A 70,207-nucleotide genomic window follows, 5' to 3' on the forward strand; every position below is an offset into this window, starting at 1 on the left:
TTGGATACAGACAAATATAAATGGTGGAAACTATTTCATGCATGAGATTAGATTGATGGCTGCACAATGTTTCTCACCATAGAAACCACATTTCTTCTAAGCTCACTGGCTGCTCAAATGAAATAACTCTTTATCTAGACATGTGCTTGGCTGAACACAAACACATGTGAATGAACAATGTTTTAACTTCCGCAAGAATTGAAATTCAAATTACACCTTAACATAAAAAGCTCTGTAAAATTACCATTTGAAAAAATCACACTGATAACCTGAGGAAGCCAAACTGGAAACACATTTGTTGAAAATGAAGTTGTCACAAACAAGCTATCGTGGTCATGAAGTTCTTCACCACCTGCATTGTGATTCCAGATGATTTTGTGACATTCCATGCCAGGAGGAGTGAGCGTGCTCTGCATGCACACCAGAGGATAAATCATTTAATCCTGCAGCTTCTCTAACATTCTGAATGTTATCAGATCAAATGAATCAAAATGTGATAGCGAAACAAGTCATTTCATAGGAGTCAAGTAATGCTCAGAACAATTTATTCACTTTGTTACAGATAAAATAAAAAGGACAGAGTAAAGTGGAGCTTGCCCCACACTTTAGCTTTAAACATCTACAGTGAGCACTGGGGAAAAGGATATATCTAAAGCCACAGCACAAATATGTCTGTCCTAGATAGAGAGCAAAATCTGGACCACTGAGCAGGGGAAAATATCATTTGATGTAGTCTTTCAGCCATTTTCCTTCATCCATCGCATTTGGAGAAACACAAATGTTTGCTGCAACAAGATGCTGGATGTGTACAGTGTGACATTTTAGGAGGTTCATTAGCTCCAGTGAATGCTCTGCATGGTTGTTGAATGAATGTGAGGCCATATTACATGAGCAACAGATACTATTATCATGCAAATACCAGTTAATCACAGTATTTGAATATTCAAAGATCTCATGCATATGCCTTCGAGGCTTTCCAAGTTCACCTCCCAGTTCATTACCACATATTCATCACAAATGTTTGATAAGAGATGCATCAATTCCACCAACGAACCACAGTCCCTTTTTCTAATTTTTGTGCCTCTGCACTGGCAAAAGCTGCAGGCCGGTGGAGGTACTATGTGTTTGGGTTGTCCATATGTATGCATGTCCCATCTTTAGTTAACAGTATTTCTCTGGAACCCTTGAGGGAATTTATTCTTATTTGGTCAAATGTCCATAGGCTGACCTGACAACATATACAGTAATATGTCCCATTCTCATTGACATGATATTGCAGGACTGCCTGGAGAGATTTTTTTTCTTCCAGATTTTTGCTCAAATGTCCACTGGGACACATGGAATACCAGAAAACTTGTTTGTGGTCAAAGGTCAAGGTCACTGTCGCCTCACAGAAATGTAATCTCTCTAGATCACCTCAAATCAATGGAATTGAACAATGGCTTTAAATTTTGGCGGTCAAAGGTCAAGGTGAGTGTCACCTCATATAAATGTAATATCTGTGTCACACCTTCAGGGGATTTTTTTTTTTTCAAATTTCCCGTAATTGTCCATCGGGATTTAAGGATGAATTAAAATAATCAGTGTTAAAAGGTCAGGGTCAAGGTCAACTCACAGAAACGAACTACGTCTAGAACACTTCAAGGGAATTTCTGCTACTTTCCACCAACATTGGAACTCATGTGTGACCCTCAAATACTTTGATGGTCAAGGGTGACTGTGACAGACCCAAACCTCTGATGCGGTATTTCAAGTTCACCTTGTTTCACTTTTGCTCTTTTGTTACAATTGTTGGATGGTTTGCCAACTGATACCAGGTAATTTATCCAGCCGATTTAGCTGGATTGTTCCTCTGCTGCAGCCCAGACCGAGATGACTGGGAAACTGCTGCCCTAGCACTGGCATGAGGTTCAAACCAGTAGGTGAAATTTTTCCCAGAGTGTTATTACTGTGACATGAGACAATACTGAGGATAACCCTTCGTCACTTAATCACCTCTGTGATAAGTGACTTGTCCCAGATAGCACTTTTATCTGGTCAAAAACCAGTTTAGTTGTTTATGACCGAAGACATTCCCATCAACCACAGCTGTGCTAGACAGTGCTTTGGAGCAAATGTTAGAATGCTGTCATAGAAAAATACAGAAAAGGTGTGAAAATCAAAACAGCCAGTTAGTGAGCATCTCAGTATGCTAAAGTCAGTCCAAAGCTGATAGAGTCAAAGCCACACACATGGCTGTATAGTCTCTATTTATCAGCCACATGAGGACTATGATGCCATGTGTGTCTGGCACAGTCCTTTTCAAAAGATGTCACTCGACGTTTTGAATTTTGTTCTTTTGAGTGCGTGTGCTTAGCTGTTCGCCCACTGAATCATTTTTTTCAAGTAAACTGCATGCCTTTGTGTCAAGAAGTGAATTGATTTAGTGCCGGTTTAAAAAAAAAAAAAACAACTCTTCAGTTTGATGCTGGAAGCAGATATAGAGCTAATGTGAGCATTACAGTACATTAGTCACTAACAGTAAGAAGAAAACATTTAATTGCTCATATTTTAATGGGTGACCTTGCAAAAGACGTAGAACAGCATTCATAAAGTAGAATTCCATCATGATTATATGTATGAGCCAGTTAAGGGACTGATTTATGAGTGAATATAAGCTGATCTCAGTCAATTTGGCTTTGTTATTGAGCCATATGACATATAAAAGACAACAACTGAGATATTTTTTCAGATGCAGATTGAGAGAATATAAATATATGGCACAAAAGGGTGTCCTACACAGTGCTTTTGACATGTTGTGTTACAGAATAGATTATTGCAAAGCTTCATGGACTTGCAACACTATTTGACATCGGAGGGGAACATATAAGTGGGCACAGCAGAAGCTTGTCAGACGCTACAACGTGGGGGATAGAGGAAGAGGTCCCACCAGTCAAGGAGGCAAAAAGAAAACTGGGAGGCAGAAAGGCAGGCAACATATTGCTCTCCACTCATTACGTTGTCACCATGAGCACCCAATCTGGGAGTTGGCATGAATACAGCCTGATCCAATGCTTAGTGTGTGCAATGTGTGTGTGTGCATCAGTGTTAAATGACAGTAAAACAGGGCCATGAAGCTGAGGTCTGGATTCATATTAAATCAAGGATTAAGTCTAATATTAAACCTGAAGCCAGAGTCTCAGGCAGTGGAGCGCAGCTTTGTGTCCATACAGTCCTTCCGTCTCTCAGTGTGTGGCCATGAATCTTCTCTACACATTCATGGCTGATTGCTCACATGAGCGTTGGTCCATGCTGGTACATATGTGAAGGCATGATGTATGCTCACTCAGGGCTGTATGTGCCTCTGCTTGCTCACGGGTGGGTGATCAGGCCATGTCAAGCCACGCGTGTGCACGACGTGTCAGAGCATCATGCTGTTGCTGAGGGAGACTGCCATTTGTTTGTACTTGGACCAAAGAGAACCATCGGCTGCCAAGAACCAGCACAGCAGAGAGGGGGACATAGAGGACTTGAGGGGGCGGTTTAAATGATGATTGAATAAGAACAATTCTTATATGTGGTTATCTTTTGGGTAAAAACGTCAGTTCACTTAAATTTATGAAAACGTAATAGATAAATATTCTTCTCTGGTTCATGTGCTGACACTCAAGATTCTGTTTGACAATTGTCACTGGAACGACTGAACTAAAAATACTGTAATTGTCATTTTAATCTCTTTGGGCGTCACAAAAAAAAGACAGCACCCACAAAACACATAAATTCACCAAAGAGACTGATTGATTATAAAATATGAACACAGTATCATCAAAAAGCAGATCTTCTGGAAAACCTGAAAAAATTACACCAAAGCTGTAAATGCTTTTACACACGAAGCTAGAAAGAATATTTTGGATGAATTTGAAAATTGTAAAAACTGAATAAAAGTTCTCATCGTGTGCGTAGAGATGATGCAATGGGCAATGAGATCTTGAGATTTATGTCGTTTCTTCATTCCATTCATAGGAAAATACTGACAGGGGAATACAGGTGGAAGAAATAAATAATTCAATAAGCACATAAAGATAAGTAGGTATGAAAATTTCAAAATCATTGAGTGGAAATGAAAAAGGAGAATGTCAACAAGGGGGAAACGACAAAGAAAAGGGAATAAAGGCAGCATAGGAATAGGATATAAAGAAGGGTGGAAGGAAGGATGAAAATGAAACACAAAGAAACAAATATATTAACACACACTCACACACACACACACACACACACGCACAAACACACACACACACAGATACAAATCTTGATCTCTTATTCATTCAGACCTGAGGAGAAATCCAGGAGGATCAGGTTGCTTAATGACAGAAACACACACACACATACGTACAAGCACACGTGCATGCATTCACTCCATACACTCAATACACACACATACATACATGCATGTACTTAAGTCACTTTTTGGGTGTTTTCAAACATTTTATCAACTGGGGACCCCCCCCCCCCAAACACTCACATACACACACACACACACACACACACACACACACACACACACACACACACACACACACACACACTAACCCAGAGGCAGTGAATCCCACAGGCAACAGCTCACCAACTCAATTGAATTACTGTTATCTTACACCCCGGACTGAGAGTGGGACCCTGTCTGCCCACCAGCCACACCCTCCCCCACTGTTTAGCCCTGCAACAGAGAGGACACACACACACAAACACACAGGATCAAATAGCACTATATCTCCTCCATGCACACTCACAAAGGCTCCATCCACATCTCCTCTGCAATGGTCCCACCACCATAGTCCTGGTCCCATTTATAGCCGTCGTTTACAGTCAGTATTGATCCCCCTCTGGCTGTGGCTCTCTGTTGTAGACCACACATATTTGTAGAGCTCTATCTTTGTGAGGATACTCATTGACGTAATACATTCCCTAGCAACCCACCCTAACCTTACCATCTCAACTAATTTTCTTAACTGAACCATAAACTCTCAGAGTCACAACTGACCAAAGGCCACACTTAAATAGTTTCAATTTCAAATTAATCCTCACAAAGATAGCGGATGTTTAATTTCACACACATATTTCAACAAATTAGATTCATTCCGAAATCCACACATGAACCAGCATACACTTACACACATTCCCAAGTTGTTAGATCTCCCCGTCTATTGATTTCTGCTGGGAATGGAGGCCACTCTTCTACATTACAGCGCTCTGTCGGCTCAGTCTCTTCTATTGTTTTTGTCTTCATTGTGATGCATGTTGTCTGGTTGTTCAAACTAAATGGAAAAGCCGAGATGAATAGATTACGAGTAATGAAGATCACTATGGAAAACATTATGTTGCGTGACTGTAAGAGAACTAATAAATAAATTGTAGCCAGAGAGGACACAATCAGTAGGTTTGTTGCGCAGCTAGTGCCACATGAGCCTTGGCAAAACAATAGATAGGAGAAGAACATCCTTAAAACAATAGACTGTCAAATTAATTTCCATATATGTGTGAGTAAACTGTGTTTTATTTGCAGTCAAATGAAGTCCCTCAATAAGGGGATATTCCTCTGTATTTATAGAAAAATTGTGGGATAGCCTTGCAATGATAACATTTCCATAATTTCCATATATTTCCCTGCCAGAGAGGAGAGAACGCCTGGCCAGGGACCAACTGTGCCATGTAAATGAAGGTTGTTGGCCTGCTTTTTGGAGGCAGCAGCTAGAGAGAGAGGGAGGGGGTGACAAAAAAGAGAGAAAGAGAGGATGATGGGAGTAAAAAAAGGAAGAGACAGGAGGATAGAGGGAGGAAAAGGAAAAAAGAGATTCAGAGCTGATGTTGCTGCCATGGTAACCGGTGGCACCTTGGAGAGGAACGGAACAGTGCAACTCTGGGGAAAGACCCAGTACACGTGCGCACACGTGCGCACACGTGCGCACACACACGCACGCACGCACACACAGAAACTCTTTAAACAATTGCAAATTCATTTATGTTTAATTGACACAGCCCTATTTTGGGAGTCTTGGTTGAATATGAAGGTTTCTTTTTCCCTTTTTTTTAGTGCAGTCTGAACAATGTCCCGTTGGCCAATGATGTTTAATTGATGTGTCTTAGAGATGCCCCTGCCTCCATGTCTCATTTTAAACTGCTCTTTTGTGCATTGTTCTAACTCAGGAAGCCATGTAGGGCTTCTGTTTCAAATATTAAACTTGACGCTATTGCAGAATCTCATACTTCAGGAATTCTAAAAATATGCTAACTACACTTGAGTTAGACTTAAGACGACAGGTCAGTCTCTGCCCTTGAAAAGCTTCTTTATGAGTCCAGTATACGTATGCATTCCTCGCCAGCTGAATATGCATACTGCTTCTCCCCTGCTGTGGCTATGTGGAGGACTTCCCCTCCCCCAACATTTAAACATGCAATGTGAATCTGTTCTAGATACGCATGTTAAATTGTCCCATACTGTAATGTTATCACTCATTCTATTCATTTTATGGCTATTTAATTAGATGTTTCATTAGCTTTTGCTCAATTAAGTCTAAGATTGCTTTCTTTCCATCAGATCACAGTGTCCTTGTTTGGAGGATGAGTTTGAAAGTGGATTTGATCTTTTGCATGTTCACACAGTGGAGAATCTGCAAAAAAAAAAAAAAAAAGGGCAAAAGAAAGAAATGTATATTTTCCTCCAAGATTCATATGCTGATTATTTTCCAAATGTTTTTGTTAATTCATTAGAAACGCTCATCACAGTTTCTTACAACCTTGTCAACATTTGCATTTAGTAATTGTCTTTAGAAAAGTGTAAAAGAAACATTTGAAATTCCTAAACTAGAAAAAAAATCTGCAGATATTCACAGTTAATAGTTGTAACCAGCAAAAAGGTCAGCTGGAGGGCTCTTGAGAACACATCCCTTCTCGCCAAGTTTAGAGAAACAGAACCTCATACTTTTTGTGTAATGCTGCTTACAGACAGCTGAAACCTTCTCAGCCAGTAGTGGCAGAAATAATCAGTTCTTCATTTGTAAAATACTTGCTGAATTATTAGCTCAGACAAATAATTGGTTCGTCTATTTTTGAGAGCTAGCTCTACTAATAACTACATGAATGTTCATCCAACATATTGCGGTTGTGTCAAAGCACCACAGCAGAGGAGGAAAATTTGTTGCATATGTCATTTTGCTATTTATAGCATATAGCATGTGCCAGAGGAATTGATGCAACAAGACACAGAGCGAGCAGAAAACACTGATGCTATAGGACAGGTCTGACACATACTGTACATACACTTGTTAAATCCCTGTAAGATACTTATCAGAGACAGGGTTTGGGGGGTGAAACGTAAAGCAACACTCAGTATCTTCACTTACTGTTCCTGCATCACTTCCAATTACGGTGCAAAGCATTAGAGATGCTACAACAACAACAACGCTAACAGGTGTTTACTGATATAATGTATATCATTTATGCATATTACATGTTAGCACAGCTGCTGAAGGGGTCTGAACTATGTTTCACACTGATGCTCTCATCCAGTACCTGCCCTGGTCTTTTCACTTAACACCACCTCACAGCTGAGCTGAAGGAAAAGCCAGAGGATGTCATCAAGGTTCATCATCATGGCAGCGAAACAAAGGTTAGCATCAATGGACAGGATCAAAATGGTGGGCCAACTACAGTCAGTCCTCTGCCACCAGAGTCATTAACAACTGGCATGGTTCATTCTCAGGGTATCATCTGCGAGCTCACACATCCCTTCCAAGAGATGCTTCTGCAAAGGTCAGCAAATTTCTCCTGTTGTTCTGCCAGCATGTAAGCATGACAGCCATGTTGGCTGGAACGGCATATGTGCTGTTAATAAATCCTTAAAGATTTGAACTAACCGAAACAAACTGTGCATGGTGAAGATGTTGGGTTTTTTGTTGGTTTGTTAGTTTGCATCTTTGGCAGACCAGTCAACATCTCTGTGTTGTGTTTCACTTTAATTCAATCGAGATGGAAGCAAAGTCGGCCAGCAAGAGCACATGTGGTTTCCATAAGTGGGAGACACTTCAGGGGCTTCACCCGCTAATATGATTCCTGATTCCTGGCAGGGCTCCTGGCCAGTAATGTGTTGGTCCTGCCAGTGGCTTTCACACCTGACCTTTGGTCTGCGTGTAACAAACCCTGGTGTGTTTAGTCTGATAGTCCGGTTCATTGTGACTGGTCTGAAAGCTCAGTTGAACTGATCCTCACCAGAGTTTGAATGAGCTTTAGAGTCTTGGTTTATGTCCAAATTAAAGCTGAAAGGAGGAGTGAAAGGAAAAGGACCTAATATAGGAACAGGGAACCAAAAAAATATTTATTTCATTGGCTCACTCACAGATCACGCGACTCCAGAAGAGCAGATGTGGTCATTGTTTCATGTGTATTGACCACTGTACTAGTAACGTTGATTGAGCATTTGATTAACTTTATTTTTCTTTGTTTGACCATCCCACTTCATTGATATTTACAACCTTGTTTAATTTCCTCAACCCACACATCCGGTTTTATTTTCTTGCAAGTTTTTGCTGTCCTCCTGTACGTTTGCTGTTTGCTAAGAATGTGATGCTCTAGTTAACAGAGAGAGGAGGAGAAGAGAGGAGAGGAGAGGAAAGGAGAGGAAAGGAAAGGAGAGGAAATAGATGAGGGGGAGGTCAACAGAAGGAGAGGCAGATGCTCGTGCCTCGGATGCCTGTGCAAGAATAATTACCCTGACGAGGTTCACCATGAGCGTCACGAAATGCAGAGGAAGAGGAGGCAGGATTTGGGGGGTACCTCACGACACAGAAAAAAAACAGACAAAGGGTGAATATTTTTGAAGCAAAAACTAAGTATGTGTACATTATGTAGGTTATGCATGCTGCTTCCCACTGTTCCCCCGTCATGTGTTTTCTCCCTCCTCGTCCTACATGGCGTGAGAAAGTGAAGCCTCCCTCTCATCTTTTAAAGATGCATGAGGCAGAGAGTCGGGGGCAGCATCTATAGGAGGAAGAAGCAGCTAACTGATCTGCTGAGAGGGGAAAAAAAAACCTGAGAGGAAAGACAATGGACTGCGTTACCAAATATGTGCATTATCTCCCTCATTCTTGATTAGATTACAAAGTCAGGTCAGTAACTATGCATCAGTGGTCATTTTCTGCTTTCAGTGTAGCTAAAATAGGACCACACTGTTAATATTAGCAACCACCTCCTTTTTAAGATTCTGCCTGGCACAGTTTGATAGCAAAAACTCAAAAGGAGAACGAACACCGGTCTCTTTCTTCCTGTTCCAGTGAGAGAGCTTGATCTCTGGTTCTCTGCAATCCACTGTATATCCTGAGATTAAAAGACAATGCAGGTGTTGTCTTGTTCTCTAAGTGTACACAAGTATAAAGACCACACACACACACACACACACACACACACACACACACACACACGCATCTGTCTGAAACTAACTGGATACGAACACCCGGCCCTTTCATGTGCCAAGTGTATTTCAAATGATGCCAGGTGTGTTAAAATGTCTGAAGTGCAGCATCAGTGTGGGTTAATTCATCAAATCAGATTCAGTCTCTTTACCCAGAGATGGAGCAGCGGTAAATCACCTGCCACCATTTAGGAAATCCCACAGAAATAGGCCTAAGTGAAACAACCATGAACTCTTAACACTACATTTCAGGGCAGTGGCACAACATGTGTTAAAATGACAAACCAGCACCACAAAAACAAAATATATTCCATTAGGATCATTTTCTCATAGTAAATGAACAAAAAAACCTTGTGCTGCAACATAATGTTATGGGTGCTGATGGTTTCCATTTTAGGAAACTCTGACACGGCATTCACAGTTTGGAACTATTTCAGGATGTGACAGTTAAGGTTATATTCAGGGTTGGTTGAAGATAATTTGTGGTTCCACGAGGGACTTTATGTGCCTGCAACAAATAATGATCCTGACAGACCCTTCACATAGCAGTTATTTTGATATGTCATTGCCAGGTAAACACATGCGTAATTAAGAACATTAATCATAGCCCTTTTCCATTTAGGTGCCAGAATGACTATTGTACATGCTTGCTCACTGGAATATGCTTGTGACACGCTAAATATAATAGAACCATAATTAAACTTATCAATTATACCTTACCCTGTTATGACAAGTCAAAATGGCTGCTGTGAATACTGCCACCAAATTCTCAGTGTGTGTAACCGCTAGTTAAGAGTCAGAGGTCATTTCAGCTGTAATCAACTGCAGAAACACTCTGCACACACCCTCCACCCTCTGCTGTCATGGCCATGGAGGGAAGTAGGCCACGACAGCAGCGCTTGGAGCTGTAGGCTAGCATTATCAAGCTAACATGCTGAACTGTTAACAATGCTTTTTTATGCTTAGCGTTTTAGCATCAGAGCTGGTGAATCCAGAGGCGTACAGTAATGATACCAATAATGATACCAGTAACGGCGGTGGGGTTTTTCTATTTGCGATAAATGCAGCAGCTGGATATGTTGGCAAACTGGAATGACTTTGACACACTTTATGGAATGAAACATACAGTAATGATGACATAACTTGTACTTATGTTAACCCTGCTGTGTCATGCGATGCTATGTGTTAATATCCATATTTAGCTATTTTTTAAAAAAATATTTCTGTATTTAAACAGGCTGTCTTTCAAGCTGGGAAGAGTGTTAGTGTATCAAAGTTCAAAATCTCATGGAGCTAGACCAGGGGCTGTGGAGGAGGACAATATTAATGGCTGTTGTTGTAGATATCCTGTCCTCTTTGTCAGAGCCATACCAGGGCATGGACATGAGTGTGTTAACCCAACACACATCATGGCTTCACAAGAGAAGCCATCCAGCTCACAGGTCTTTGGTCAAACACAACACTTTTAATGTCTCAAGTAGTAGAAACCCATCTGTTCAAATCCATTTCCATTTTCAAATCAATACAATTTTCATTTAAATTCTCGTCAAATTCTTTTCTCCTTTGCTTTCTGCTTTTTCTTCTCCTTTTTCTGTCTCTTTTCTTCTTCTTTCTTTTCCTTCTGCCTCTTTTTGCACTCCTTCAGTTTTCTCTGGCAACTTCTTCTCTTTGTCTCTTAACAAGACATACCTCTGAGAAGCAAGAGACTAATTCAGTATGTTCTCCTCTCACGGCTAAAAATGAATGAGTCAAACAAGTTATTTAAATCTAAATCATCTGCAAATGTTTAGTGCCTACCCTAATTTTCAAATTTTGTTGGGTGAGGACCTCAATCTCTTTTCTCAGTTTGCAGTGCTCTGCTTCCATACTGTTAATTCTTTCTATCCACTTTCTCTCTTCGACTTTTATTGCTGTCGCTTGTTCGTTCACTTTTTTGGCCACCGTCTTAAACTCAGACTGGTAATTCCCTTTAGCCAGAATTATTTCATCCTGAGGCTCCGTCCTTGCTTCCATCTGATCTCATTCAGCTATTCAGTTTCTTCCAGCAGTTTCTCCATTTCATGCTCTCATAAAATCAAAATGGTGGACTTCCTGTTGTTTGGACATCAAAGTTCAATTACCCATTTTGTGGTGCCAGCCTGAAAAAAATTCATGCATGGAGGTGAAGCAAATGTATTTTTCCTGATTTTTTTTTTTTTTTAAATTTCTTCTTTTAGAAATTTTTAATTTCTAGGGGGCACCATTAAAGTCTTTTTACTCACCTATGCATGCAAATATGTGAGTTTTTACCAGTCCTGACGCACCTGCAAAGTTTCATGAGTTTCCCAGCATGTGAAGTCCCTCAAAAAAGAGAATAGTAACAATTCCTTGCATTTCAAGAGGGCTCTCAGTCTATGAGTGCTAAAGCCCTTTTTAATACATCAATTTTATCTCTGTGACAGTGAGCATCAACAACATATCGTGCAACATGTAGTGATTTTTCTCACACACAGACACACTCATTAATGAGCATAGACACTGAACACATATGTTTACAAAAAGCTCAAAATTTCACAGTTTTCGCTTGTCTCTATTCCAACACAAAAGCTGTGACAATGTATTTGCAAAACAGTGTCCCTGGGCAGAAAAAAAGGCTCTATGGCCACATTTCTACTTTTTTTTTTTCCCCTTAAAAAAATAAACTGGGAAATCTTTGAGCCTGTGAGCAAGCGTGTGGGTGTGAAAGAAAAAAAAAGAAAATAGAGCAAGAAAGACAGAGATGGGGAGGGAACGGGGAATAGAAATAGACAAAGAGAAGGGAGTTGGAGGAGGAATAGGTGGTGTTTAAAGTGAAGATGACACCAGGGATAGTTTCCTTTGCGCCTCGGCAGGCTCTCGTGAGATGGGAGTGACTTAACATTTCAGTCTCATATGAAACGCAGACACACTGACACACATGCGCTTACCAGAAACCCTCATTTGGCTCCACAGAGACTGAAGGGTTTTCTCTGGAGGTGAATGGAAAAGAAATAGAGCTGAATTTTACAAGAGCGCAAATAACGTCACACACTTGAGCAGCTTTAGTGTGTTTGTTTATGCATGTGAGGTTTAATTTAACTCATTTCATCAGCCAACCACTGCACGCCTTTGTTCATGTTTATTCAGAATGTATTTGTATGTATGTGTGTGTGTGTGTGTGTGTGTGTGTGTACACGCTACAGATATTTAAAATTCATAGAAATCTCCAAACCATTCTGCACCTATTTGCTTATTTACTGCATCTATACATAAAACATGACAGATCCTGCTTACATTTCCTCTATTTCCCACATTCAGTGTAGAGCCTCCAATATTGGTGACATCTGCATGGATATCGGAGGGTCAGTACAGATTTGATACCATGATATTTAATCAGCTGGATGACAAATATGACTGGACATTCACCTGACCTTTTTTTTCATTCCGCCATTTATTCATGCATCTCGTTATCTTTCAAGACATCTTGCCAAACTCTTTTCAAGCCTTTAGCATATGTGGAACACGTAAAGCGCAATCATTGAAATACTTGTTGCTGTAAGTGTGAGGGTATGTAAAACAGTTAGCTAAACAGCAGTATATATATTGTCATCATACAAATATACTGCAGTCACATGAGAGTACCTGTGTTTTTATTTAGATTTATTTATTATAATGACATTTACTTCCGTTCGGCCCGACAGTTCAGTTGCATGACTTTGGTCTGAAGAAGGAACCATAGAACACAGGGAGGGCATACAAATTCTGGCAATGAAGTGTGTTTGTGAAAGTTCCTTGATAATGGATAAGAGATAAGGAAGAGGATATGATGTGTTTGTCTCCTCAAAGATTTGTATCCTGTCTCCACCATGTGGACACTTGTTTTTCACTGCAATCTACTTTACTGCCAGAGAAATAGAGGACATTAAGATACTTATTTTCTTATGTACACTGGGAAATTGAATACCTTGCATTAATTCAATCCAGTCAGAACTGATGTTTGTTCTTTTTAAAAAAAAATAAAAAATAAAAAATAAACTCAACATTCCAACTTCAGGGAATTATAACAAGAAAGTTTATCCTGCCCTGGTTTTAAATTGAATAATATATTTTCATTTCACCTGTGTTCTCTCCCATGAATAACCACTAAGGACTTTCTGTGTTTCATTTCATACTTGAACAGTTATATTGCTAAAATGTGTTAGTTGCTTTGTTCCTGCAGTTTGCAAAAGAGGTACAGTAGAAGATAATAATCTGTAATTTACTGGTCTACAAGATGGCGCCAGACAGCATCTGGGAGGAGCTGAATAGAAAAACAATGAATACATAAAAACATGTGAACCGATTTTGCCAATAAAACTTCATCTTCTTGGTCCTGGCATGACGTGAGTTTCCTTTTCACCCAGTAACACGCGGTAAACCTTAAAAGAAAAAAAAAAAAAAGGTGTAGGAAGTCCTTTCTCCATTGACCCTGAACGTCTCATGGCTGAAAACACGGCGGCAACGATCTTGGCGCTGGAGTGTGTTCTTAGTTTCACGTCAAAGGAAGTTCGGCGGTCTGGATAGTTGGGACGATCGCCTCAGAGTGTTTCTTACATTATTAGAACTGGAGGTAAGAGTTCATATTTCTTTACAGATTTATAATTATTTAGCAGTGTTTCAGATGACAAATGTTAGCTAAAAGCGTTAGCCTTAAAAAACGCTGAAAACTGTAGTGGATGTCATGTAGTTTATTTAAGCTAGCCAGGCGTGTCATATTAAACAATTCCGTTTTGTGTGTGTGTGTACATTGGCAATTCGTTATTGTAACCCTTAATCTACTGTGAACGCAAACAAACCTGGCAGTCGTGTGATATTACATTGAAATATTGACAAATTGCTAGCGTGGGTCAAAAGCGGGCTAGCAACAAGTAGTAGCGGCTGCTAATTGACGTCACATGCAGTCTATTTTGTAGCTGCTCACAATAAGAGCCACTCGAGAATTTTGAGGTACACTAACACTTGTCTTAAATATGTGCAGACTATTTGTTTTTTGTTTAAAGGTACGATTTTATTCATTTATTTGGTAATCATCAATTTTCTATCCATACAGAAGGAGGCATACTTTTAATGTATTGTGATTTTAGGCGTCTTTGTGTAAACTTCCTGTATCATTTTAGTATCTCATTGCTGGGCTGAGTGTCCTGGTTTTCGGTAATCAAAATATGTTCATCTTAAATATAGTGGAAGATCCATGTTCAATAGGTGTGTGAACAAAGACGGCCATAAGTGAGATTTTAATCTGACAATGTTGATTTTTTACATCTCATCGTGATTATATAAATGAAAGGAAAACACTATGAAATAAGAGGCAGTTGATCAAAATATGATGGTGTGCTAGAATTGCAAAGGAGTTCCTGTTCATGATTGTTGATTATAATGGCCTAGTTTCTAATTAGCTAATTAGATTTAACAATTTTCTAATTTAATTCTTTTACAGTGTGATTAAAAACATGGCAAATCAAGAAGCATTTAAACAGAGTCCAAGGAGAAGTGCTGCAAATTTTGACTTTGGGACAAGGGTGAACCTTCGACGTTCTCAGTTCCACTTGACCGACGATATAATCAGGTATTGCTTGCGCAGGGCTGTACAATCTTTTTGGGTTTTTTTTTTAACTGCAGCAGAGGGAAAGGTTTGTTTGTTTGTTTTTGTAATGAACAGTCTCACTCTCGTCACACTTTAACCACGGCTGTAGCTGACAGTAGTTCCTCCATGCGACACTGCTGCTGTCCGAGGGAAGTCCTACTGTCAGCACATTAAATTCAGGTAGATGGAGCAAGTAACCCTCAATAAATGTACTGGTAACCTGGCAATTGTGCGTCTTACCCTCTTAGGCCAAATGTACCTGCTTCCGGAGATCATAACCACAGTGCAGAGACTCTACTTTCTGACCAAGACGACAAAATCAGCATGGAGAACTCGGTTCCCAAACTCAAGGTTAAACTTGATCCAGGCAACATCTTTTTTGAAGATGAGGTAAATAAACATGAAGTAATAATGTTACTTCACAAAAGTCACATGTTGAAAATAACACAGTTAACATGTGTCATAGGTGCCTTGTTTGGCATGTCCTTATAAGCATTATTTTCATGTCGTCATGATAGCTGATAATTACAACAACTTCTGAATTGTCTTAACTCATGCATGTACACAACAGACTGATAATCTTAACATTTCCCTCCCATGCACTGGAACAGGACATTAAAAGTAGGAATACAAACAGTAACTCGTCACAGCTTGAGACTTATGTTACAGCAGATAAGAGCAGAATTTCAGGGTCCCAATTTTTATCAGAGGGATGTGTGTTTTTTTTGTCAGGACGAAGATTCAGATAATAGTGCAGGTATCTCTAGTCCTGGAATCTCCCCTGCTGAAAGTATTCTGTCAGTTGAAGAACTTTCCTTGGATGGGACCAAGGACCTGAGGACTCCAGATAAGACTGCAAAGGCTGAAGGTGCAGTAACAGTGTATGTCTGAAGGGAAAATTGTTGACAGAGTTGATTTAAAAAAAAAATTAAAAAAAAAGATTTTTAGGTTGAGGGTTAGTTCGATATTGATGTAATTGCTGCAATATATGTTTGGGGGGGGGGCATTGTGCTGCATTAGAGAAACAATACTAACAATAAAATAGTGCCCATTTGCACAGTTTTAGACAGATTTCTACAGTATTTCCATTCATGCATCCTTGGATATAATTAAGAATTCTGTGACTTTTGGTAATGTTTTACAAATCCTGTTAAAAATCTTATTAACCCTCCTCTAAGTGCATCGTCTTCTCGATCAAATAGCTGTCTTTGCTCTTATTTCCATCCATCTTGTACTTTGACCAACAGACTGGCACAAGAATCACATGGCAGCAATAAGCAGTGAGAAGTTTGACACCCTCCTGAAGATGTGTCCTGAATTCCAGGGCTGTAAGAGCCACATGGCAGCATTTGTCTTGATCAGAGGTAACCTCCGTGCGACTGAAATAGTTTTAGTTTCCTTCATTTTCCAACTAAACAGTTCTTCATTTTAATATATTTTATTGTCAAGATAAAAATTTTGGACCGTAAACATTGTTGTTAATGTTAAATTACAGACATGATTTCTGGTCTATGTGCTAATTTGATGTGTCACTGTGTGCTTGCCAGTTCCAACAGTGATTTTGACATGAGCTTTGAGTCATTTTAGCCACCAGCTATGGTCTGAATGTATCTGATGATGCCATATGAAGTGTTCTTGATTGACATTTTACATCCCGTAGCTTCTCTCTTCTGTATTCTCTGGAGGCTGTAGAGCCTATGTTGCTGACTTGGTGTGAATCCCGTCATTCTTGCACAGAAGTGCTAAACACGGCAGGTCATCCATGTGAGCTGTACCAGGTGGTGGCACTGGGGGCCGGCTCCATGAGCTGTAACAATTGGCTCTGCTACAATGGGACGATGATCCATGACTGTCATGCCATCGTCATTGCCAGACGGGCTCTCCTGAGGTATTACATGTGACTTTTAGTGTATTGGTTCCTCATCTGAAATCTGTGTTTTCACATAAATAATAAACGCTGTCAGTAAACAGATCATAACTCAGCTGATACCGGCAAACAGAGGAATTCCTGGATCAGCCCAGTCCCTCGTCTACACCTGATAATGTTTTTTCTGGTGTATTTGAAGTGCTCGTGTGGCTCAAAGCGATGCTGCATTTTCTGGCTCGTGTTCAGGTTTCTGTACAAGCAGCTTCTGCTGTTCTTTGATCCTGATCCAAAGGCCAAGGAGGGCTGTATTTTCAACAGTACCACAAACAGCCACCTACTTCAGCTCAAACCCAAGATCAGCTTGCATCTCTACACCAACCAGTGTCCTGAAGGAGCCGCCAAGGACTTCTACTTAAAGTATAGCTGTCTCTCCCTTCCCTCCTCTAATTGTTTCTGTTTCAATATTTGTCTGGTTTGCATTAATGTAAGCAATATTTGACAGTATGTATGATAAATGTCTTTACTAATTAGAGAGGAAATGATTGTGGCAGATTATATCTGAGAATAGTGGCATATAGTCACACTGTAAAATGATAAGTAGCCTTTATATTTGTAAGCTCTTATTTTGGCATTGAACCTCAACAGTATAATATTTTGACAATTTATTTCCAACTTGGGTTTCCTCATGGAAATAATGATGAATGGAAGCTGGATGAGTAGAGAACAATGTCTTGTTGTCTTTAGGGGCTCTCCCAATAACATGTGGACCTCCATGAAGCTGCAGTATCACGCCAAGAGCCTGCTGGTGCCTGTGGCCTACCTTGACCCTAGTGTTCTGGGTGCCAAAGTCTGCTGCATGTCCGGGAGTGACAAACTGTGTCTCTGGACCATCACTGGGGTTCAGGGTGCACTACTGAGCAACTTTATCCAGCCAGTCTACATCATCAGCATGGTTCTAGGTAAAAAGAGCTTCAGCCTTCTCGTGCATCTGAAATGTTACATTTAAAGCTTCTCCAGCCAGCAGGGAGTTGTTTGTGTGAGAAAACATTTCTATGTTGGACTTCCAATAAAATCCGGTTGTTTTTGTGCTGAATGTTTTGCGTTAAACACACAAGATGTAACCAGTCAGTCAGATATTAAGGTGCTGCATTTTTTTTAGGTTTTCGTGAAAATGCTGAGGTAGTTGTGTTTATTTAGGGGGCCAAAAGCTCTATCATGAGGAAGTGTCAGACATCACCAACAAGCGTCTGGGTGACGACTGGGAGGACTCCCTCCCGCCATGCTACAAGAAACAAAGCATCATCTTCCTCTGTAGTGACCTCGAGGGTCCTGTTGCGACCTCCTCGCACCATAATAACCTCAGCATCAACTGGTGCCTCGGAGATAAAGATATTGAAGTCCTGGACAGCAGCGAGGGCTTCATTGTTGATGGGTAAGAGGCCGATGCAGCATCAGAAGTAAATCTTCTGTATGCTGTCTTGGAAACAGCTTGACATTTAATTTTTAATTTTCAGGACATTAAGAAATTGTGCGATAACCTGTAGTCACAAGGAGGGGTCAGCCTCAGATGTCCTTGTAGATTAGTAGAAAGGGTTATCTTGTTTAAGAACCGATAAACAACCCTGAATGTAACACAAATGTGACACTCGCTGAAGGCTGCAGAGGTCTTGAACAGAGATTACAGCTGAAAATAAATGTGAAATCCTGCAATCAGCAGGATGATTTGTTTTTATTTTAACTTTCAGGCTAAGCTCTACAACACCTCTTAAAAAAAAACTGGTGTACATAAATATAAACAGGCCCTGATTAAAAAAATAAATAAATAAATGTAATGGATGAAGTAGAGAGCAAAGAGAGTGCTGGGGAGGCAAAAATGGAACTATAAAGGCGTTTGCACCCAAATCTCCTGATTTCTGCCAAGAAGAATCACTTATGGGAAATCTATTTGTCATAATAAGCACAAGGATGTTTTGAGTGGGATGAGGAATAGCATGATCTGTAGCTGCCCTGGATATCCAGCGGTGAGTGTCAGGGTCTGTTAACGCTTTCATACTCGATACGCAACCCCCACATAGCTCCACATCAGTTGTGTTGTCACCTGGAACTTTAAAAGTACTGAAAAGATAACTGAGAAAGGAGACTTCCTCTTCCGATGATGCAGTTTTCATGTTCTCTCCAGCTCACCGTCTGTGAGTGGGCCTGGCTTCTCCAGCAGACTTTGCAAGAGAGCACTCTTCAGTTATTTCCGGAAAGTTGCGCAGCTGGGTGGACATTCCTATCTGCTAGAGCTTCCCACTTACCACAGTGTAAAGGTGTGTATCAGCCAGAGGGGAATACGTGAACGCAAAGCTATCAGGTGCGCTGAACATGCAGTGGACTTGCCTGTTGTTTTTTTTTTTGTTTTTGGGGGGGGGGGGGTATAAATATTTTATAATATTTGTTTTTTAAATGATAAATATTTCCTACTTTTAACAGGTGGAAGCAGTCGTCTACCAGACAGTCAAAGATCTGGTCAAGCAACGGTTTCTCCTCATCCATGCGGGTCACTGGAATTCTAAAAAGCTTGTGGACTGTTTTAGTGCTCCAAGTCCTCCTTAATAAGAGCTCTTGAGCAAGTTCAAGTCCCTCTCCAGATTTTGCTTCTGTTGTTCTGTGCCTTCATTTAACTATCCATAGCAGTAGTACTAGTTCTTTTATTGTATATAGACTCCTAAGTTGTTTTTCAATTTGCAGATGTGTTCGAGAGAGATGAAAACTACCTAGTTGAAGCACTTGACTTGAATAACTGTTTAAAATGTGGAACTTTTTTTTTTTCCTGGTAAGTGGAGAAACATTATTATCTGCTCGTTCTACAGCTCAGAATGTGTCGTAACTTAGAGTCAGGCTTGGTATGTCGATGTACCAACCACAGCCACTCGTAGGCATGGAGGGACAGTGTGAGCAGGTAATTTCTTTTGGTATGTTTGAGTACAACGGTTAACTCTTCGATGCCACACTAGCAAATTTTTAGAATGAAGCCAGTGGGTTTGATGTCAGATCTGTGTCTGACGTGCCAAAGATCTGGTCAGAGTTGCATGTTTTATAATGTGTTGTTTTCATGGCCCTGAGTGTTCTACAACAGTAAATATTGTGTTCCTGTATCAGATCTTTGTGTTGCATGACAGAGAACCCAAGTTCCTGAACACTGGTGCAAAATTGCAGTGGTGAAAAGTGGAAATTAAGCAAAATGATTGTCTTTTTTTTTTCTTCTTTAGACTGGTTATCTGATTTTTTTTTTCTACCTGCACATTTTAGTGCTGTTGTTGGTTGTTAATCGTATTTGTTTTAAATAATTATTTTTATAGTGTTAAAATTGTTTTCAAATTCTTCATTTTAGCTTAAATGCACACACAGTATGCTTTAGTTGAATATTTAAATATCGGGAACGAAACCTCAGCTGTCATATTTGCTGAAATTATCTGTTAATCAAGATGAAGACATGAAATCAAAGTCAATATAAAATAATCAAAGTGACTACCAACATTAATCACAATTGTAAACTGTAAGCATGAATAGTAATCATAATTAATTAATTCTGTCATTTTTTTTCCACAATCGCATCTATGGTTACAACTGGATGCAATGTAGATGTTTAAAAAAAAAAAAAAAAAAAAAAAGCTTACTGCACTGATTTGGGTAAATTAAAAAGTACTTGAATTTTACTATTATCACCTCTAAATGTACTCCTTTTGATTTTATTTAAAATGAATAAACAGGAAATCAAAAGATAGGAAAGCATGAAAATCCACAGAACTACAACCACTGCCATGTCTCGCTTCACACTTTGCAGGTGACGAAGTGAGACAGATGATACAACACAATCAACACACGTGATCTAAAACCTCCATCACGCCAAGGTTGGAAAGATATTATGAGGCTGGGAAATGCATCTCAAATGATATAAATTGCCAAAAAAAAAAGGAAAATTCAGACCATCACAAAAGGGAGATAGTGCATGCATTGAAAATATCCCATTCTGAGGTTGTGGATATTAATAGATGAAGTGATGTAGAATAATTAAGTGATTTAATTTGAAATACACATAATTAGGTAAGGCGGACTTCTATCGTCCCCAAATTATTATTTCATACAAACTGTGTGGTACCATGGTTCATAGTCACCATGGCTCCAGTCACCAGTTGCTTGGCAACCAACTCCTCCTTGGTACTGATGCAACTACTCGTCTTCATAATTACGGCTCTGGAGCAATATTTAACAAAAGACAACAGACATGCGCGATACAACTATTTTATGAAGCTAGATTACAGCTTCACTTGTTAAATTAGTCTCTACTCTCCATGTGATAAATATTTGGGTGGTTTGTGTTTAAAGTTTGCTCAGCATTGTGTTTCATATCTGGTCCTGCTGGCCGAGCAAGTGGTTCTCCCCGCCAGGCGTCGGGTTCATCACCCTCTGGGACGGCAGAGCTGCCACACCTGAAGGGATCCTCTGGGCTCGAGGGAGCGCAAGGGAATTCACAAAAAGACCTGCAAGATAATTCAACATGTGAACAATGTGAGGTGTGATAAACGTTTTCTCATATTTCGTGATGTGTTCCTGGGGGTGAAACATGAATTCAGCCATCAGCTGGGGGAGGAAACCTTTAGGAAATAACAATTGGGGCTTTTTAGTTGTTTGCACCAGCGTCATTACAAAGGCTTTTATGTAATTATTTGATTTCTGTCTCATTAATGTATGCAGTGACCTTCACCATGATTCTGGCAGGGAAGCAATTGTGCTGTCTGATTAAATTAGTGATCTTTGAAGTTGGCTGAATTTTAACAAGATGAATTATAACTTTTAATTGCAACCCAACATCTTTCAATAGATGTGGCTGAATGAATACAGAGTTTAATGTCAAAGAGAGAAACCACTGAAAAACAAAATGTCGCACCTTTTTAAAACTCATCAAGGATTAAGCCAAAACATTTAGCGAATTTACTTTTAATTTTGTATTAAAAGATTATCGTAATTAAATTTTTATGAGATTGTTCATTCATTTTGGCTTTTAATTAGTGTGAATTTTTATAAGAAGGATGTGTGCGACTTTGTGTCCTCACCCAGGTTTGGTCTTTTGCAGGAAGACCCTCTCTGGCTGGACTCAGAGGAGGCGGAAGTGCTGTCGGTGGAGCTGGACTTGACCGAGTGTACCGATGGCACGGACGGTCTCTGGGGATTTGGTCTGGGTTTGGTCACCACTCCAACTGATGCTGAGTTGCTCCACTCTGGATGACAACATCAAGCACAGCCTTTAATGTAAGTATAATTAAACCAACAATGCAAAACGATTACTTTCAGGACACACTGGGAACGCACACTCAAACCCTCTGGTGCAAAGCCAAGTTTGTAATCTAGGGACAAATGTGTGTTCTGAAATCTGCCATTAGCTAATTTACAAAAGACTTGTGGGTTTGTGCTACATTGCAGTTACAGTATGTGTCTGATTTACCAGAGTGTTCTTCAAGTCGAAAACGTCCAAAGCAGAGGTGAATCCTCCACTGCTTTCTGACATTCTCCTTCATCAGACAGTGGAAGATAAAAATGAAAATCCCTGGAAGACAAAGAAAAGTTGGTTGAGGTCATGAGTTTTGTTATCTGCCCTTGAGTAGAGACTGGTTTTGGTTGCGCTCTGAGATAAAACAAAAGAAATCATGCTAAGAGCAGCTGTGAAATAGTTGCATCATAGAGTCTCTGTTTGATTTCTGACTCTTAAAAAAACAACTGGGAGTTCTGTTGATTTTTTTTTCTTTTTTTTTTTTTCTCCACACTGAACCTTAAATGTATTGTAGAGAAACAGACACTGGAAATGGTGTCAAGTCAGACCAACCAAACTGCACCAACAGTCATACATTACTTGTTTCAACCAAGTCGGACTGGTGTTTAAATGGATGCCACCACATCACAAGTAGCTGCAGGATCGTGAAATTGGGTCAGGACTATAATTTAAACTGAATAGCTGTGTGCAGGTGGTTTAATGTGATTCTAAAAAACATCGTACTGAAGCAAACTGACTGCGTCTTACATTAGAGGCAGCTGAGGAATGTGACAGTGACACAGATAATAGATGAGAACTTGACAGGTACTGAATTGTGCCATTTCCTTTGCATGTATAATTCAGCAGTTTTCTGTCATTATCTGTCCAAAAAAGGAGGGAAAAACCATCAACCTTGCAGTGTGTTGAGTCCTGAGAACAGGTACAGCAGAACCATTCTGGCAGGGCCCCAGGTGAAAAAACCAAGAGTCCATGTGAGTCCCAGTAACAAGGTTAGACTGGCAACTCCTTTAAGGTCGTGTGTCACTCTTCTTTGGGTCCCAGCAGGACTGTTTGCCCGCATGTGGCGAATCTGGATCAGAACCACTACAAAAACCTAAGAAGGTATTCAAACCAAGGTTTAGGATTGTCAAGTATGGAACGTATGTGTGGAATCTAGAGGGCACTCGATCATGTGACAATCACATGGAGACTGTGATGCAAATATGCTAACAAAAAATAACAGATTAGCTCTGATTTATAGAAGGAAATAATACATTAACAGTCAAGTCTTATAGTTAGGTAATTAAAAAAAATATTTGTTACATGGATGAAATGCATGTCAGGGTATAATTTATAGTTAAACAGTGTTCTACTATGGCTTTGAGAAATGATATGTTCAAAATAACGCAGCTTTTACTGAGATGATATGGAGGTTTTGACGATTAATAAGATACTGTGATAAGAAAGCAGGAAGGTTAGAATTATTTACCCCAATATTAAAGAGAAACACCAGCAAGGCGTAGGCAACCACTGACACGTAGAATGTCACGTAGTCCTGCAGCCAACAGCTGGAGGGAAAATGAAACGTGAGACGAGAGAAGCCACAGGAAAATACTTCGGCCAGCATCGAATTCTTTGCCACACCATGTTGCTGTGTGAAAATATTTCCTAGTCATTCTGACCAGCCACATTTCTGTTTGACTCACTATGTCACACCCTGCAATTAATGAAATAACAGGAATTTCCCATTTTAACTGTCCAACTGCAGCCACAGGGACTAAATGGCAGGTGTGGGCTGCACCTGCTCTGGGTTCATAGTTTTAGATAATTCCAATAATTCAGGTGTGAGGTTGATTAATGTTGGAGGACAAAATGCCTTGCAAATTACATTTAAGCAAAACTCTTATTTTCAATTTGAATGCCTGGTGTTTTAGTTAATTGGCAGTTTACCATTGTAACCAAGTTGTGTGAGTTGTTTCATGTAATAACAATGAAATAGTTGCCAAGTAGTGGAAAAGGGGTCACATTGTGTTGCAGAGATTTAGTTCAATCTTACAAGTTGTCTGAGAATGGCTCCAGACTCGTCGGAGCATCAGAGTAGAGGTGACTGCCGTAGACCTCCCTGTCCACGATGAGCACCAGGACACAGATCACCAGAGGAATCCCTGTAGGGACTGGAATACTTCAATAATGCTGGTCATAGCTTGGAAGCTGAGTTTGTCAAAATACTTCCAGGTCAGTGTGTTTTCTCTAACAACAGTTAAACATATGACTCACCCCATCCCAGAGCGCAGAACTTGAGTATATAAGAGGGCACATATACGTTGAAGACTTTGACGAGGGCAAAGTACATATTAACGGCCTCTAATCCCATCCAGGTGAAGGAAGCCAGGAGGAAGTAGTGCAGTGTGGATGCTACAGCCACACAGAGACCGTAGAGACCCCAGGAGGACAGCCAGGAGTTGACTAGAAACACCAGGTTCAAGCCCAGCAGGGCCAGGGAGAGGTTGATGAGGATCTGAGAAGGGTAGTCGCGGCGAAGCTTCCTGAAGATGCAGGTGAAGGTAAGACATCAAAATGAGAGCGCACAACACAACATCTGTATGTTTTGATATTGTCAAGAGTGGAGAACATCCTTAGACTTATGTGAAGAAATACAGAAGAAATGAAAGTGATTTGAAAAAGATTAATGTGTATCTTGTCAGTGTATGATAAGTAGACAGCATTTAGAAAATAGAGACGGTAGTTGGTCTCACTCAAAAGCTGTGTAGGTGAGAACCGTGATCCCCAAGAACAGTGATGAGACTCCACAACCAACATAGGTGATAATAGTCAGGATCTCCTCATTAACTGGGTCCACCCGCTCCCTGGAGACGTCCTTCAAGGGTTGAAAAACACAGGGATTTGTAATCTGATTGGTCAACTTGACCGACTCAAATCAGCATAACAGCACATCTGGCTGTGCCTCATCCCTACACATCTGCCGTGAGTGGTTTGCGAAGTTGTTTCTGCTGTGCCTTATTTTTGCCAGCAGAGGGCCCTCTGGACCGCTTGAATGTGGATAAGTACTTGAGTCTCTTCTAGACAATCCTGATGATTCTAGCTCAAATTCTGATAACGCTACGAGCCATTTTGTGGGGCTGTGTGATGCTCTGAAAATTGAATTCAGTGTTTCACAGCTGCAGGAGGAACTTCAGAGTAGACGGCTGTGCAGCCTATGATGTAAGCACAGGTTGGTTGTAATAACGCTCACTGTCATGTCATTTAATGTCACATTAGTATATATAGGCATATATCCAAGGGAAATAATTTTTTTAAAAATCCATGTTCTGGGGATTCCTGTCCCTGCAAAGTTGTGCTTGATGTAAAAATGATGTCTCCTTTTAAAAAAAGAAAGAAAGAATAATAATTATCCCCCCCAAAATAGTTCAGTCTCCTCAAAGATAATGACTGTGTTCACCTTTGTGTCACTTGTCTTTATTTATTGAGCTTTGAGCCTCCTCTGCTGGTTGATCTGCTTTACTTCTCTATGACTGCTACTAATACTGCTGCTGCCATTGGCAGCACTTCCTCCAGAACCTTTAAATGTTCTTCAGTCCCTCTGATTTACCAAAAGAACACCAAAGTGTGTGAGGTGGTCACACAGGCACGTTGTGTAGTCAGCGCTACTGTTGTATTTCCTGCAGCCGTGACCGTCCCAGCCTCCATGTCCGCCTAGAAGGCGACAGAGACATTACGGCAAAGACGTGAATGACTTGTTCACAACATTAATAATTGCTGCATTCAGAACTCTGGTGTTCCGACCGCTGAGACTTCTAAAGAGCCGCTTGTGATATTATTTTCAGAAGTTGGCACGTCTGTTATTTATAAAGTTGTACACAATGTAAAACCCTATAAATTAGTACTTACTGTTTTTATTGAAGTTCCAGTACACACATTTTACATCCTTGGAAAGCTGAACAGAGATGAAGATGTGTTAATGGAGTAGAAAGAAAAAGACTCATCAATTCTTGATGATAATGATAATGAGCCATCTGCTCTTACATGGTTGGGTTTGAGATGATGGAGCGTGACTTTAACGTCTTCATCCAGGTCCTGGATTGGAGAGGTTACGTTCGTCACACTGGCTGACACCACGAAGCTGTTGAGGATGTGCCCCTTGTGGCTGCTCTGAAAACAAAGAATAAGTCATTTCACCTGCGTTAACAAAAAGAGTTTTTGTCCACACATTTCCTTTTAATATTACCCCTTAGCATTGAAAACATTCATCAAAATATAGTTACTTATTCCAACAGAGTTTTCTTCATCTGTATTATGATGAGATTTCACTGTACCCTAAAGAGCTCTGGGATGCCGTAGAACTGAAACAGAACTCTCGGGCTGTTCTGGGGGAAGTTCTGCTGCAGGACCGACGGCAGGGAGATGAATGCCACCGTGCTGTTAACTGGATACCTGTTGATAAAAATCTGCAAGAATAGAAAAATACATTTCCAATTCACAGCGTGGGCTAATTACTAGCAGCATGATAGAACTCAGAGCCAACTCTCAAATGTTTAAAAAAAAAAAAATCATTCTAAGAACCTCTGGTCACTGTTATCATCATAAATAGAGATTAAAAAAAGTTTTTTTGGTGAAATATCACTGTGCTCTGATAGCAAGTTGGTAAGTTTGAAGCTTTAGTGTTAGAACAGAATCTGTGACTCACTGATGGTGATGGTTAAGTCATTCGAAACTCAGATATTATGAATGTCTTATACTGTGTCAAATGATGGCGTGGCATGCGGATTATTTAAGTTCAATGAAAAGCTGGTTTTAATGCACCAACCTCAGGCTTTGAGCCTGTCCGGTCAGATGACACTCCGAAAGTCAAAGTGGCAAACTGTCCAGGACATACATCCACCACTGAGATAGCAACGGCCGGAGCAACCAGAGTGGATGATCCCTCAAAGCCCACCATCCTGTCCCCCACTGCCTCTGTGAGATTCAGTATACTGGAGAGGAAACAGAGATGTTCGTACGCTGGACAAATCACAGATTCCTTCATTTGGATTCTTGGTTGCAGCCTCACGTGTTGGTGAAAGGCAGAAGATCGCTGTCAGACTCCAGTATGTCAGAGATGATGTTGATGAGGGCTTGGCCCAGGTTTGGAGTGACCACGCTCTGGTTCACGACATCCTCCAGCTTGTTGAGCACCGTGACCAGCTCCTGGTAGTTGAGGGTGGAGTGGTTGCTCAGTAAATCCTCAATCATCTCCACCACGTCCAGGGCGTTCTCTTGAGACGGAAACACACAGGATCTGAAGATGGTCCTCATCTTCTCATCTACTAGCTTTTTATTTTACAATTTGCAAAACTGGAATTCTGTTTGATTAACAAATCCAGTACCTGCATATTGGAGCAAATGTTCAGTTAAGACTAAGATTGAGTTCCGGGGGTCATTTTTTTTACTTGAACCACATAGCCTTTTGTAAATTTAACTTAAATCTACATTTTGATGCGAATTCCTGTTTATCTTTTGTGTGTAAACAGACATTTCAGAGAATGTATGTCCATGAAAATTTTCCCCACAGTTATGGAAATGTCATGGATATTTATGAGCAAAAAATGTGGATGAACCCTGCATACTGGATTATTGAGCTTAAGTTTAAATAAAACCTTTCATGTTTGTGTAGATTCACCTCTTATTTTCATCACTTGCTCAACAGGATAGGGGGTTACGTTTGACGAAGCTCAGATTTTTTTGCTTCAATTTTACTGCAGCAATACACTTTCCATCCTTAACTTTGTATTCAACCATAAATATAGACATAACTGAATTAATTCTGAAGTACATCGTATGAGACACGTGAAAAGTAACAGACCAGCGTTGACTTCGACGTGGTTGAGGTCAGGGATGGTCTCCACCACTAGAGGGCAGTCTTGCAGGTCTGGAGCCATCCACTTTGTACTGAGGCACAGCTTACTGTCATAGGCAGGCGGCAAAAGGAAAGAGGTGCAATTCATACTTGTCACAAAGTCATTTTGATACTTGATTTTATAATCTTTTCATCAATTTAGCGAGTCAGGGATATTTTATGGTTGATCCTGTTAAGGCTTTGTATCTTTAATAGAATATACGTCAGGTTGTTGTTTTTATGTTTGTAATTATCGACTTAAGACAGACGTGAGGGTGGAAATGCTGGGATTCACTTATTTGTTAACCCTGCTCACTGTTGACACCGAGCTCCTGGCTATTGCTTTAACAGCAGGTCCGTCTCTCACAGCTCATGTGCACTCATCAATAAACCTACGACAGCCTCGTGAACACCGACCAATGACGTCAGCGCTCGTTAGGCTCAAATTTAGTGAAGCGTTAAACTTGTGATGACCATGAAGAACTTTCCACAACGGTTGTAATTGTTGTGAAATCAAACAAACAAGGCTGTTTGGCTCTATTCAAAGTAAATCAGTCAAATCATTTCTATTGGTGTGATATTCTAGTATCAACTCTTGAGTTTTGGCACGTTTGACATGAGAGCTGCAACGTGAAATCGATCAGTCGGACGACAGAAAATGCTTTTGTAGTTTGATAATCAACAGGAATCTTTAAAAAAACAACAACAAAAAACAAAAAAAACAGAGACAATTATCTGCCATATTCTTAGTTCCTGAATATTTCATCCAGCCTGTCTGGAAATAACCACCATTCCACATGAACTCTGCTCTGTCACCTTTTTAGTTTCTGCTGTGAGACAGAATTATGATTTAAACATATGAATCTAATAAGGTGGTGTAGGTGGTTTTGGCCTGTTAATCGTATTTGATTTGCGATGTAGTTTGCTTCCTACGTGATGGTGAAATGACTATCTTGAGTTTTGGATTGTTAGATAAAAAAATCAACTGATATTTTTCTAATAAGACAGATCAAAGCATTGATTTAGAGGATGATGATGAATTGCAGCCCTTATTCAAAGTTGTGATGGCGCTTTTTGCTGTTGCTGTAGGTGTGAATGTGAACAGCGAGGGTTATCACCAGTATCTGGTGGCGTAGCGGTGAGGGTTTCTTGGACACGGCAGTGCAGCAGTTTTCCCCCCTGAAGTTGTGGGCCACTCAAACAGGCCTTTCCTTGTCTGGTGGGTTTCTGCTACACACTTGAGAATCACTAAAACAGACAGGAAGAGTGAACTGAACCTGTCATATCAGGTGTTACGATTCTCCCCTGCGTGACCCTCACTCACGTATGCGGCTTATTTCTATGTCTGTGGTTGCTATGGAGACGGAGCCGTCATTGTAAGGCTTGAGCAGCAGGTCTCGTAGCTGCTCCTCCATCTCCAGTGTGTCTGCTTGTGACATCATGACCTGAATCTGGAAGATGCAGCGCTCTCTGGAGACAACCGACAGATGATTATGGGATGCACAGAAAGCAAATTATCCACAAAACAAGCAATAACTTATCAAGTAAATGTGAAAAATGACAAGTCAATGATATTCTTCTAGCAGGAAATGTTTCCCAAGATTGAACTAAATTTAAGAAATAATAACAGGAATGTTGAGCAGCTTGTTTAACTGGCATCCTTCCATTATTGTCTTCTTGTGTGTTCATCACCTCATAATAATTCCCTCGTGTGTGTGTGTGTGTGTGTGTGTGTGTGTGTGTGGTCCTTATATAGAATCGTACCTTGAAACTCTGTTTACAGACGCCTGTGTAAAAAGTACAATATTAGTCTAATATCAGGAGGAAAAACTTTGTTTTTTTTTAAATGACAAAACAAGGATTAAGCTTGGTGTCGCCGACATGTTGAGACATTTAAAGTAGATCTTTCACACTAGAAGTCAAGTCCACATGGCTGCCCAGTGGGGGTCCTGTTAGAAACTAAACATGGGTTTGTCAAGATGCGTTGCATCAGTTTTTTTGTCTTTTTACTGACCGACCCTTTGAGAAAACATTTTATTTTTGTTCATTTATTACTTCAAAAGTGTCAAATTCTGCAGTGACAACAAAATAATTTTAGCAAAGAGTCTCTTTAGTGTTTGAAAAGTAATACCTTGATTATGGAAGCTAAATTATTTCAAAATAAAAGTGTTAAACTTAAACCTTTTAAAGCTTATTGATCACCAGGTTTGTTATTTAGAATTTGCCCACAGAAACAGAAAAACCAACAGTATGTGTCTGGATTGATCAGCCTTCACTCACGCACATACTGAAGGTTTGATCCTTTTGAAATGTCACTGCCAAGAATGAGAACTTCGATTTTCTTACCTCTTCAGAAACGGAGATGTGTGGCTGCAGTGTACGTCTGTGAGGGAGGTTGACATGTCAGCCGAATAGTTTTCTCACCGTTGTGGTTTGCTCTTGACTTGGATTAGATGTTAGGATGTGAAATAGATGGTGAGGGTAAACTTGTACCTTTGAGTTTTGGGGAGCAACTGGAGGTCAAGCACCACCATCCTGTCACCAGGTAGGCTGCTGTTCAGCTGTGAACAGAGATTTAAAAGACCAGAAAATTCTTTACGAGCATCTTATTCATGGAACATGTTGTCCTTGTTCCTTCACTGGCTACATTTAATACAGGTGAAGAAGCAAAATCTGTCTCAGAGCCATAAAACTAAATGAGTTGTGCAGGTTTGGGGGGGCGGGGGGGGGGGGGTGGCACATACCCAGGTGGAAAGAATGTGCTTTGCCTCACAGTCCCCTGTAATGGAAACGTTCACCTTGACCTCAAAATACAGCTCTGCAGAAAAGACAACCAACCAGAACTTGAAAAAAAACAACAACTTTTTTTCCTATAAAGATGTGGGCACAAGTATTACCACGGTAGACTGACTGGAGAGATTAGCAGGCGCGGGTGTGGAGGTGGTGACTGTCGCGGCGGGGGTTGTGGTGTCTGCAGCAGGGGTTGTGGTGTCTGTGACGGTGGTTGTTGGGAAGGGTCCAGTAGAGGTGCTCGTAGTCGTGGCTGTGGCAGGAGAAGGCTCCATCGTCTGACCCGGGGGATTGGTGGTGGCAGAGGAGAAGCTCTCTGAAAGCAAGTTAACCCCTGTTCTGTTCATATTAAAACCAGAAGACGTGTGGAAGGACGGTCTTACCGACAGGCGTGATGTGTATACTGTCTTTGTCAGCCAGCAGCAGGCCGCTGGGCACTGGATATCCGATCACCAGGTCCATGTAGATCTCCTTCTGCACCGCCGCCACATCCAAACAGGGGATGACACTCACATGAACCAGGCAGTTGAACCTGCAGATGAGACGGAGGATTGAGGGCGGGGCCGCATGGGGTTGCTGTCTGTAGTTGTTGGTCGAAATGTAGTGCGATCAGTTCAAATCTTGAATTCTGTTCGCGTAAACTCAGTCATAACATTTATATACTCATTGTACATGGTGTGTATTGGATCTTTGCTGTATTGAACAAGAGACGACTCTAACCAGCTTTCATTTCCTAAAAACTAGTAAGAGTCCTCAAGAAAATCGTCAAAGATGTGGCCAGTAAGTGATGACATCATGGACTGGAATGAACAGGCTACAAAACACTGAAATGATTCCTCTTCATCAAATACAAACCTTGTAGATTTCAATGAGATGCATTACCAATTTTGGTTATTTCTTTTTCATTCAATTATTTTGTATCAACTAATTACTCATTGGCTCTAACGATATAAATATATATAAATATTTTTAAATGGGATCTAAGGCGGCTGCTTTAGCTTACCATGTTTAGCCTCTTACAGACAACACAACCCAGGATTTGTAAAACCTGAACCGCTTGGAGGAAAAACCTGAATAGATGCCTAATCCTGTTCCCAGTCCAAGTTGAGGGTAGCCCACCTCATCTGGAGAATAAAGGACACGCACAGTTACATGCTAAAGTACTCACACACACACACACACACATGTTGAACATACACATCATCAAGAGTTTAGGTAAAGACATTTTACTAAGGATTACACTATGTTTTGTCTTTGTGCTCTGGGGAAGTTATTGCACTGGTATCTCTTGTTATCGGCCAGCGTATACAAAAATACAGCAATATTTAGACTATAAGTGTATTTGTGATGGTCTTTTTTTACCAAGCTAACGTGGACTTACCAGGATTTCCTCGTTTGTCTCTACGAAGCTGTCATCATGACTCGGGCTGCATAAAACACAGGAGGCTTCAGACAGCTTATCAAGTCTTTTGTCATGTACTGTTTACCTGAGTTGCTGTGACTTAGGTATGAAGTAAGGAATTTTACAGCAGAGTAGGCAGTCTTCAGGGTTCTGAACTAGAACTAGAACGCCTACCTGATCACTTCAAACACAGACACTCTGTGTAAATAGATGCCAGTGGGCAGAACCTTTCTGAGCTGCAGGAACAACAAACAGCAGAGGGAGATTACAGCGAGTCATGGTAACACCTGCACATCCATGAGACCTGTGAATCTCTAAAAACTTCATGTACAAAGTGCATATTTTTAAGAATTGAATTAATTGCGTGAATTTTGAATTTACTTCTCCGTGATCAGGGGACAGTCAGTGTAGGTCCCATTTATATTAAATAAAGACTTAATCTTGCCATCAAATGTAGTTTAATATTAAGTGTACATGAATTCACATTTTCCTAACTTAACAGGTCAGATTATGTCGTATTCATCACTCTATCTGCTGAAAATATTTGGCATTACACAGGACGCGCACGAACATGACCCGTGGATAAAGAAAAGTCAAATTACGGATAATGAAATTTGAGGAAGTTATGACATTTTCCAGTTGCTCTCCATTTCAGTCCTGTTTATCATGGTGATAATGAAACGAGTTAAGTTTGTGTGTGTTTCTGTGTGTGTTTTACCCATTGATGTGCGATGTCTCTGGCCTGGTAGAGTTCTGTGTTTTCCCCGTCGTAGCGGATGATGTCGAACATCAGCCTCACCTTGTAAGTGGACCATTCTGTCAGAGGAGAACAAGACTCACTCGCCTTAATTTAAGTAAAGAACCGTGAAATCACACAGAAAAGGGGAGAAAAGAAACTCAATTTTGGAGTTGAACCTTCACTATGATGCCCAGAAATTATTAGTGTCAACTCTCATTTTTTCCCCACATGAATCTGAGCGCATCTCTTCTCTGCCGTGTTATTAAACGTGTTCAGTGTAAGGTAGAAATCTACTTTGTGCTGTTATTTTCATAAATCAAACCTCTCCAGAGGGGCGCAACATTAATCTCAACATCTTCAGTCTGATCAAGAGGGTTCATGTCTGCGGCGAGAAGTACAGCCGGTTCCAGCTTGGCGGGGAGAAAAACGGCGAGCTGTGACAGCTGTGTGATTAATGCCTCTGATCTTCGCGTTATTGATCACAGACTAGCTTCTATATTTGTCAAACTGATAAAAAGACAGGTGGCCAGTATTTAATCTGCAGGAGCAGCGGTGGCGTCGACCACTGAGGAAAACGTTGTAAAATGCTTCATGAAACTGACAAACCATTAACTACATAAAAGTTACTGTAGTGCAAACACGGTGGAGGCGGTGAGGGGAGAGCGCTACATGTTTCATAAAAGTTTTCTGTTTCCCGCTGGCTCACCGCACTGAAGGGTGAAGTCGGGCAGTGGAGTACACATGTCAATCTCCCAGTAGTCTCTGTCCCACTTCACCAGGTCCCCCTCTGTACAGTTCAGCGATGTCACTTCCTGTTTGCTGCGTTCTCGCCCCCATATTCGAAATAGAGATAATGTGCCGAACAGACCAGTGAGTGGAATGATCCGGATATTCCCGTTCACCAGCTGGTGTGCAGCACCCAGAGTGAGGGTACCGTTAAGGGTCAGTGTGCAGCATGAAGGAGAAATGGAGGTCGAAGTGTCCGAATCATCAACTAGAAGAGAAGAAATGAGGGAAACGATAAAAGACAATGTGACATAAAACACATTTTAGCGATGTGGCTGTGACAGGCTGCTAACTTCGTTTTTAGACCTTCAGCTGACTTCAATGCAATTACTTTGACAGATTTTCATTCTAAAGCCTGTTCAAGTCTGCAGTATCGTGGTTAATATTTTACCAAAATGTAAAAGCAAGAAATGTAACGTGAAACCAATATGGCCACCGCAATGGACTGTTTGAAGAAGTAGACAGAGCCTCCATATGTTATAATTGAAGAGAGTACTGAAGTGCCTTAAACCTGCATTCTTCCTACAGGCCAGCAGGGGGAAAATCCAGAAAAAAAAACAGTCCATTTTATTGGAATCTATGAGAAAACGACCCTATTTCTCCATTAACTTGGTCCAAGTGTTTTTCATTTTGGTCTCAAGTGGTAGTTCAAGTCTGGCCCTGATTTTGTAAAAAGTCTCCCCACTCAGAGAAGACAGCACAATAAAGCAGTTATATTTTAGGGTGTGGCAACTGTATGACAAGTCGCTGAATTACAATGGAGGCGTTACAGTGGGTATTCATCCCACCTCTATGTCCAAATATGGTCACTTCTGGTTGCAACACTAGACGAGTTTGTACAGACCAAAATGCCCAACCTGATGCTTTTGTAACAGAAATCCATAAGTCAGTTGTTAAGTAGAAATATAATATTAAAAAAAAAAATCGTAGGTTTGTAAAATAGGCAGCTTTGGTGAAATTAAGCCTCATAGTTTGTCACAGAATCATGCTAACAGACAGTCAGACACCATCAATATTATCAAGACTTCAATCCTGTGTTTATTCCTTGATAAAGTCCCACTGGAGCACTCCAGAGGCTAGAGACCCACCTGGCATGATGTCCACCGGGCTGCCGTTGAGGTACAGGACAGGTCTGTCTCTTTTATGTGACCAGGTCAGACACAGTGAGTACCACTGAGACAGATGGAGGTTGAAGGAAGATGGGGTAGTCCACTCCATCCCAAACAACCAGACCATCAAATGACCTCGCTTCCCGCCCAAACCCAGCTCGGCACACTGAACTTCCGGGTGACGGTACATGAAGGCGGTCCATTGTGAGCTCGCCAAAGCCTGGATACAGTTAATAATGTGTGATCCATTCATGGTGATGGGTTACAATTCCTAGAAACTGCTTCTATGTTCCCGTGGCAACGACGTGAAGTAAAGTTCATTACCTTAAACTTCAGATTGAGGCAAACTGTGAACTGCGAGGTTGGAACAGAGATCTGAGGCTTCAGTGTCCAGTGCCTGCACCCGAAAGTAAAGTCTGCTACCTCCCCCCAGAGACTGAGCAGAGGGGCTGACCGACAACACAATCGTACAGTCACTCATCAGCACAACAACACACTGGTAGAGCAGCTAAATAGTGCACGTATCCACTCAGACTTCATGAGGAAACGCCCCTCTGCTTTAAAATCAAATTATGTCAGATGTTGCTTCAACAAACCCACTGAATGTAATTTGATTATGATCTGTTGAAGACATTACGGTTACGACACAAAGCTGATTTCAATTTCTAGATAATCTCTTGGATGTTTTAAATTATTTATCCAGGAAAGTCCCAGTAAATTATCTCCTCTGCTGCTGAGTTATGGTCAAGACAGCAAAATAGTACAAGAAAATTACACGAGGAAAAGTAACATCACTAAGAAGCAAATAGTGGCAGTTGATGGCCATGAAGGCTGATTTTAAGATATTTTTGAACATGCCAAGAGGGTAAAAATTTGAAATCGGTTAACCTTGTAGCTTGTAGCTCCAAGCAAACTGAGATTGCAAAGCAAAGAAATCTAATCAACTCGGTTCAGGTTTTTGGGGCCATTAGGATCTTGTGTTAGCCCCCCTAAAATAATGTAGACCTACACAATAATAATCTTAACTACTACGTACTACTACAGCCCAAGTATGATGAAGCTGAAGAGCCTGCAGATCTTTTAATAACTCAGTTAATTGAACACTTCATGTTCTTCTCATGTTTGCGTCACCCACATCTCGGAGAGACCAACATGTGTGTGTGTAGTGTTGAGGGTCTGCAGTGTTTGCTTTAGACATGTTTGAGGGATTTACGGTTCACTCAGTGACTTTAACACACAACTTTGGAGGTTTTTTTTAATTCTAAACTCTCTTCCTACCTCCCAGTGTGGCCGAGGCGACGCTGATCAGCAGAGCCACTGACACAAACATATGCGGGAGCTTGTGATGGATGGTCATCACAAATCTGAAAACACAAATGGATTTCGTGTGCAGCCTTTTCCAGTCGATGAACAGAAATTCTGCGATTGGCTTGCGTAAAGAAATTGTACAAAGATTTAGCGCAACATTCTCACTCAGTACAAATGATTTCTTCGTATGAAAATAAATATTTCAAGTTTCAGTCATTAAAACCAATAATTTTCATGTTTTTTTGTTTGTTTTTTTTAAATTCAAGGATGTGACGTTCAAGCCTTTCAACAACAGAAGCACCTACCTTGTTAAGGAAAATAACTTTGCCTCCGACTCTGAAGTGCAGTGATTCTTGATAACCGAGCAAAACCCCGCTGACACCGAGCATCACAAACCTCCCTGAACCGAGACGGCCTGGCAGTGCAGAGACGAGTGTGTGATCGCTGTGTGTGCAGAGGAGAGGGGAGAGGGATACACACGCGTCTTATCAGTCGATGGATTGATCTTTGAAAAAGGACTCGACTGAGTGTTTTTTCCACAAACATGACGCTTCTATAACTGCACAAGTACAACCAACACTAAAGAATATGAAGAAAGGCATATATTAATGAAAATGTATTGGTAAATGGTAAAATTGCTGATATTTTTGCAGTTTCCTCTGGCAGCGTGGACCTTGAAATCTATTAAATGAACAAATAATTACAATGCTGAGGTTTGTTGGTAGTTTATTTCAATCAAGCAACAAATAAGACATACATTTTTATTATATTCAAATTCATTTTCCCCTTTAAAGCACTTTTTAAAAAAATTATAATAATATATCAAATGTGTAAAAATAAAGGTATCACTCACACTGACCAAGCTACAGAGAAAGAACACTCAGACCCCTGAACGTTTCACATGACTCTCACTGCTCCCACATTGTCATTTTTCAGCTGCAGCTTGCCACATTCTTCAGAGAAACATCCGTTTTCTGTTCATAAATTGTGAAGAAGCCCCCCCCCCCAAAAAAAGCAGGTTTAAGTCAAACTGGGCAAAAGGCAAACAGTTTAAAAATACTGAAAAGCAGTGACTTTAAATTAGGAGTTGTTCCTATGTTGATACCAAATGTTACCAGCAGAGTTTAAACTGGTGAATCAACTCTAAGGATTTAGCTGGGATATCCCAATAAGCATATACACAGGAAACCAGTGGTTTCAACAACATGTACTGGTTACACATACATCAAACAGAATAACGACTGTATATATGCCAGCATCTACGAACATGCAAGTTTGGGAATTGGAATTGATATCAGGATGAATGTTATTGTATCTGAACATCTCTGTTTTAAAAAATGCAAAGGTACAATCATTGGACAGTTGACAAAGAAAAAAAAACACGATATTGATCATTTACTAAAATAAATCTTATTATTCAGTCATAAGGAAATAGCTTCACACACATAAAAACAAGCCTTTTCATTTTACAAAAAAAATGTAACAAAATCGTGTCTGATTAATATTTGAAATAAAGTGATCAAGCATTCATTTTACAACTTTGAAAATGCAAGCTAAACTAGCTTCATGCTAACCCTTTAGCATACACCATGTTGAAAGCACTGACTCATAGCTAGCTAATAAAAGTCAGTGCGACCCCGTCTTGAGGAAGTAAACTGAATGTATTGCTGGAGGTGTGGATGTATATGAATTCCATGATCAGGTATACTTGCAGTACTGTGGCTTCATCTTGTATTTCTGGAAAATAATACGGGGAACTGAGCATTTTCACTTCTCAACATTATCATTGCACCTAGTTAGCTTAGCTAGCTCGTGGCATTCTGTGGACAATGGTTGAAAGCTTTAGAAACAACAAGCAGCTCTTTTCATAGTCGTTCATGTTTTGTTTTTTTTCATTTCCATTTTAGTATCATATGTACTTAGATACACGTCTTTCTAAAGACAACCAGTGAATTTGGTGACATATACTGTAAGACAGGACAACGTGAGTATCACTCAGCACAGTGTATGTGCTAGTGGCAGGATTAGCATGCGGCATCAGTCAGTCAACACTTGACACAAACCACTGTTTGGTGTCAACATTCCCAACAATTCATCCCCAATCTCCCCCTTTATGTAAAAAACAAAAACAAAACAAAAAAGTAACATTAAAAACTGGAAGTGACAGCTGATGACATCAGCAACTTCTACTTGTTGCCACAGTCGGCGCACAGGATGTCCCTCCCCTTGGCTACGAAGCGCTTGTTGGACAGGCTGAGCGAGCATTTCTTACAGTTGAAGCAGTATTCGTGCCAGGAGCTGCCCTCGTAGTTCACCACGTTCACTCCTTTACCGAAACCTGAGCAGGAACAAACCAGGACACTGAGCTTCTTGTTTGTCCCCCAGTGAATGATAGCAGCACATCTTTCTACTGGATAAGTTACTCTTAGCTGCATAAATTACTTTTGAATAAAAAAACAAAAGTAACCTGTGATGGGGTTTTGGCAGCCGCTGCATTTCTTCGCCACAGTGTTCTTGTAGCAGTCAACGCAGAAGACCTGGTCCTTGTGGTTGGTGAAACTGGACCCTGCCAGAGGATTTGAGCAGGAGGTGCACACGAAGCAGTGACTGTGCCACGGCTGATCCTGGTAGTTCACGCCTCCAGAGGTTATCGGCTGGACGCATACAGAGGGGAAGAATATGAGCGCTGGTGTTAACCTCTTTTTTTAAGTCTAATAATTAACTATCTTAAATGGTGCTGGGAGATTTGGGGGTAAATTCATCTAGCGATAACTGCAAAAGATGTGGCGATAAGCAGTACAAAGTCAACTTGATAGATTATCAAGACCAAATGGACCAAATTCTGTGACGAATACATTTGAAATGTGTGCGTCTCTACTTAAAAATACAGAAATGTGCTGTAGAGTTTACAAATACTTTTACTAAGTTAAATACCAAGTTTAAAAAAAAATTATAAAAAGAAAACCGTTACTACAATGTGTGCAGTCCTGTTCAAAATAACTGCATTGGGGTTTTTTTCTGCCGTCATATAATTGCACAGGCTGACATTGTGAATTGATGAATGACGCAGTACTAATCTAACAGCATTGTTAGAGTAAAATATAGTTTTAAAAAACACAAGTTATACATAAATGTTATTCTTTCCATGCAATACATGTGCAGCTCTTAGGAATGAGGGTGGATCCACCTTTTTGCAGCTAACGCAGTGCTTTGCAAACTTCTTGTCATAGCAGGGGCTGCAGTAAATGTCGTTTCCTTTGGAGAGGAAACTTTGAGATCCGATTGGTCGTTTACAATTGCAGCAGGTGAAACATTCATCGTGCCACGAGTTTGTTTTGTACTCCACGCTCTCTGTACCTGCAGGGGAGGAGAGATGATACTTGTTCAACTTGTTCCACATGAGTTTGGGCCAGTTTTCTTTTAAAATTTACAAATCTGTGTTTGCAGGTCAGTCCTACCAGCCAGTATGGGTTTGTAGCAGCCGTGGCAGCGAGGCGCGTCCTCTCTGGAGCAGCACTTCCCACACATGATACGGTCATCTTTGGTGCTGAAGGGCTCTTTGGCCAGAGGCTTGTAACACTTTCCACATCGGAAACACTCCTCATGCCAGTAGCGGCCCTTGTGGCTGAGCTCCTGAAGAGACAAGTGCAACATTCGATAAACCTGATGATAAATATGTCCATGTAGAAGTGTAAAGAAACCCAGCTGAAAGCCAATATCTCTCACCTTTGATTCCACAGAGATGGGTCGATGGCACTCGGCACAGCTGTTAGCGCAGAACTTGGTGTGGCAGCGGATGCAAACCGGCCTGCCCTCACTGCGGATGAACTTCCTACCGCCAAGGTCCTCCCGACAGTAGAAACAGTGGGAGGTGTCCGACATCTTCACTCCGAGGAAAACTCACACCTACAGCAAGAAGACAGCGAAGGTAAAATCCTCCTCATTTCATAGTCATCAAGGCAGAGGAGAGAAAAATTAAAGGGAAAAAAACCCATCTCTTAGTAAAGTGTGGATCACCATGAGCCACCAGGGTGGTTTGACAATGAGGGCACGAACATGTCAGCCTTCCATGTTGATATAAATGACATGACCCCCACCACGGTTATACTCCCGCCCACTAGATGGGGAAATTATCATCCTTTTTCACTCCTCATTTATTCTGGTTCATCTCACACCTGATTGAAGGACTGCACCTGGAGATTGGCTTTTATTTTTCAAATCTCTAAAATGACCAAAAAACTCATAAGTACAGCATTTTTGTCCAGTCAAAAGTCATTTAAACGCACTCACTTCCTTAAGCTTTACCTCTCATTGAATGCCACCAATAACAACCACGTGAGGGCGCTGTTGGATTCTAGACGTTTGTCCTCTGTGCTCCTGAACACTGGCGGTGAAATAATTGCTTCAGTTTGTCCTCGCCTACTTATCAAAATTGTCAACCTTCTTCAGTGAATATTTCAACATCTGCAGCAGATGTTTCGGTTTCCTCTGTGAGATTTAGAGGGAGTGAGATGAGATCCAGGAACATTTGCTCACTCTGACTTCATGGCATTCTGAGCTGAATTGCACAACGTGTGGAAGAAAGTAGGACGAGGCAACACAAAACCTCCGAACGGAGTGTAGAAATTAGCACTGCTGTGGCAGATTAGAAGCCTTTAGTTTCTCGCTTTGATGTTGACACTGAAACGTGAAACCATAGCAACCAGATGCACATGCATGTGTTTCTGTGTGCCCACCTGTGTTTGCACAGTGTGGAGACCACACACACATCGGTATTAATACATTGCCCCCGTCTCACACATCTCACCTTTTATCCAGCTGATGACAGGTTACACAACTGATTTGAAAACAGTCAAACAGGCAGGAACACAGATTATTTGAGCAACAACATTTCATACAGAGACTTGCCAAAGTATCTCACTTTCTGTATTTGAAGTTTAATAATTAGTCTGACTTGGGGGTGTCTGAAATACTTTTGAATTATTGCATACAGAGAAAAAGGGTGATTTTTAAGCTTTTAAATAACATCCATCCCTCCATCCATTTTCTACTGCTTATCCTGTTAAGGTTTACGGGGGGGCTGGAGCCTGTCCCAGCAGCCTTCAGGTGAGAGGCAGGGTTCACCCTGGACAGGTCGCCAGTCCATCCCAAGACCAACACATATAGACAGACAACCATTCACTCTCACAGTCACACCTACGGTCAATTTAGAGTATCAATCAGCCTCGTCCTCTCTTGATGTCTTTGGACTGTGGGAGGAAGCTGGAGTACCAGAGAGAACCCACACAGGAACAGGGAGAACATGGAGACTCCACACATAAAGACCCTGTGTTGGAGCTGGGGCTCAAACCCAGAACCTTCTTCCTGTGAGGGCAGCGCTGACCACTGCACCACCGTGCCGCCCCCTTTTAAATACCATTTCATATAATGGTTTCGGTGTTAAAACCCTAAAAAAATTGTTTCTTTCAAGACCTTTTTTTCTTACTTTAAATAAGAAAAAAATAAATTCTGAGCCTGTGCTTTGTATTTATATATTTATTTTATTTTTCAGTTGCTACCTACTGTGCAGATTCAAGTTTTCATTCAGAACAAATGATACACACATTAAATGTCGTTTAGTGAGAAAATAAGCTACCCAGCAGCCTACAGAATGGCCCAGACTTGACCTACATTAAATGCTTCACACATTATCTGTGTTAAACCTGTAATAACCGAAACAAATAGAACACAACCTGTGATCAGTCGTCTGTGTAAAGAGCGCTTGATAAGTACTAGCACACTTTTGTTTCAGTCCTGTGTCCTGGCTTGTACTTCATCATGGTATTAATAGTTGTACTTCAGGAAAAGCTCTGAATACCAAACACTAGCAATGTCTCCAGTGTCCTTATGTGCTGAATGTGATTTAAGTTTAAGTCCCATAATTGTCCCTTAAATGCACCATGTGTATAAACATGCTAAAAACAGATCCAAAATCACCATGTTCGTCCCCACGAGTCCGATCGCAGGGCTGTAATTACTGAGGTCGGGATTTCATGAACTAAATCACCACTACACAAATACACATGTTGGAATGCAAACAGGAAGAGATGGCTAAAATCTGGTCATCCACTTATTTCACAAATCAAGTTCACGTTGGCCACGTTAGCGCGCACGTGCAGAATCTCTGTCAAAGACTTGTCAGCGTTCCACATCTCACCACATCAGTCATACCAGGCATTCCTCCATGAGTTCTCCACATTTTCGGAACACACACAAACACAGACTCTCACACACACACACACACACACACACACTCCTCTTACATGGACCACTCCCTAGGAAACCACCAAACCCTCAAAATAAAGTGTCGGCCTCCTGGTTGGAGCAACGTGCCAGCACAGATTCATGAGGAAGTCCTGGTTTAGCTCAGGATGGAGTTAAAACTCGAGTTTAGCCTGGGCATTACAAACAGCTGACATCCCCTAACATTCTATGGGTTTCTTCAAAGAGGGTCATGTAGTTTTTCCTTTCTGCTGATATGGATGGTAAAATAGAGAAATACTGCACTACTGTGACATGAATAAAAGAGCTCTGCTGTGCCTTCCTCCTGCTTGTGACTGATCTTATGACCTTGACCAACAGCAGCTGTATTTGTGCTGCCGTACTATTGCTAACAGCGAGCGTTACACAGAGTTACCAGCAGTGAGAGTCTTGTTGTTCTCTTTTTCTCTTCATAGTGTCCCCCGTAAATGTAATAATTTCTGCGCTGAGAATTCTGAGGGAGCCAGTGGCGCCTGAATGCATCACTACTAGCTAGCTAGAGTTTTAAGTAGTCAGCCCAAATTACATCGTGCACAGATGGACGTACAGAGTTCGGAGGAACGTTTGTGTGTAAAATCCATCGGCCACTATTGAGATTACACCCCATATATACTCTGGCTAGGTGATAACAAAAGAGATTTTAAGAGACCGCTTGTTGGCATATGATGCGTAACCTGACTGACCACACGAAACAACAGAAGCAAATCACGTCTCTCCACCCCCCCCCCCCCAAAAAAAAAACCCCACATAAGGGCAATGCAGAAATTTAATCTGGTCTGGGAATAAAACTAATCAATCTCCATTTTTGGACACATTGTGTTAGTTGTAAATGTATTTGTTGTTGTCTTGTGAGTGTGATAGTAAAACACGCCCATGTTCATAACACTGATTAAATAACCCCAGTGATGGCGTCACCTCAGCAAACAATGAAGCTGCAAACTTTGGCTGACTTCATGCTGAGTGTACATCCATCATCCTTTCAGTAACCTGCTAATCTTTGATTTATTAATGGGAAAACAGCAGCTGGTTAGTTTGTTGACTGGGTGTTGCACCTCATCCGTCATCACTAGAAGATAACGAGGCCAAGGTAACACTGCTCTGGTATTTACCTTATTCATCTCTATCTGGTTTACTCACTGACCTTCCCTAAACTAGAATTCATTCATAATTTACTGTTCTTCATTTGCTTCTTTTATCTAAAACCTGACCAGGCACATGTAGGCCACAGCAGCATGACGTGACGTGCAGGTTAATAATGCCATCAGCAGCATGAAAGTCTTATCTGATTAGAGCTGAACAATAGCTGACAGGAAGCGAGCCGGCATCAATGCAGGTCGGGGAAAAATAAATCAGGTTTCACTGACGTCACCCGCCTCCGAGGACGCTGCTGCTGCATGTCTTAACTTCACTTTTCTGCCATAAAAATTCTTGCTGCGCCATAGCGTGATAGCACATATACAACATTTTCTTGTAAATACAAAACATCACCATCGAAACGGCGACTTGTGAAATGAAGCCTTGTCGTGTAGCACAGACGAGGCCTCACTGCTGCCAAGGACAATATTTGGTCTACGCCGGTGTTAATCACACTGGTGATATGAATATAATCATGCAGTTGGATTTCCAAAACTTGTCTCCCATTTCGGGGCAAAACATTTGACATAAACTATAACATTTTAGTTTGTTTCCAGTAGCCAGAATGGATTATTTGTATTTTAATCAATATATCAGTTGAGTTAAAGCGGGATGCAGCTTTTGGCGGTATCTTTCTGGACGTGTCATTGATTAATCATCCCGATTCCCTGAGTCTTTGCGGGACTCTTCAGTTCAGGAAATCATCTTGATTGTTTTTAAGATTTGTTATCCAGAAGGTCCGTTTTGGATGTAATTGTCTATCAATAGCTCTGGGTACACGTGCAAGAATTGCTACACAAACTTACTCTGCTAACAGACGTCGATCAGTAGACGTATATAAGCGGTTATTTAAACGTCTAAGATTAGACGTCGATGTATAGACGTTTTATGTGTTAACACATGTAAATATGCCCTCAATTGTAAGAGTGAAATGTTTTCTTTTTGTTTTGTTACAGAGGCAAACCTATGTTGAAGCAGGTATTAACTGATGGACAATGATAACAGCCAATAAAATGCGCTGGAGGCGACACATGACATGTGTGTGTATAAATTAATGGGTGTGTCCAATAAAACCTCACTGAGAGAGTGAGTTGTTCCAGTCAAGACGAACTAATGCCCCGCTGTGTGTTATTCCTCTGTTATTATTCGCAGTCTCTAAAACAAATGAGAGCATAGTCTGATCAAGATTGAGGCCGTGTGTTGTAATTGGAGGGATAATTACTGATTACTAAGCTCGCTCACTTACACTGCTCTGGATTTGTGATCTGGAGAACCTGTTCTTCATGGTTGGGAAGAAAGCTTATCAACAGACTGCTGATGCCGGGCTCATATTCTGCATGTGAACACCCAGGCTGAGCCGTGTGCTTCTTAATGGATCCTTTAGAAACTTTTTGGACTCTTGTAACCCCCCCTCATGTCTTCTTGTGTTTGTTATTATTTCTCTGTAGTTTTCCAGTAACACTTTTTTGGTAAAATCTGTGAAACAAAGCTGCTGTTTGTCATCTAAAACTACTGAATGGTGGTCAAGTTGCAGGCACACTGAGAAAACCTCACGTATGGGACAGAAAAATAAAGAAAGATGGAGGAGAAATGAGCTGTGACAAACATGGCCAGACATCCTGTAATAGTGTGTATTTCAAATCGTCAGCATGTACCCGCCATCTGTGCGTGTCTGTCTGTGTGTTGGCATGAGCTTATCACTGAAGAATGTAGTGGAAAACTGAGAAACAGGAAGTCTCCATCAGACCGGTGAAGTTGGCACAGTCTGGCCAACCACACAAACACACACACACACACACACACACACACACACACACACACACACACAGAGTTCATGATTTAAAGTACTGACTTCTGTCTGTGTGTATGTTCATGTCTCATTGATGCCCACATTAATGACATTAGCATAAACCCAGGATGAACTTGAGTTTAATGCAGGCGGCAGGCGCCACGTGACCCGTTTCCATCCAGACTTGTCCGTACAATCTCTCATCTACAAAGGAATTTCCTGAAAGTTAAAAAATAGTACAAATGTAAAAAAAAAACAACAATCCAAATAATGTTCGTTTTAATTGTAAGCTGCAGTTTAGTTTGAACTTTCCCCTCAACTTGTGCTCTTAACCTACATTTACCCGTGTATAGATTCAGAATACATAATTAATATCTTGAACTCTGGTGTCAGTGGCGACTCTAAAGTTCAAGTGAGGTCACTCATTGTCTAAAATGTCTGTGTGAGTGACAATGACAGAACGGTGGTGTGGTGTTTTTTTTAGTTGGGGTGTGTGTGTGTGTGGGGGGGGGGGGGTGTTCGATTGACTCAGGCATGTTGTTGCTTCGAGAGCTGATAATTCGGTGTTTGGTCAAAATGATTGACAGTAAAAAAAAAACTTTTGATTCTCTCAAATTGTTGTTGACATCTTATTTTGTATATTCTATTAGCCTTGAAAATTTGTAGTGTTTTTGTTCAAAAGTAAATCCTGATTTTTCACATAAATTTCTTTCCCTATAGTTGAACAATTAAATGAATAAACCGTTGCAGCCCATCCATCCATCCATTTTCTATACCCCTAATATGTCAAGGGTCATTTGGGGGTGCTGGAGCCTATCCCAGCTGACATTGGGCAAGAGGCGGGGTTCACCCTGAAAAGGTCGCCAGTCTGTTGAGCCTTAAATCATAAAACTTTTGAACTTTAAAAATGGTTTAAACTGGAAGAATGTTCAACAGTAAGTGTCTCTTGTTAATAGTAGTTATGAATCAAAATGAATCGTTTCAGTTGTGGCCATGACAAGTTTTCAACTGGCAAAAAGGGGTTTGATACTTTGCAGATTTTTTTTTTTAAACATTTGTATATGAAGCAATGAGTAGTTTGTAACTGCAGATACACAAATTCAGGTATTATTTTCTATATTGGGGCACCACCCCGGTGAAGTGGTCAGCACTGTTGCCTTGCAGCAAGACGGTTCCAAGTTCGGGCCCTGTTTCGGGCAAAGGATCTCTCTGTGTGGAGTCTCCATGTTCTCCCTGTTTCTGCGTGGGTTCTCTCTGGTACTCCAGCTTCCTCCCACAGTCCAAAGACATCAAGAGGGGACGAGGCTGATTGATACTCTAAATTGACCGTAGGTGTGGCTGTGAGTGTGAATGGTTGTCTGTCTGTTGGCCCTGTGATGGATTGGTGTCCTCACCCGAAAGCTGCTTGGATAGGCTCCACCCCCCTGCAACCCTTAACACTATAAGTGGTAGACAATGAATGAATGGATGGATGGATGGTATCTGTATTGGTATGACATTGTCCTGTTTTCACAGGATTAGACAAAGAGGATCACCTGTCATGGAGGTGTATTCAAATCACAGGTGTGGTGTTGAAAGCTGTCCACTCAGGATCAGATCACCTAGGACGCGTGTTCCCACGAGGTCAGCACAGAGCCTAACAGTCTGCAACATCGATTCATAAGAGAGGGAGCGTTGAAGTTGCAGTAATGACCGAATGAGCTGAAAGAAACGCCTCTGGTTCAGTAATGCCCAGCAGCACCTTTCATATTACACATCATCCTTCAAATAAATGTCAATATAAATGTAGTTTAGAGCAGCTTCAAAGGTGACTGTATCACCTTACCACTGCCCTACAGCAGCAACGTGACTCCAGTCACTCCATCACAAAAATAACAAATTGACTTGAGTAGCTCATAGCGAGTCTGGGTTCAGCTAAACATTTGTACTCCACATCAGTCGACCAAGTCAGATACTTGTTGTATTTGGCAGCAGTGAGCCACATTCCAGAGAGTGGAATAAAACAGATACAACGGATCGGAGTCGTGTCGAGGGAAGCTAAAGAAACTCAGCGTGTCGCACCACAACAGCACAGACATGATGGTTTTACCAGAAACTGCTGGTTATCTGCACTTAACCCACTGTACTGGCTGTGCTGCCTCTCCTCCTCCACTCCTTCTTGCTTCTCTTCCTTTTCAGATCTCATTTCGCTAAGTGAGATGTCTTTCAGAACAGCTGACTAAACTTAATGTAGCTGTGTACCACCAATTTGCATTTCCATGAATATCATGGATATTTTCCGTCTGTGTGTGTGTCTGTGTGAGTGACCCTCCCCTCAAAGGCACGAGCTCAGTACTGTTGAAGGCCTATAACTACTTAAATGCTAAAAATAAAAGTTACAATGGTTATCACCTTTAGTGTTTAAAGAAACACTCCAACTACAAACCTATGCAATTATAGAAGCCCTTCTCTCCTCTGTGTTCATTAGATAGCTAAAAACCCATAGAGACCAGCTGACCACTCGTTAGCTTAACACAATGAATGGAAGTGGATGGGAGGTCTTAGCATACCTCTGTCAAAAGTCATCGCATCGAGCTTCAAGCTAAGTCTGCTAAGTGACATGAGCTAGTAGTACCAGCAGCACACCTGAAGCTAGCATGGTAGACAAGGATGACCACAAAGATATCTTGCACAAGGAACCAACTTTGCAATGTAACACTGCAGCTAATAAATTAACTTGTTTGATTTTTTTTTTGTCTGTATGTACCACTAACTTGTGTTATTGTCTTTGCTTGCACCAACTGGGCAGCTCAGAGTGCAGCTAATGCTAGCTAGTGAAACAAAAGTGTGATATTCAGAGGTTTGACTTCTTACCAATTACCAAATGGGTTCAAAAGTGAACCCAGAATAAACCTATCAGGCAGGCTTTGTAAGCGCTGTGTCAAATCACTGCGCCCAGTCAAGAAAGTAGTTCCAAACATCCATCCATTTTCTACTGCTTGTCCTGTTAAGGGTCACGGGGGGCTTTTCGGGTGAGAGGCAGGGTTCACCCTCGACGGTTCACCAGTCCATCACAGGACCAACACATACAGACAACCATTCACACTCACAGTCACACCTACGGTCAATTTAGAGTATCAATCAGCCTCGTCCCCTCTTGATGTCTTTGGACTGTGGGAGGAAGCTGGAGTACCAGAGAGAACCCACGCAGGAACAGGGAGAACATGCAGACTCACACAGAAAGACCCCGTGCCCAAGCCAGGGCTCAAACCTAGAACCTTCTTGCTGTGAGGCGACAGTGCTGACCACTGCACCGCCGTGCTGCCCAGTTCATTGTGCCAAACATCTGTCTGATTATACATTTACATTATCTTTCAATTTATTTCATAGCCATTTCTATGCACTGTGCTACTTCCATGAATTAAAGCAAAAACAATTTTGGAGAAAAGTACCTTTGACTTTTGACATGGGTATGCTAACCTTCCCATCCACTACCATGCATTATGCGTAGCTAGCTAGTTTTCAGAAGAATGCTGGCATGTTCCTTTAAAACAGGATAAACTTAGAAAAGCGACACATAAAAGCGAAAAACAACCAGTTTGATGAATATCACTTTTACAGTCCAATATTCCAGTTTGTTCTTTTCGAACGTGTAACATATTTTCTTGTAAGTTTTAAGTTGCAGAAACACAAAGGGATCCTCTGACAACCGCTGGCTAATATCAGGTCACACATCAGAACAGCTTTAAACAGCTTGCAGGTTCAGAGAGTTCCCCTGAGGAGACCTCATTGTCTGACTAGTGGACTGCATTGAGAAAAAAACAACTATTTTCCACAAGAGTTCAATGAATCTGTATTTTATTTATGATCTTATTAAAATCACAGCAGGCAAAACCCAACAAGGAGTCACCATGAAGTCAGACAAACTATAAATTTATGAGGGTTTTATGGTGCTGAGCTGGTACTTATTTCTTTAACATGCAGGCACCAGCACTGTCTAAAAATTCCCCATGGTCCTCAGGCAGTTAGTCACTAGTCTGGGTCTCAGTGTATTCTCTTTGTGCAATAATGTGTTTGCTATTACATGTAACTACGTAAAATACTAATAGGAAAGGAAAACTGCAATGTTTTTTGGGGGTCTGTATCACAGTGTTTTGTGTTGATTGTGGTCTTCCTCTCTCGGTCTGCTGACTTTGAACTGTTAACATGATATTTTTCTTCCTATAAACATTAACAGCTTACAGTTCAACTCCCGAGGTTTTGGAAGTTACACGGGATTCTGACTTTACCTCATGACTGGTTCCAGCATTATGATAGCTGCTTGAGCCAACACATGCACACACACACACGCGCGCACACACACACACAGGACAATGAATAGCTGAACAGGAATTTTAATTGACCTGTGATGCATTTTTTTTGCCTCAACGGTTCCATCACAGAGTGAAAAAAGGGGACCTCCTAACTGGAAACAGATTTCAAGAGAAGCCCGGGCTTCTACAAGTCAGCATGTAACTGTAGCTCACACACACACACACACACACACACTCTTACAGAAACAGACAGACAGACAGCCAACGCCCCAGACAACTTTAAAACTTGTTTCCTCTCCGGATATCAAAATATTAAGTCTGTGTGAACTCATAGTGAAAATGTTTGACTTTGGCGCAGATAGCGTGCTTTTTTAGGTTAAGTGTGCTCACTGCGGACGTGTAGGCGGCAAATCTCAGCTTTCATTTACATCACTAACTTTACACCTTAACGGGCAGACACTGAAAAATAGTTCAAGGTTTACCTCATCCAGCCTGCATTTTGTACAAAAACTACAAACAAAATAGCTGTGTCTAAATACAAGTCTTAAACGCACGAGTTCCGGACGTAAGCAGCGGTCCTGGTCACCAGTCTTACCGGGTTCAGAGTGATGGTCCCAGGCGTGGATGCGAGGCTCCCTCCGGATAGTTAAGAGGCAGCGGTGCTCCGCTTTAACGAGACCCTCAAGCTTTATAAATACTCCCCTATGCGGTTGCGTCCAGTTGATACAAACAACCAGACTCAGACCGGAAATTTAGTAAACCTTCAAAACAAGAGCATGCAAGATGTTCTGGAAGGTGTAGTTCACCTTCAAAATAAAAGTCAAGTCTATACAGCGCCAAATTACAACTGAAGTTGTAAAAGAGCAGGTCTACAACCACATTTTTCAAATTTACGACGTGAAGTTTGACAGAAACGCTTAGACTATTACTACGTGACTACCTGGAAATACATTCTTCAATCTTGAATCATTTTTTTTGTTTTTATGAATATATTTCTGACATGAAGAAACCCAGCCACTATCACTTGTTGGCAGTCATTTCAGAAAATTTAGACTAACCATGTATTTGTCTTTTTTCTATAATTTCTTATGCATAGCTGTGATGGGGTTAAATGATAGTGTACATGGGATTTCTTTCTTTTTGTTTTTTTAACTATTCTAAATTTATTTTCTTGTTTTGGAAAATGTGCAGATAAATTTAAACTGATTTCAACCGCGGCCAATCTTCTGATTTTGAAGATGGCCATGAAGTACCTTGGTTAAGGCGCTCCTCTACACAAAAGATTCAAAAAACATCACATCATACTGTGAATAAACATAGCCGCAGTATAAAAAATTTACCGAGTATTTTTAAGATTGTTTTGTGTATAAGTTTTGCATTACATCAAGAATTAATTACAAACAAAACTATGATGATGATTTGAGATTCAAAAATGTTAGGGTGAGATTCCTTAGCCTTGCTCAGGTTACGCATGGTTTAAGATAAAAATGAAGATATGGTAAAGATAAAAATGCTTGCATTGACGTGTTTTTTTTTTGCTGCATTGTCTGAAAGAGAGAAGACATCTTAGTTCCAACACTTGTTTATATTTATTTGCGGTACACTTGCAAGATGTCTGACAGATGAGACCATAAATTAAGGACCACAGAGAACAAAAAATATCAGTCAAATGAGAGATTATTTTTTTCCACTCTCAACATTAGTTCACATGTTAAAAACATTCACATAAAGACCTATTACAGGTATACTTTTCACAAACTGTAATAAACAGTTTCTACCAACAGGATAAACAAACATTTTCGTAATTTTAGTTGTAGGTACCATCATAACAGTTCCTTCAAAGGCCTGTAACAAATTAAGTGCTTTTCTAATTGTTGAAATACACGCACAACAAATAAAAACTAATAGGTATCTCAGGATAAAAATGCACATCCACTCATGTCCGTATCTCTGGGTGATTATGCAGAATAGTAATTACAAATACTGCTTGAAGATCAAAAAGGAAATGTGTGCAGCTTGACTTAATTAACACAAACATCTTGATCAGGGTTTAATTTCTACCTCGGCAATAAAACAAAAAGTCACCCTTATGGCATCAAACCGGCCTGCTCAACAGAATCAGGACATGCAAGGGCTGCAGTAAAACAACAGAGATGCCTCAGTGCAAAATATCTCCCTGAAACACAAAAGAGGAGCATGGCAGCCAAACTAAGTGCAAAACAGATAGATATTGCATCAGTAGAAAGTAGGAGAGATACTCCTGTACTAGTTCTGTATGTTTTTTCACATCCCACAGAGTATTAGTGTTACTTCCCATTGTACAATGCTCTCATTTGCACTCATTTGGGACTCTTTCAACACTTCAGTGCACCAAAAACAAATATACTAAAGCGATTATACTGGGAACACAATATTCAACAACACTCAGAGGGTTCAGTGTCATAGAAAAACAAAAAGATCATCTTACTGCACATTTTGTAAATCAAAATATGTACAGATCTACATAAAGTAACTGAATTTCTGATTAGGCACTTTAATTCACAACAGTTCAGCCAGCCCTCAAAATCATCTTTGATGTTAGAACATCACAGACATGGTAGTTATGTTTTTCTTTTTCAAGGAAGTAAAAGCAGATGATGACAGAGTAGGAGGAGCAGGGGTAGACGTTAGCCCTAAAGACCCCATCAGTAGATCTGAGTTCTGACATCAGTCACCGCTTCTAAAACACATGCACAGGGAAGCTCTAGAAAAGTAAAACTATCTGCTACATAATAGGAAGGAGATATTTAAACATGCACAAGTGATAAAGAAAGACCTGGAATGACTATCGACTGCCCTCACGACATCCCCACTGGCACGGTGCGCCTTCTCTGGGATGAGTCGTATCGTAGTGCTTTGTAGGAAAAGGTACGTACCGACAGGCTATCGCAAACGAACTGTCCCGTAAATGAAGAGGGCGGGATAATCTTTTATGCCACACTATCAAACCAATAAATAAATAAATTAAAAGTACATAATCAACTTTTTTAAATGGTTAAAAAGGCTGGCAGTGCTAGAATATAGTGGAGACGCTCACAGACAATGTTGTGGAAGCAGTTTGTTCATTTTGCCAAGGTGGTTACGTTCAAACCTGCATCTTTTTCTGTGTCTGTGCCTCTGTAAACAATATTTCACAAGAACTACCAGGCCGATTTAAATAAACCTTGGTCTGGGATGGAGTGTTACATTTGGGGCAGATCTGTTCATCTTAGCTGCTTTATTTTACAAAGACCCTGACGGAGGTATTCACACCTAGGAATTCTTTCACCATCTTCACGTAATTAACTTAAAGAACTTAAACAAATGCAGGACCTGTAATTAAGAGCAACATCCCTAAATGTTTCTTTCCCACCAACATGCAGCAGGTTCTGTGCCCATTCAGGAACCTCAATTTGAATCATTCGGAGCGTTCTCACCAACAATTCGTTGAAACCCACCCCCAAATTTGGTGACCATCCTCCCCTCTCTCCCTTAGTCCTCACTGCGACAGCACAGTGATATACATGCTGGAGGAACACGTGACGTGTGTGTCCAGTAGCATCATGTCACCTGTGTGTGATGAAGCTGTTCTCGTCTCATATGTTTAGTCTGTACACAGGCCACTGAATTTTATAGCTCACCCAACTTCTTTGTTTTTCTTTTCAAAACCTCATCTGTGGTTGGGATGTCGGTGCAGAGACAGCTCTGCTAGGTGTGTGATTTCCGTTCTGAACTGTGCATGATCCTCAGACGATGATGCAATATCTCAGCTCAAATCTGGTGAGAACGCAGGTCGATACGATGGAAATCCAAAGTTCAGAAAACCTTGAATAGCACTGGCTCAAGAACCTGCACCAATCTGGTGGGAAAAGGCCTACAGAGGAAATGTCCCAGGATTGCCCTCTATAACTGGAGGGAGCAACAGTATATAACAACACAGAAATATCAACACAGTAGTACAAGTACTACAGCCTGTTTTTAGCCTCCTTAAAAGATGGCTAAGTATGCATCTCGCATGTTTTTATGTAGCCTATTAACTTGAGGTGCTACAGTACCCGACCTCACACGAAGTGCTCTCACATTCAAGCTTATAGTAACCCACCTAACTAGTCAGCGCTCCTCAAGTTTCTCAAGAAGCTGAGACCATTTTAAAGCCAGAGAGGTCATCCTGTCAACTTCAAAGGATTCTAAAATATAGAAGCAGTTTGTCTTTTAAAAAAAAAAAACAACAATAATCTGATTCTATTTCCTTATCAAATCAAGTTAAATTATGTATAATTTTGAAAAACAAACAACATCCTGGCAGCACAAGCCTTCTTACAGTCTGTGCCTGCGAGGGTCAGAGCGTGGGGGGGAGGGGGGAGGAGGCAGTGTGACGGTGGTTGGAGGCTCCACGGGGTCATCCATTGGCAGGACCAGGCGGGTGCCCCGAATTGCCACTTCATGTTCTGCCAGGGCAAGCTCGTGATCCAGACCTTCGTCAGACCGGCCGGTGCTGGCGGTGGAGGAGTGCTTGCGATTGACAGTGCGTGATCCAGACGCGTCCGTGCTGACGGTGACATCAGCATACATGGAACTCACACTGGCGTCGTTCAGAATGAAGTCAGAATCCTCATCGTAAAGCTGACCTTCATTCTGACGTGCACAGAGGCAACAAGAGGTAAGGAGGGGGGAGCAGAAAATGAAGGAAGAGTTCAAATGAATTGGACTGCCCTATCAGTGTTAAATAAGCTTGTATTTTTATTTAATGAAGTGACACATTAAATGTATCAAAAGATGCTGCAAACCTCATAAGCCTGCGGGCTGGTGAGACATCGGGCCAGAGGTCCGCAGCAAGCCGGCAGGGTTGCAGTGAGAGGAGGGCCGCTGTGGGTCAGGAGAGGTTTCAGGTAGCTGGAGAACAGATGTCAAGGACCACTGATGTTCAGAGATTGTGGTGGCAAATATGATAGAGCCTTCTGTTTGCTTGGACAATGGCCAGCGACCGCTGCTGCCATCAGACTCAACATGTACCATATTTCTCAAAGAAACAGCACTCGGGACAATGGTCATATGAGTCTGAATCCCAACAATGAACGTTGACCGATACTTAACATCTTTGACGCCGACCGGTCACTACAGCAGTTTTTGAGGGTCAGTAGCCTGTTTGTAGTAGGCTTTATATAAAGGTAATATGCATTTCCTTATGTTAGCAAATCATGCTCATCGCTGCTCAAAATGTCCAGTTCCTAAGACGTGATCGTAAATATGTACTCATCAGCTCAAAGGATACTTGTGATCAAAGTTGTACCAGATCCTGAAGGGCCAGGCGCTCTCATGTTTGGTGTTTCTCCGCTGTGATCCATCTAGTACAGTTGAACTCTGGTAACACACAAACGATTAGCTTCATGACTTGAACACTTTTATTTTACACAGGCTAAATGATGTAATAAGTTGCTGATGGGAATTCTAATCTGTGCTAATCACTTACAGAGTTTTCTTGATCCGAGTCCACGCCCACCCTGAAAGAATAAAGAAGGCTGATGACTCTGAACAGAGAGGGGAGGATGTACGCACAGATGGTGAAGTAAACTCAAACAAACACATGTGCAGCCTTACGGAATGCTCATGACAGACAGCATGGGCATGGTCCCGCCCCCACAGATCCAGACCGTGAAGAAGACTATTAGAAGAGTGGTGGAAAACATCATCTGGCGAGCGTACGTTGCTGTGTCTCGGATCGAAAGCGCGAAGGTCATCGCCCCGCGCAGACCTGGAGGAGAGGTGGTGAGCGAGATGGAGTGAGAATATTGGAATATTTGTGTGCATGTGAGTGTATTTCACTGAAATGCCACATGAGGGCGCTAGAGGGATCTCTGTAACCTTTAGATGGATTACTATTCAAGTTTGTGGATGACTCTTGAGAGTCTGGCGGGTGCAAAAGCGCCAATGTGAGGTTGACTTTTCAGTTCTTCGTGTAGGTATCAGAGTTGGATGTGGAACTGTAACATTTTTGTTCTCCTGACTTTGCAACAGAATCCATCATTATCTTATTAGAGGTATTCTGTTCAATACTGAAGTTTATGACCAGATACCTTCACAGATTAGGTTCAGCTGGAACAAATTAGCATGCTAACGCCAAACCAACACAGGCTACTTTCCCATGATTGTAAAAATACTCACGTTAATGTCATTGTGTCTCATATCTGTGAGCGTGAGTCTCAGAGACAGTCAGAATATGTACGAAAAAAAAAGTGTCAAGCTCAAAAGTGTAAACTATGCGCTTTTAGATCACTCAATGGTTAACTCATTGTTTTCCTCTCAGTCCTGGATTTTTGACTGTTTTCCTCTTGCTGAAAACTTGATCCTACTAATCTGTTCCAACAACTTATCTGAGCTCAACTGCCATGTATTTCAAACTTTTTGCAAAGAAACCATCACACACGTAAAATTCGATGAGAATTTGATTTCATGGCGAAAGTTTTTTTTATCACTGTTTGGTGAACTGCAGCTGTCTGGTTCCATACAGTTGAATTTCATGGTTTGTGATAAGAATTATTTTTCTCAGTTTATCTCTTTACTACATACACCGGGGATGGGGGTCTACCTGCAAACATCATGACGTGCTGAAAGTTGGATCCAATCTTGTTCTTGCGGCCCAGGTTGAGCAGGAAAGACAAAGGATAAATGTTTGCCGCCCTGCCTAGAAACACTGCGATCTACACAACAGAAGGTTAAGGAGAAAACACACTGCCAAGTAAAAGGGTGCAATGGAAATTCTCTCTTTTCTGGAATCGTTGAAGCTTTAACATACATATCCCACATGAATACACTTATTATCAGCAGTGGGAGCAGGAACAGCAGCATTAGTGTCATTAGAGTTTCTATTAGCAACTAATGAAGGCAGGTCCAGCCAGGACCTGATACCCATCAAAATCTCCAGCATCATTAGAACATTTGCTAACTGAAAACAACAAGGGAACAACATTCTTCTACGCTTCTGATTGGGAAGCATCCAGAAAGGCCTTGATTTGCTCTTGAGTAGATTAAAGGATACAAAGGCTCCGATAATGAACAAAGGATTGAAGACATGTGACTGGAAGGAGAAGAGCGTCAGACCCATGTAGGAGAAGATGAAATTCTCCGCCAGGAAGTTCAGCAGCTCAAACAACTGAAGGTGAGGGGATAAACATAAATGTGAGTAATGGAACACATCAAATATGAACAGAAACAGAAGAAAAACTTGACGCGTAAACATGCATTTAACTTTCATGCATTTGCTATAGTCGCTTGACAACAAAAGCATTAGTCCAAAAATATGAATAGTTCCATCAAATCTTCAATCATGTTTTATATTTATCTATTCCTCTAATCAAACACATTTAGAATTTTAAAAATATCTTTTCATAACATAGGCCGCAGATGAAGCCAGTGAAAACTAAGACGAACCACAACTATACAACAGATGGGAGATGCTTGACCTGTTTGGTCCTATCCTGAGATTCAGGAGAGAGATTGTTGTAGGTGTAGTGAGCCTGAGTCATCCCACAGAACAGCACAGCGACTACGCCTGAAATAAGACAAACTTTAATATCACCTACGCATCACCCCAAACACAATTTAAAAAGCATTCATTTTGTTCAGGAAAATGACAAACATAAAAAGTTTCCCGGTGTTGAAGACATTCAAGAGCTATTGACAACAAAAGCGATGACACGGCCTTAAACCCGAACCTTAAACTCAACCAAGGCTTTCCCCCCAATCCTGTAGAACCCTACTTCTTATCCTAGCCACAGTTATCAGGATGTGGCTCTCTTCTTGTCATAGAAAGCAGTCATGTGTTTCCCCCCAACCGGTCAAAGCAGAAGGCCGTCCCCATAGAGCCTGGGTCTGCTCGACGTTCCTGCCTGTTAAAAGGAAGGTTTTCGTCGCCGCTGTTGCAGGATGTGCTTGCTGATGGAGAATTGTTGGGTGTAAATTCATTGAAGGAGCGTGGTACTGGACCTGCTCTACCTGTAAAGTGTCATGAGCTAACTTTTGTTGTGGTTTGGCGCTATATCAATAAGATTGACTTGACTTGACTCATGACAGTCTCTTGTCAGCATGCTATAGAGGACATCTTTAGGGCACTTTCTGAGGGGTTCCACATGTTGAGGTCAGCAACGTTTTACATCTCTGCTTAGGTGTCTGAGGGAAGATTTATCAATTTTTGCGTGCTCTGGGGGGGGGGGGGGGGTGATAAGACTCCTGATGAGGTGAACTGGCTGCAGCATCCTATTTTAACTGGCCAGTCGGCTGAGGGATTGTGTTCATTAAGTTCGCCATTTCGGGAAAGTTGTTTTTGTTTGTTTGTTTGTTTTCTGAGCCTTAATTGCAACTTACCAATGATGATGTTGATTTGACTTCATCACAGTTTATGCTGTCACTCAAACTGGCTCTGGAATGTTGGGCTTAAATAAATTAAAGGTCAAGAGGGTCACATTCCTGCATGTACCAGCTGACTGAGGCTCTTCCTCCACAGTGCACACAGAATTTCCTCAGTCAGCTTGAAAAACAAGAGTGTGACCTCATTGACCTTTAATTCATTTTTGCCCTACTGTCCGGAACTACTCAGATATACAGCACTGGCTGTGTTGACAAAGAACGGACATCGAAATACATCTAGGGTATGTGCTTCATGGGAAACTATAAATTTTAGCAAATAGTAGGGGGGAAATATCAAAAAATAACTACAGAATAGTTTCGAATCAAATGACCACCATATCAAAGAAAGTAAGGATTATTCAGATTATTCAAACTGCATCTGTAGGCTAACCTGTGAACCCGCAGGCCTCAGCCAGCAGAAAGGTGCTCCAGGACATAAGGAAAAAGAGGGCCGTCTCCAGCAGGGGGAAGTCCCTCAGTTTAGTAAACTTGGTCACTTGATGAAACGTTAAGGAGCAAAACCAGAAGCAGTGTAACCACTATCAAGCTGCAGTTGTTCTACAGAAACTGAACTATGAGAACCGTAGCTCTGTTCTTCCTCATATAGTAAGGGCACAATGCAGGTCAATGCTAGGACTTAAATTCTAAGGTTTTAAGTTAAAAAAAGCATAATTCCTGTTTTTGAATTCACTGATTATGAATACCTATGATGGCGAATATGTAAGTAGATCGTATCATGGCAATAAACAGCTGAAAGGATATGAAAGCTGTCATGACTCCAGTGGCCACTCCAAGAGCAAAGGATCCGCTGAAGACACCCAGGAAGACACCAAAGGATTTCAACATGGCCATGGCCTCGAAGCTGTGGCTGTTGTCTCCAGCCGGCTGATATGCCACGATGGAGCTGAGGAATACATTAATATACTCATTTCCATAGAAAAGGGAATTGGACACTAAGAATATAGGAAGAGAAACTGGCTGAGAAAGCACATGCTCTCATAAAGACACAAACAGATGTTCAAGTAGTCGTCAGGCATCACATCAAAGCTGCAAGAACCCAAATCCAAGGAGGTCTGATCTCACCAGATGATTGGATTTTGTAAATTTAGAATCTTCGGTTACCCTTTAAAATAAAAGGACAACATACACGGACTGGAGTTGGGTTTTACAGTCTTCTAAAGGGAGGAACTTCAGGTCGTGCATGCTTAAATCTAATTAGATCTTGGATCTTTCAACTCCCTTTAGTTGATATCCAGTACGAGAAGTGATGAGAATCAAAAAGATCATTTCAGGCATACTGTTTTCTGAAGAGTAGTGACCAAATCACCACCCATAGACCCTAAGATCACTAATACTATGCAGCAAGAAACCTCTCATACACCTAGGTTATCAAAAGCTTTAGCACAAGTCGCATTTTCTGGTCATATTGTGAAGAATGATACCAAAAAGAGGGTTTCATGAAGGGGGGGTGTAGGGAAGGTCAGTGATCATCATAATGGGTGGTGGTTCGAGGCTACGCTCTAAGTGAAAGGCCTGCATCACATTGAGTGAATTGAGATGATCAGTTTCTAACACTACAGCTCTGCAACCAAGCCCATAAACCAGCCCACCCACCGAGGAATTAGTGTTTGGTTTCCTGTCCCCTCGGGCCAAACCGGCCCAAAATCTCCTGGGAAGAGCACAGCCCCAGCCCCCTGCCTACCCTGCTTCTCCAACCGGAGGAGAACACTGTATACATACGTGCAGGTCGGTGATGAGTGACACAGATGGGTGCAAGAAGGCAAGCAGTGAAATGACAGGGTCTGATGTTAGTATGATTGCTGTCCATTCAAACGAACAGCCTAATGTGACACAATTAGGCTGATCACAGAGCAGCTGAACAACACAGAAATGAATGTTAAATGCTGGTAGAGCAGCAGATGGAAGACACTGTAGCTTCAGTTTGTGTAGACTCGTGCGTTGTGTGGTGAATGCTTACGAAGACAGGACGATGGCCACAGCATCGTTGAGGACGCTCTCCCCAAACAACAAAGCGTACAGGTCCACATCTACCTTCAGCTCATTGAAGATGGCCAGCACCGTCACTGCAACGCAGAGGAGGAAACCGTCACACGAACAACATGCAAAGGCAAAAACGACGTGCTGGGCCATTTCATTAACTTTGATTTATATGAACTGAAGTGAATTTCTATGGTTTGTGGCAAAACCTACCTGGGTCTGTTGCAGATACGATGGCCCCAAAGAAGAGGCAGTCAGTAAAGTAAAAATCCCCCCCAAGCTGGCCCACAACTTTCATGAAGGACACGAAGCCGTACATGATCAACCTGGTGAAAACGACACGTACATCAACATCATCAAAGACACTGACACTGCTTTGTTGTTCACCGCGGAGACGTCGGCCTTCTGATATGCAATTGAGCCAGAATTGAAACCAGAGTAAAACCTTAAAAATGTCATCTGAAGAAGGAACTGAACAGTCAGGATGTCATACCCCCCCCCCCCCCACCCCCCACCCTCAACAGGAATAAGCGGAAGAAATTGGATGGATGGATGGATGGATGGATGGATGATTTGATTCGCATCGTGACACACCTTCAACAATATAATGCAACTACAGGATACAATTACGCCCTGGCACCATGTAATACAATTAAATATAATGTGACAAAACAAAACGGTGTGAATCTTTACATTATGATTCTGTTATTTCTATTGCAAGAAGAAATTCTGATAAACTTGCTGCATTAGGAATCCTGTAAACAAGAATTGTGGGTCTGCACTTTCAACTGCGGCAGCTACATCTCCCATCTTCATCTCAAATCTCATGCACATTTTTTTTTAATGAATGCTCGGTTGCATAACAGTTTTACTCAACTGTCGGTCAGAATCTTAAAGGAAATGAAAAGGAAACACTTGAGCAGATGGGGGGAGGGGGGACTTGTTTAGTTTGAGCACATGAGCAGGCGCCACACACACAGTAGTGAAGGAGGAGAGGAAATGGAACATAGCAACAACAATGACAGTTTATTGATGCTCAAAACGAAGCATATAGATATCATTTCAAGATGTATACGCATGCTAAACGCTGCTCTAACAGTTAACCCGATTGCATCTCAACACACCAGTGACACCTGAAACCCCTGACAAATAACTTACCCGATAACAAAGCAGGATATAACTGTTCCCATGAAAGCATATGCCAGGATGGAACCAATGTTTCTGAAGAAATGTCTCTGGGACAAACAAAGACAAAGATTTATGAAAACAAAAGAGGTCTTGTACTGGTAGTGGGTGGAGCAAAACAAGACAAAAATGCAACTAAATCTCAGAAAAACAGGAAAATTAACATGTGAAATTAAGATTGCTGTACTTAATTGTTACCTAAACTGTTAAAGATCTCATTTGTGAACAAATAATTATTAATTTACACATTTACTCTCATAACATATTTACTCTTACCCTTTTTAGACTGTAGCCAGCATGGAAGATAATGGGAGGCAGGAGAATGTTGAAAAAAACCTCTGGATCAAAGGTCACCTGAAGACACCAAAAAAGAAGTTTTATGTATACTTTGTTGCGGGTAGTGGAACCCCCACTTGTTTCTGTGTGTTTATGTGTGCTGACGGGTAACAATTTACATTGTTTTTCCATGTTTTTGCATTTATATACCATATTTCCTCTAATATAAGCAGACAATTAAAACCCAGGTCTTGTTTAGAGTTAATGGGCATAATCAAGTTCAGTCATAGGTGGCTCTGCTTACTGTCGGGTCAAAAAATAATAAGGCTACTTTCAAATAGAAGATTGCCTCCAATAAAGGTCTGATACACGCTGCAGCTGAGGTAAATAATAGCCCTTGCCTCTGTTTGCAGAGGTTAGGTACCACATTATACATTGTCACATTGACAAAACCCAACTATCTTTAATCAGGGAATGTAAATGATGCTGCCAAACCCAAATATATTCACCCCCATACACTCACTGTATATTATACTGTAATCCAATACAACAACTCAGCCAACAGGGTTCCAACAGGTGATATTCAAGATTTTTTTAAGATCAACCACTGACTAAAATGTCTAACCCATAGCAAGAGCTGTAGTTTTCAATAAGTTCCCTGGAGTATGCTAGGTGACGACTGGTTCCCTTTGGATATCCATATGCATTATTGAGGACATTCAAACATGTAATTACCGTACTGCTCACTTCCTGCACATTTCCCTAAAATGCACGTAATATGATGCAGGGAAGTTATGCAACAACCCTGCACACCTCAGTGTTGCTGTTATTCTGTTCCTAACATCATTCTACATATTGTCTTGGGCAGAATTCATGGCAGAGCAATTGTATTGAATCACAACACATTGAAAACCACAACATGGTTCCCCCTCCCACCCATGCCATGTCCTTGCCTTTCTCAACATCTCATCATCCTGCACTTGGTGACCTTTGCCCCGGCTGACTTCCCCCTTTAGATTGTACTCATAGAATCGTCCGTTGACGTTGACCAGCAGGGTAGCAGGACTGGCGTTGACAGCACAGCTCAGAATGAGGTCACTCGTGCTTTGGGGCACATGGACACCGAACCGCAAGATCACTCCCACCAACAAGCCTTCAGGGAGCAGAGAAGAGAAAGTAGTTAGCTTATGATTTGTGCTGGGATTTAATATGAGACTATTTAAAACACCTGCCTTTAAGCCTTTGGGTGGGCTACATACAGCAATTAGATTATGACGGTGTAACAAATATTAATGAGAGCACCTTCATGTCCTGAAAGGAGGGAACAACCTTTGCTATTTCAGCAACTTTTCATGCATACCAAAATTGAATGTTGTTATTATTTACCCCCCCCCCGCCCATTATGACAACAAACAAACATGATCTTATGCTTAATTTTTGCAGGTTTGTGTGTGTGCGTGTGTTCTATGTCTATAATACTAATCTCGGAAAACTAACAAAAACCATAAATGCACCACGATACTACCACTCCGCCATCCTAAATTATTACATAATAACGTGAGAAACACAGGATGCTGCCATACTTAAAATGTATTCATTTTAATCAAACTGCAGTCCCTTGAAACCTTAGAATAAGCACTCATATTAGCCTGCGGGTCCATGTCGAGGAGCTAACGGTATCCTAGCCTGCTAGCATGGGTAAAGTTGACTGATTGACATTTGCTGAGCTTCTTTATGTTCTTACCATAAATCATGGCAAGTCCTGTTTCGTGCAGGAATCTAAATCGCCGGTGTTTGAACAGCCATATAGTTAAAATGGTGAGCGTTAAGAGCATTATGAATATGAGTAGGTTGGCACTGTCTTGTCTGTGGCTTTCCTCAGCCATCCTCTCAGTTGCGACGTAGTCCAAAACATCGCTCTCGCCTCGGCTCCCGACCAGCACCACTGTCAAGAGAAAAGGCAGTACCACGACCGCTTTCGACGGTTTCATATCAAGAAAGCGTCTTAGTGTAGAAACCATCATGGCTTTCAGTGAAACGGTAACATTCGTCGGTCAAGCAGTGTAGGAAATTGCTGCCTAAAATCAGCGAGACAAGGGGGCAGATGACAGCTCCTTCCGCAGCCGTAATCAAAACACTCGAATTTCCGGTTCTTCAAAATAAAAGCCCTTCCACTCCATACAACCATTCTAGATATTCTTGGTTTCAGGTATCCTGATTATTTAATTTAAGTAAATATACTGCATACTTCGCCCTACTGATTATTTGTAGTTGAAGTTTTCAGGCTTCATACTATCAAGAAATACCTGGAGAGTCATAGAAGAATTGGATCGGGAGGTGACGTTTAGCACAATGAGGCATCAGTAAAAAATACACGCAAACATGTAAAAGGAGTAAGTAAGTCGTATTTATGAAAAAGTAAAAATATATAAATGACTCTCTGAATTGATTGTACTTTGTTTTCAAGTACAGTGTTGAAGCAGCTGTACTTTACTTCAATATTTGGATTTAGAAGTCTGTGTACTTCTACTCTTCCAATGTTGAAATAAAATGTTGGGCTTTTTCTCCACTATATGTATCTATATGCTATAGTAAATATCCAGCCATCCATCCGTCCATTTTCTTCTGCTTATCCTGTTAAGAGTCGTGGGGGGGCTGGAGCCTATTCCAGCAGCTTTAAGGCGAAAGGTGGGGTTCGCCCTGGACGGGTCACCAGTCCATCGCAGGGCCAACACATATAGACAGACGACCATTCACACTCACAACCACGCCTAAGGACATTTTAGAGTATCAATCAGCCTCTTGATGTCTTTAGACTGTGGGAGCAAGCCGGAGTACCAGAGAGAACCCACACAGGAACAGGGAGAACATTCAGACTCCACACAGAGAGATCTTGTGCTGGAGCCGGGGCTCAAACCTGGAACCTTCTCGCAGTGAGGCGGCAGTGCTGACCTCTGCACCACCTGAGAAAGTGAGAAGAACTAGAACTCAAAAATAAGTCCTCAGATAGGCGTTTACCTCCTCACTCATTATTTCCTCTGACAGGAAACAAAACACACACACAGAAATTGAAAAACATGTTTTTTTATGGTTAGATTGTAATTCTGACTTTCTCTTGTTCTGAAAAAAGTGTATATCAGACTGTCCATTTAAAAGGTTGTACTTTGAGCCAGCCTTTGTATACATTTAAATTGACTTAACATAAAATAAAGGAGAAATAAGGTTCCGATTTTTCTGTCTTAGAACTTTGAAAATGAAAAAAAAATCATCACAAATGGAAAATTTCCCGTGTAGGAGGAGAAGAGAATTTGCGGTAATAAAGATGGTGTAAAGATTGTGTTAAGCTGCCACAAGAGTGTTCAAATTCTAATGGCCTGTAAAATAATAAAAGATTATTTTCACGGAGAGTTAAAAAAGTCGAGCAACTTTTGTTGTTTCATGATGAGCTTGTGATGTTTTAATCACTTTTGCTTTTGCTAAGCAAACTGACAACATTTAATGCAGTGTCTTGGCTAAATGCTCATCAGGGTGGCAACAGGAGCATTCTTTCACGAATTTATTTTCATGTTGTAGGATTTTCAAGCTAATATTCTGTAAGACAAATAAGGTGCCTGATAGTACAAGGCATTTGTTATAATGAGCCTATAATCCTTTTTCTTTTTTTTGTTGTCATTCTTGTGGTACCAAGACGTATCAGAACAGTCATTCCCAGCTGCAAGCAGTAAATTCTCATTAGATTTAGTTTTATGAACTGTCTTTGAGTTGTTTCTTAAAAGTCATCAAACATGCAGTCTGACTGCAGACATATAATCTTGATCTGCAGTTGAATACCCTCAGAGTTTCCGCTGACAGGAAACAAAATCCACGCTAGTCAAGTCAGGACTTGCTCTCAGATGAGAAATGCAACACATGACTTCTCAGACATAGAAGTAGACAGACACTGAGAACATTGCGCTTTTGTCTGCCACCATGAAATTCACCCTACTTCTGCTTCTCTTTCTGGTAGGACATGTCTTTGCCACAGAACCCCCAGGTAAGGACATTTGAGGATTTAATTACAAAATTATAGGCAAATTTGCTAAAAGTGTTTTAGACTTGGATATGTCAAAGTAGTTATTTTTCTTTAAGGTTTTATGATATGAAGCTGCTTTATTTGTACACTTGGGCAACATAATTATTGTTATAATCTGAGATTTGAATAATGTTAAATAATAATGTTTTATTGTCTTGTTGAATAGTCCTTCCCCACATGGGCACATCATGAGTGTAAATTCCCCATGATGTCAGTTTGTGCCGTTTCCTCATTGAGTGTATTCTATTATTTACATGAGGTTTGAATGCTGTGTTTGTATCGAGAGAAAATAGTGTGTCAAACCTATCTAAAGAATCCGGGTTTGTATACAACTTTTGGTTTATTTTGCTCGAAAAAATATTCTTCTTGTGCCTCTTACAGACATCAACTGTATCGTGTTGCATCTGAAAACAGTTCAATGTACCTGGGACAGATGGGGTAGTCCGGCGGTCAATTACACCTTCCACAGCTGGTTTGTGAAACATTTTCTCATTTCATCTTCTTCATGTATTTCTGCAAAATCCCAATATGAAGATTAAGGAATTGAAAGACACAATTGTTCTCTCAGTCAAGCTCTAAAAGGATGGAGGAAGAGATTTGATAAATGTCAGCTTGTGGAAATATAATATGATATGAAACAAGGCCCTTGATTTTAGCTTTTCAAAAGAAAAAACTCTCTCTTTATGTGAATGACTAACTGGTGGTTTCCGTACAGGTTCCATCATAAAGAACCCAGAGAGTGTGAGGACTATCTGTCAGAAAATGGCATCGACATTGGATGTAACCGGCCCTATGGCGATAAACTCAATAGGTTCTACACTTTTTACACAAAACTAGTACATGGCAACGACAGTTTTCTGATGGAGAAGTGCCTTAAAAACAAAGGTATGTATATTTACTGCAGTACAACACAAAAACATTTAAAACAGGAAGTCAAGTAATTGTTGCTACTGTAGAGACTTTTACGCTTGATGTCACAGTAAAAGTTTAACTTAATAATATGATTATTTATGCTGCACGGTGGTGCAGTGGTTAGCACTGTGGCCTCACAGCAAGAAGGTTCTGGGTTCTAGTTTCGGCTCCAGCACAGGATCTTTCTGTGTGGAGTCTCCATGTTCTCCCTGTTCCTGTGTGGGTTCTCTCTGGTACTCCAGCTTCCTCCCACAGTCCAAAGACATCAAGAGGGGACGAGGCTGATTGATACTCTAAATTGACTGTAGGTGTGACTGTGAGTGTGAATGGTTGTCTGTCTGTATGCGTTGGGCCTGTGATGGACTGGTGACCTGTCCAGGGTGAACCCTGTCTCTTGCCCGTAGCTGTTGGGATAGGCTCCAGCCCCCCTCGCGACCCTTAATAGGAACAAGCGGAAGAAAATGGATGGATGGAATATGATCATTTTCTCGGAGAGGAAAAAACCAATGCTACCATATGTGTGTATACATTCAGATTAAGATTGAAATGTTGAAAGTAGCAAAAAGAAAGTCAAAATAGTCAAATAAATGACAACAACAAATCAAATCGCAATATATTTCAACAATATTTAAGCATGTGTGAAGCAGCTGCTGCTGGCACTGCCTGCTTCATTTTACATTAAATGATCTGTGTCACCTGCAGTCAAATTAAATCCACCAGCCAATCTGACTGTCCAGAATGAAACAGACTCCAAACTCTGGTTCTACTGGAATCAGACGATTCCGAACTGTGTGGAGAGTGAAGTTCGCTACAGGGTCAATGACAGAGTGTGGAAGGTAAAGGAACAACAAAAAAAAAAAATAGATGTATCATCCTGTCATTTCTACTACATACATATGCTTTATTAACTTTTATGACTTCCCTTCCCACCTCACCTCAATTTTAATTCCCACAGACTGAAAAGGTTTCAGCTGCAGAGCAAAGTTTCCCCATCAACTGGCCCTCCAGCAGTTCCAAGTATGAATTGCAAGTGAGGAGCAAAATAGGAAACTCTTGTGGAGAGTCTTTATTCTGGAGTGACTGGAGCGATCCTGTGGTCTGGGGATCCAACAACAGCACGGGTAAAATTACACAAAGAAGTGATCACATTGTTATTGATAGGGACCAGCCAATACACACGCAGGAGTAGCAATTCTAAAAGTGGTGTATCAGCCAATGTTGTTTTTGCAGTGATCCCTAAACTGTAATAATCAAAAACATATGACAAGGATATTTTACAGTTTTGAAAGAAACTTCATTCTCTAAAATCGCATCATTGCACTGAAATAATCATGCGTGTTGTATAATTGTATATTACCCCAAGAAGCTTTCTTAAATTAGGTTCTGGGAAAAACATGTTTAAATAGCAACCCACTGGACACAATATACCATGTATACACCATCTCTACAAAACTGGTACTCCACTGACAAAATGAGGTGATTCCCACTTAATGTACAGGTGTCACACTTATTGGCCACTATGTATAACAGCTTGATAAAAATGTGTCCCATGCTCATTTCAGTCCTTTATGCACATTCGGCTGAGCTACACATTGAAAAATATGCAAAGAAGAATGAATTCATTAGTTATACAGAATTCACCATCACAACATCTACTTTTATGGACTGGTAGGGTTACGTGCATGTATTCTCAATGCCCTACATGTAATTGAGAGGTCCCTAAAAAAAAAAATACATAAAAATAACAGCTCCTGGCAGGCAGTAAGAACTATTATCTCTTCTGTGCTATTTATCATAACAAGGCTCAACTGTCATTCTGTACTCACACAATACAATACCTCTCTCTCTCCCCCATAACAGACCCCAATGTGCCAAAGGGCTCAATGTCTGAATGGACCCCAGTCTTGTATGTTTTTGGTACGATCACTCTTATTCTGCTGGTCATGATGCTTCTGCACCATGAGAGGTGAGTTTATCCAGAAGTTTTGCGACATAATGGTGGATATACGGTGTTATGCTAGTGATATTTAAGAAAGCTTTATTAATAGGTTTCTGCCCAGCAATAAAAAGAACTTGGCGAGATAGTCATCACAGGATGCCAGGAATACGTTTTACTCCATATCAGATTAAATTCAAGGAACCAAAAATCTTACCCTGCAATACCCGGATGAAGTCGAGATTAACTGTTGCTGATACGATTACCTGTGAGAGTAAAGGTTTCTACCCACCGCCCATACAGGCTGAGAATCATCTTCATCCCTGCGGTTCCCAAGCCATCTCTGATTCCTCAGGATGTTGAGGTAAGTAGCATCCTCATGAAGTCACACATACGATTCATGATCAAACATAATCTTTGGTAGAGTGAAAAGAACCAAGTAACAAGTTTCAGTCAGAATCTAGTAAATGACTGGACCATGTGTAGTCAGTGTTTGAACAATTTGACTCTGGGGTCCTGAGTGAAATCCAAGACACCGATGTGCTCTGCTGCCGTCCTCCACAGATCCAGACAAGAGGCTAGATCCCTCTCTCCTCTGTGTGAGCATGACACAACTGAGACCCACAGAGACTAGCTGACTTGTTAGCTTAGCATAATGAATGGTAGTGTATGGAAAGTGTTAGCATACCTCCAAACAAAAGGCACCTAACTAACTTTTCTCTAAAATGGTCTTTTCTGACATTGATGTAATTAGGCTTGCGTATAACATTTGGTATGAAATAACTACCACCAGAGGAGCAACTTTAACTTCTAAAGATGGCTTACTTTACAGTGATTACTTCTGGACAAACTAACATCATGACCCTGACTCATTGACCCAGAGGAGCCTCTGGAACTGATGAAAGCCCAGTGTTGGAGGAATAGTGATTGGCAGCAATGTGCTACTGTGATGATGTGGAATGTGACAGCATAGGAAGTCATGAAAATGTTTTTTTCTTTATTTATTTTAAAAGGGCTGGCTTCAAATCTCCAAAAGCCTTAAAGAAGGTTTTGAGACCAGCTACAATGAGCGTGCCTGCCCTGTCCGCGAGTACAGTCATTACTCTGACTATGACAGCTCCACCTCCGACAGCTCCACCTCCTCATTTACCACCGACCAAACCGACTGCTCCATCTCCATCCCTAGCGACAAATCTGGTGACCTGTCTACCCCCTGCTCCTCCTCCTCCTCTACGGTTGTCATGTCATCTGAGTAAAAGAAGTTGGGGTTTTTTTTGAAGAGGAGGCATCTCTGTCAGGGTTTTCAAAATCTTTTCAATCACATTTCCTGAGCCGCTGCAAAAGATCAGACAATGGCTTTACGATGTATGATCTTCAAATTCCTTGAAATCTCATGTCATGGGTTTATATACCACTTCATTCATCGAGCACTTTTCTCTCCAGAAATGCAGTTCAAAATGTTTATCAAATCACTTCTGGACCTTTATAAATCTTGACACTTTTATGCAGTTACATTAATGGAGTTTTTGCTTCATCTATGATCCATTGAATTGCCCCTAACAGGCCAGACAAATGACATTTATTCATATCCTCTTTTTTCATCTAAACCTGTACAAAGGCGTGACTCACAAATGTCCCATCATATT

The 70,207-nt window shown here is 41.1% G+C and overlaps 5 protein-coding genes across 6 annotated transcripts in view; 2 read left to right on the forward strand and 3 right to left on the reverse strand.

Moving 5' to 3' along the window:
• The first annotated feature begins 13,864 nt into the window (after positions 1-13,864).
• On the forward strand, positions 13,865-20,508 carry adad2 (adenosine deaminase domain containing 2). The gene is made up of 11 exons (XM_086178976.1): positions 13,865-14,045; positions 14,913-15,041; positions 15,308-15,449; positions 15,792-15,927; positions 16,307-16,423; positions 16,797-16,947; positions 17,173-17,343; positions 17,671-17,885; positions 18,124-18,358; positions 19,106-19,238; positions 19,402-20,508. Exons 2-11 carry the CDS (start codon positions 14,926-14,928, stop codon positions 19,522-19,524), a joined length of 1,539 nt encoding a protein of 512 aa, XP_086035102.1. The 5' UTR covers positions 13,865-14,045; positions 14,913-14,925; the 3' UTR covers positions 19,525-20,508.
• Positions 20,509-21,136: 628 nt separating this feature from the next.
• On the reverse strand, positions 21,137-36,268 carry adgrg4b (adhesion G protein-coupled receptor G4b). The gene is made up of 30 exons (XM_086179088.1): positions 36,217-36,268; positions 35,263-35,387; positions 34,918-35,158; positions 33,750-34,037; positions 33,023-33,120; positions 32,479-32,540; positions 32,284-32,329; positions 32,022-32,026; positions 31,286-31,434; positions 31,024-31,218; positions 30,857-30,930; positions 30,600-30,673; positions 30,454-30,495; positions 29,437-29,600; positions 29,231-29,360; positions 28,080-28,180; positions 27,288-27,492; positions 27,045-27,210; positions 26,554-26,685; positions 26,264-26,389; positions 26,129-26,174; positions 25,830-25,933; positions 24,976-25,097; positions 24,497-24,765; positions 24,276-24,384; positions 23,709-23,787; positions 23,132-23,333; positions 22,415-22,516; positions 22,026-22,190; positions 21,137-21,452 (listed from the first exon to the last, which is right to left on the reverse strand). Exons 1-30 carry the CDS (start codon positions 36,266-36,268, stop codon positions 21,316-21,318), a joined length of 3,810 nt encoding a protein of 1,269 aa, XP_086035214.1. The 3' UTR covers positions 21,137-21,315.
• Positions 36,269-36,962: 694 nt separating this feature from the next.
• Positions 36,963-50,489, reverse strand: LOC147248521 (four and a half LIM domains protein 1-like). The gene is made up of 6 exons (XM_086225889.1): positions 50,357-50,489; positions 39,973-40,152; positions 39,705-39,879; positions 39,434-39,603; positions 38,714-38,900; positions 36,963-38,584 (listed from the first exon to the last, which is right to left on the reverse strand). Exons 2-6 carry the CDS (start codon positions 40,126-40,128, stop codon positions 38,433-38,435), a joined length of 840 nt encoding a protein of 279 aa, XP_086082015.1. The 5' UTR covers positions 40,129-40,152; positions 50,357-50,489; the 3' UTR covers positions 36,963-38,432.
• Positions 50,490-51,333: 844 nt separating this feature from the next.
• On the reverse strand, positions 51,334-63,753 carry LOC147248522 (sodium/hydrogen exchanger 6-like). Of its 2 annotated transcripts, XM_086226493.1 has the most exons (17): positions 63,386-63,753; positions 62,595-62,794; positions 61,642-61,719; positions 61,339-61,415; positions 60,394-60,506; positions 60,161-60,266; positions 59,797-59,910; positions 58,945-59,086; positions 58,574-58,679; positions 57,240-57,328; positions 56,816-56,929; positions 56,366-56,477; positions 55,378-55,531; positions 55,250-55,280; positions 55,052-55,140; positions 54,567-54,672; positions 51,334-54,414 (listed from the first exon to the last, which is right to left on the reverse strand). In XM_086226493.1, exons 1-17 carry the CDS (start codon positions 63,663-63,665, stop codon positions 54,097-54,099), a joined length of 2,229 nt encoding a protein of 742 aa, XP_086082619.1. In that variant the 5' UTR covers positions 63,666-63,753; the 3' UTR covers positions 51,334-54,096. The 2 variants fall into 2 exon arrangements, with proteins under 2 accessions (XP_086082619.1, XP_086082620.1); XM_086226494.1 differs by lacking the exon at positions 59,797-59,910.
• Positions 63,754-65,513: 1,760 nt separating this feature from the next.
• The window catches only part of LOC147248523 (cytokine receptor common subunit gamma-like), a 5,587-nt gene continuing 893 nt past the window's right edge, over positions 65,514-70,207 (forward strand). The window contains exons 1-8 of the mRNA XM_086226186.1: positions 65,514-65,674; positions 66,095-66,185; positions 66,429-66,598; positions 67,328-67,461; positions 67,581-67,746; positions 68,486-68,591; positions 68,865-68,925; positions 69,575-70,207. The exon at positions 69,575-70,207 is cut by the window's right edge and continues 893 nt beyond it. Coding sequence (XP_086082312.1) covers positions 65,611-65,674; positions 66,095-66,185; positions 66,429-66,598; positions 67,328-67,461; positions 67,581-67,746; positions 68,486-68,591; positions 68,865-68,925; positions 69,575-69,817 — 1,035 coding nt within the window. The 5' untranslated portion in view covers positions 65,514-65,610 and the 3' untranslated portion in view covers positions 69,818-70,207. The remainder of the gene's footprint in view (positions 65,675-66,094; positions 66,186-66,428; positions 66,599-67,327; positions 67,462-67,580; positions 67,747-68,485; positions 68,592-68,864; positions 68,926-69,574) is intronic.

This window comes from Aulostomus chinensis, chromosome 15 (genome assembly GCF_037954235.1).
Source record: "Aulostomus chinensis isolate RoL2024-O1b breed Wild chromosome 15, RoL_Achi_v1.0, whole genome shotgun sequence".
Lineage (NCBI taxonomy): Eukaryota > Metazoa > Chordata > Actinopteri > Syngnathiformes > Aulostomidae > Aulostomus > Aulostomus chinensis.

Coding starts and splice junctions, on each gene's coding strand:
- adad2 (XM_086178976.1), top strand. CDS start 14,926: ATGGCAAATCAAGAAGCATTTAAACAGAGTCCAAGGAGAAGTGCTGCA. Junction 16,424..16,796: donor AGCATTTGTCTTGATCAGAG/GTAACCTCCGTG, acceptor ATTCTTGCACAG/AAGTGCTAAACACGGCAGGT. Junction 18,359..19,105: donor GAGGGCTTCATTGTTGATGG/GTAAGAGGCCGA, acceptor TGTTCTCTCCAG/CTCACCGTCTGTGAGTGGGC.
- adgrg4b (XM_086179088.1), bottom strand. CDS start 36,268: ATGTTTGTGTCAGTGGCTCTGCTGATCAGCGTCGCCTCGGCCACACTG. Junction 35,159..35,262: donor GCCTCAATCTGAAGTTTAAG/GTAATGAACTTT, acceptor AACTGTATCCAG/GCTTTGGCGAGCTCACAATG. Junction 22,191..22,414: donor TCGACTTGAAGAACACTCTG/GTAAATCAGACA, acceptor GTTGTCATCCAG/AGTGGAGCAACTCAGCATCA.
- LOC147248521 (XM_086225889.1), bottom strand. CDS start 40,128: ATGTCGGACACCTCCCACTGTTTCTACTGTCGGGAGGACCTTGGCGGT. Junction 39,880..39,972: donor CCATCTCTGTGGAATCAAAG/GTGAGAGATATT, acceptor TTGTCTCTTCAG/GAGCTCAGCCACAAGGGCCG. Junction 38,585..38,713: donor CTGCCAAAACCCCATCACAG/GTTACTTTTGTT, acceptor GTTCCTGCTCAG/GTTTCGGTAAAGGAGTGAAC.
- LOC147248522 (XM_086226493.1), bottom strand. CDS start 63,665: ATGATGGTTTCTACACTAAGACGCTTTCTTGATATGAAACCGTCGAAA. Junction 56,930..57,239: donor CTCAGGATAGGACCAAACAG/GTCAAGCATCTC, acceptor CCTCACCTTCAG/TTGTTTGAGCTGCTGAACTT. Junction 54,415..54,566: donor CCAGCCCGCAGGCTTATGAG/GTTTGCAGCATC, acceptor TGTGCACGTCAG/AATGAAGGTCAGCTTTACGA.